Genomic DNA, 60,068 nt, shown 5'->3' with positions numbered 1-60,068 from the left:
CAGAAATGCTGTAGGACGACCTTCGCCCTTCACGTAGGCTAACAAAATGGACAAAAGCAGAGTAAGAACTCCTCCATACTGAGCCTGTTGGGCTACCCAGGTGAACGTTCGAGTGGTAAGCACGTAATAGGGTTTGACCCAGCGGTTTTTCATGCCTTCGTCCTCGTCCACCAACTCACCGTCAAAGGCCAGAAGTAGTCGATCCCTGTGTACGTGAAAATGGAGGCAGATGGGGTGTTAGTCGATGTATTGGTAGTGAAGCCATCAACGGAGGATTAGGTTTCGCCGACGTCCGCTTGCAAGGCCAACAGTTATTGATGACAGATTTTACCACTTTGCGTCCGGAAAGTATCCAAAAGCTTGAACGTAAGTCTGTCAGCAATCTTTCGGTCTTGACGTGCATGTGTCTAACGGTGATTCCAAATTATCCTTTTCGTCAAAAGTTGAGATGCTGGTAGAAGTATGGGGTGCTTTGCTGAATAGTCGATCGGCGCTTGAAGTATACGTCCGCCAATTTGCATCTGTCCAGCTTCATCCAAGAAGGGCTTGAAGGTGTGAAGTTTTGATCTGAGTGGTAATTCCAGATTCTGCGAAGGGCGTAGAATTCTTCAGCGAAAGCCAATTCTTGCGCGCGCACGATGCATTTCGTCAACGATGTTACCATTTCTTCTACAGTTAGCTCGCCGACAATTGGTTTTTCATCACGTAGTTTTGCTCAGCGTTGTTGACAAATCTTACTCTAGGCCAGCACTCGTTGAAGTCTCAACAGACTGGAAAAACGTTCGACGCATCGGTCGATGACATGATTCTCATCTTCTATCTTGATCGCTAAGACGCGAATCACGTTTGACATCCCGTTCTTCTGGCTCCGTAATCTCTTCCCAAGTGTACCACTCTGAGGGGTCTAGGTTCTGGAACGAAGGTCCTCGATGGAAGTAGACCAATTCGTTGACGTCCTTTGGGTCGATACCTCTACTGCGGAGGTCCGCTGGGTTTGAATCTCCGGCAACATGACGCCATTGTCGACGAGCCGTGTTTCGGAGTATTTTTCCAATGCGGTATTTCACGAAGAATTCAAACCGACAAGATTTGGAATGGATCCACAGCAACGCCGTTTGTGAATCCGAGTGGAAATTTTATTTGGCCCAGATCGATTTCTAGTTCACGGCAAATCGTGAGGGCGATGTTGAGACCTTCCACGGCAGCTTGTAGCTCCAAACGAGATAATTATCGGAATCGTGAGACCTTTCACCCGTCCTGTTGAGGGCGAAGATGCAGCTCGTCGGGCGTAAGTGCACCGTCATCTGGTGCGTTAAGTCCGGGCGTCCGGTAGAAAATCCAAGGCGGTCTGGTCTTCTTCCGACTTTCACTTGGTGGAACATTTTTTCTCAATATCCGCTCCGACTGGTACAAGGTTACGGCGGAAGCGGATGAGCACACCAAGCAGGCTAACGAGTAAATTAGGGCCCCGAAGCAGGTTTTGATTAATCAATGTGCCACCAAACTCAGCAGCTCCATCGAATACGACACGAACTTTGGTCGATGAGCTGGAAGGGCTCACGACCCCGTGTTGTGGTAGATACCACGTCTTGTTTGTCTCCTTCTGGGCTTCCTGCGTCGTTAAGAGTCGGGCATGTTTTAAGCCGAGGTACTTCTTGACCACTGCATCGTACCGTTGGGCAAACTCCGCGTCTTGATGAAAACGTCGTTCGAGGGCGTAGAGTCTCTTCAGTGCAGATGCCCGATGGTTTGGGAGATTTACGTCGTCGGCTTTCCACATTAAGCCGACTTGGTACTGGTTACCAATAGGTTTTACGGTAGACTCGAGGATGCATTTTCCACGTAGGTCATCCTCAGATAGAACGGGTGGTTCTATTTCTCCTTCGTTGGCCTCAAGTTGCCAGAACTTCTTCACCAGCTCATTTAGGTCTTCGGGACGTTCCACGGTGCCCAGATGAGCGATGAACGGGCGTCCGTTTTGTGGCGGGCTCGTTTGTCCGCCCAAACACCAGCCAAACGGCGTCTTGAAGGCGATGGGCCCAGTCGTTCCAGCCGGCGGCTTGATGGAAGCTACATGATCATGGGCCTCTGTGACGTCGATTCCTATCAGCACGGTCACGTCCTCTTCTTGAACGGTCGGGACGGCAATACCACGTAGGTGCGTCCATGACTCCAACTTTCGAGGGTCGATCGGTGAATTCGGCGTCACCTTCAAATTGTCGACGGCGTAAGCGTGTTTAACTTCAAACTGGCTATTACCATCACGAGATGTTAGGATGAAGTTTACTATGGAAGCCGTAACGTTAGGCGTGGCTCCATCATACGAGACAACGTTGATGCATTTCGATGGTCCAACGAGTCCCAACTTCTTTGCTAAGTCGCTCCGAATCAGCGTGGTGTCGCTTCCGGTATCCAGGAAACCGAAAGTGTCGCCCACCTTTTGCCAGCTCCAACACGAACCGGTACGATCTTGAAACGTACACGTCGTTTTACTGTTTCCAAATGGGTCAAGGTCCCAAGGAATGCCGTCGAAAGTGGCGCTGATGGAGCAGTTGGATCAGCTAGCCTCTTCAATGGGGTGAATTCGGATCCATGAAGCAAGGTGTGGTGGCGGCTTCCAGTACAATCAGCGATATTACAGCTGACGTCCCTGGGACACTCCTTGCATTCATGTTTACCCGTAAGACATAACCGACATCTTCCGGACTTAAATACTTTCTCAGCCCTTTTCGTGGGCGTGAGAGACATGAACACGGTGCAGGTTGAAAGATGGTGGTTCCTACCGTTCCATACAAAGCATTTTCACCGTTCCGTCTTCTCGGCTTGCATCTTCCCCGATGTTGATCGGCTCCTTGGAGGCATGGTTGCTGAAGATGTTGACGCCGCTACTTTCGAACCTTCCATCGTCGATACGTGTCCAATGGTCGACATGTGTGGGAAGCTGGGTCTCTTGATTTGCTTCCTTTCGTCGAACTTTACACCTTTGGACGTCGACGTAGGTAAAGACTCGAATACATTTTTCCATGTTGCTTGCTCATGGATTTTAACGTTACGCAGTTGTCTAAGTCTAGAACGTTCAGTTCTACTCCTGTCTTTTTACGTTTCTCGTTCCACTTATCTTTGAGGTAGGACGTCAATTTTGCTTCAAGGGCCATCAAAGTTGTGCGGCTGTACAGCTCGTGGATGTACTTCGACTATGAGAGCGTAGCTACTGCTCCATGAAGACAGTTTGCGAAGGTCTTGAGGCTGGCAGCATCGAGCTCTTCAATGGCGGACCTGTAAAAAAAGGTCGTCGAGGTACGTCTGATCCATAATTTCCGTACGACCGTACACCGCATCCAAACGTTCCCACACCACGGACTACATCGTTCCATCGGTAAGACATTCGCCGATTTCGTTTCGTACATCTTCGGCTAGTAGCTCCTCCAACAAAAAAAGAAGTACCGGAGAATCTTCATACTCTTCATACAAGGCCTGGAATTTGGCCTTGAATCGCGCGTAGCTCTTCGGGTTAACGTCGAACGGCTGGATCTTGAAGTTTGGAGGTTGTAGACGGCTGCAACAACTGCTGTGAGGACGATGACTATGGGTATGAGAACGATTCCAGAGTGCTCATCTCCGTCGTGATCCATACGGTTGCAACTGGACGTCATCGTAGCCATCGATTGCCGTGGGTCTCGTAGAGGTGCATCGGCGTCGAACAATCTTCTGTGATGTCGTACTGCATCTTCCATCGTTCGGAGGGGTGACAGGGTAGAAACGTCTTGACGAGTTGGTAAGAATGGTGATCGCCCAGAGGTCATTGATCTTGAATCGTTCGTGGTTGAACTTTCATGACGTCTACTTCCGTTCGAAGGTCTTCGATTTTAGCGTTTAACTCCACCATGACTGCATCAATTTTTTTATCTAACCCGTCCAACGTGTGGTATGCTTCTCTGATTAGCGCGTAGTTGGTCGCTATGTCTTGGGACGTGACTCTTGAACCATCAATGAGCTTACTCAGCTGTTCGCTCATGCTCCTTAACGCCTTGTTGAGCGTTTCTGTGATGGAGGTTGTGTTTGCCTCCAGCTGAGCCGCTGCAGGTTGTTTCCAACTACCTCCAGCTTCAGCATCTGTGCTTCAGTTTCCAACTCCTCTTGGGTTAATTGTTGTAGAAGCTACTGGTTTAACGTTGGTACGCTCTTTCCAGATAATGTGGTACTACATGTGATGTCCGAAGCTGATGTCCCGATCGAGCTGACGGACTGATTTGAGGAAGTGGCGTTGCGACTTTGCGAATTTGATAACTTCAACGTGGTCTGTTCCGAAGTCTGATTCCCACTTGTCACATGCTTGACGTTGCTGCTCAGAGGTCGGATATACTTTCTGTATATTGGTTGTAAATTGCTTTGACTTCGTCGTAAATACGAATCAATTCGTCACGCCATGCTGCTACTTGCAATTTCTTCAATCTGATGGCTCCCATCTTGTGGTCTTCCACAGCCTTTCTGAGTTGTGTCAATAACTTCGTGTGGGCCGCCTTTCTTCCCACGTTTCTTCTTGAGATCGTTTTCGGGAAGTGGGCCGTTCACTCTTCTGCCGTTCAGGTTTCGATGCGTCTACCATTGGGTTAGGGCCGTGTTCCCAAATGTGGCCAATTTCCATATTTTCGGCTTTGGGTACAACAACTTTGGGTACAACAAAGTGGCTACCTGTTCTCTGAATGCTATGTAAAAGCACAGGTACAAAGGATGATTGCAACCAATGTAGTGTTTGCGATTCGTGGATCCATAAGGCCTGTTTCTTTATAATTCATTCGTTTTCCTACAAACATTCATTGCGATTCCATAATATCACACAAAGTGTGATTAAAAAACCAATAATGGAAAATAATAAATATTTGCCGCATTAAGAATCAATTATTCAATCCTTTGGTTCCCATTCCAACATCTTACGACAGAGCCACTGCCATCGTAATTTTTATGAATGATACAATTCGCCATTACCGATTACATGAATATTGTCGCTTAGCATGAATATTGCATACATGGAAGTTATGCAACATCCATGTAGAGGAAGCTTACACAAGTCTGTCATTCTGTGTCATGGAATATGTAAGAGTATCTCACAAAATGAAACAGTTAGGCAAAGCAATCTGTTCATATTCTACAATTTGAGTTGAACCATTAATCTTCGGGTTGACAATCCAAAGTCCTACGACTATACCACTGCTTACATATTGAAACAATAAAATATAATACTTAGTACTTAATATTTAGTACGGCGTGCTGTCCCAAATTAGCGTCATGGGAGCTAATGTAAAGAAATATAAGAATTGCTATCCCCCATTAGATAAATATTATCTTTAGCGATTTAAAAATATCTCATAAAAAAGGGGATAGTTCAAAAATTTGGAAAAAGAAATTATAGTGCCCAGACAGTATGGAACCATTCTCCTATAGCTTGGCAATCCAATTTCTTTCGAGTATGCCATCTCGAACGACACAAAGTTGAAAAGCCTAATATGTCATATAGTATGTAGTCTGCTGTCCCAAATTGGCGTCTTGAGACCTTATGTAAAAAACATAAAAATTTGCAATTACGGATTAGATGCATATTTTCGTATGATTTTCATAAAACATTCAATAGCCATGTAGAGAAAACTTAACTGAATCTATTGTTCCTAATATTGTTGATATTCAGTATAGAAATCATTATCGTTTACGGTGGCAATCGTACGTCTTACAACTATGCCATGGTTGAGGAAATATTGTTAAAAAGCATAGCATGTCTTGTTGTATGTAGTTTGCTGTCCCAAATTAGCGTCACGGAAGCTTTTGTAGAAAAACTAATAATTACAATCCCCCATTAGATAAATATTTTCACGTGATTTTCATAAAATATTCAACAGCCATGTAGAGGTAACTTAAACCAATCTATTGATATCAGTATTGATGATATTGCTTTAGTTTAAGGTGTTCTTAGTGATTTCAAAATATCTCATCAAATAATAAAAAAATTCAAAAATAAGGAAATTGAAGTATATGTATAGTACCCATACGGTATAGAACCGTTAGCCTTTTGGTTGTCAAATCAACATCTTACGATTATGCTATGGTGAAAGAAAAATAATTAAAAGCATAAAGTGTGCATTTCAGTATGTAGAATGCTGTCCTAAATTAGCATCACGGGAGCTTATTTAAAAAATAAAAAACTGCAATCACCGATTAGATGCATATTTTCACATGATTTTCATAAAAATATTCAATAGCCATGTAGAGAAAACTTAACTGAATCTATTGTTTCTAATATTGTTGATATTGCAGTAGTGATTTAGAAATACCTCACCAAAAAGGGAAAAATGAGGATAAAAACATTTAAAAATAGTTCCTTGACAGCATAGAACCATTACTTTTTAGGATGGTAATCAATAATAAAATGGTTAACAAAATTCATTTGATAAGCATAACATGCCTTTTTGTAATTAGTCTACTGTCCCTAATGCGGGTTTCTCGAAAATTTCAATCACATTTATTTTTTTGTTTTTTACCGAACCTATGGTCTGTTGGCTACTTAAAGAGCGAAGTGTTTAATACGATCCTAAAAATCAATACTTTATGTTTTTGGGGTGAGTTTCGATCACAAGTTACCAAACCTGAAAAATTGATGTTTCGTTTTGACAGCTCATTGTTTTGGTTATTGAAACATACATTTTGCTATATTTTTTATTGCACCTTCTTCGGTGTTTTAAGCTATTCGATTCAAAACACAATCGAACGAATAAATTACTTTTGAAAAATAAGACTAATCAGATTAACATAAATGTCCAATGGTTTATGTCCGAAATTAACAGATCGGCTTTACACACATTCCCCATAAGAAAGAGTGTTAACCCAAACGCTGTCCCAATTCGCTCTCTTACCCTATATAATTATACTGATACGCATTTATTATTTTTTTTTTAGTTTTTGGTTTCATTAGTTTTTTTCTTTTTGTTTTCTGTTGTTTGCGTAGAAAATAAACTGAGCGGTAAGGTGGAGAAAGTTTTCAGATCTTTCAGGACATGATAGCTACCCTTAGTTTTTTTATCTTTAGATGAACGAATCCGTCCGACATTCGCTGGTAAAAATATAATGTGAATAATCATAATATAACGCTAAATTCTCATAGTGAACACTCTTTGATTAATTCATTCGCGCTGTGTTTCTTACCATGCTCTATAAGACAAATGATTTCCGTTGGTAAACTTTTTCAAATAACGTTTTAACTGCCCAACCCATTCATTGGAGGTGGGACCATAAGCTAGGAAACATCGTTAACCACAAGGATTATATTGGCTGAAGATAGAACCATGCCACGTCGAAAAATCGTTAAATGAATTTTATTTCCTGGTAGATTTAGGAATAAATCAATTTGAAAAAGGTAAGAAACAATCATGAAAATAGCAAATGACAGCAATCTTCTGTTCTACCTTAGTCTGTTCATTTTTTTGTGTGTCTCAGTGGGCAATTGGAATTCTAAGCTAGGATTCCAATTAAGTAAAATAGTATTAGTGAACACAAGGTTCACCGTGTTGTTATGGCGCCAGACTTAATTTCTGTCTCTGTATACGGACGTAAGTTCGATCCTCATACCTGGTAACCATAAGTTTGCTACAATAGACGAGTAACGCTAAATTGCATCTATATCCTGGTAAATTCGATTTCTGTTATTAAAATCTGTCGCAACCATGTGCTGATAATACTTTACACAATTATTTGATTGCTAAAGATATATTAATTGATTAGCCTAGATGTTAAGGCACCAGACTTAAGTTTTCGTTTCTTTATAGATACGTAAGTTGGATTTTCACACGTTGATCTTAAATGTATTGTTTAACGGTTGTATACAACTGGAAAGAAGGAAAATTTCTTTGTAGCAGCTATTACTGCTACTGTTACTGATATTTTAGTGTACCAGGTTGGCCGAGTGGTTATGGCGCCAGACTTAAGTTCTGGTCTTTGTATAGAGCCGTGAGTTCGTTCAACACGCCTGGTAACCACTAGTTTGTAGTCACGAGAATGGTAAATGACAGCTGTCACCTACGGTGCTGCCCTCGCGGGCAGGGCTGTAGGGGGCACGGGCCTACGTAGTATTTGAGTGCCCATTTTAGTTGAGCTCTTTACCCTTTTCTATAGAAAGAGGTAGTATTACTTTTTTAGCCGACCCAGACAGTCATTTTGCCTCCGTCTCCTTTTGTCAAACCCAGACGGTAGTCTAAGTTATTTGTCTCGTTTTGCCAGACAGTTTGTCCAGCCTTGTCCAAATTCAGACTCAGTTTTGTCCCCTCCGTTTTCTTTCTTTAAATCAAGCGTGCGGTATTTATGTTCATTTTCTAGTCCAGCAATAAAGCATTCCTTTTTTATATCCCCGTCATTTCATTCATCCTCATCCATCATCCTTTCATCTCTCTCTGTTGCTACTTTGCACGAGAGTCAGCAACAACAGCAATCTTCTCTTCTATCGTAGTCTGTTCGTTTTTTTTAGTGTTTCATTGGACGATTGGAATTTTAAGATGGGACTCCAATTAAGTGAAATAGTGTTCTATAACACCAGGTTGGCCGAGGGGTTAAGGCGCCAGACTTAAGTTCTGGTCTCTATATAGAGACGTGAGTTCGATCCTCACACCTGGTAACAAAGAGTTCACAGTTAAGAAAATAGCAAATGACACAAAATTCTTTTCTTTCGTAGTCGGTTCATTCTTCGGAGTGAGCTGGGAGGGCGATTGGAAGTCAGCTGGGTTCCAGTAATATGTACTATTCATTGTACGAATCTATCTTATCGGATTGCAGGCTGGATATGCAAAATACTTGCTACAAGATGTCCACCAAGTATGGTTGAAGGTGCATGCTTGAGTTACCGCAAATTATTTAATTGCATTTGTTATTTTTTAAATAGCCTCTTGTGCCATACACATTCATTACGTTATTAGTCTAATGAAATCCTGAACCTGAAAATAGTTTGATCTTCGATGTTTTTTTATCCCACCTTTATTGCATATGACGGTGCGGCAAAAAATCCTTAAGGTGTTCCGTTCCACCGCTAACGGATCGTTCCTGGTGTCTAATAAAATACCAACTCAATTGCCAGGTTCATCCCCAAATATTGAAATAGTTCGAAATAGAACTCATATTTAAGCGATATGTTACCTGCACACTAAGGTTACTGTATACACTATGGTATAGAGATTACCACATACAGTCGGGACTGAGTATCGCCAAAGGTACGCCATACTTCTCGACGGATTCAGGGTGCAAGAATTTCCCCTTTGCTTCTCTGTTTTACCAAAGAGCAACCGATAATGGGACCAACTTGGTCACAGCCGGAAAAAACTTCGCCAGGCCTTGTAGGAAATGACCAAACTATACGGAAAAATACAGGGTGTTTGTTACAAAATCGAATGACATTTTTCTCACCCACATAGACCGCATTTGGGAGAGTGCGAAGAAAATCCTGCAATCCTGTACCATGAAATTTGGCATAGGGAATCGGCTAGTCACCGTCGAGTCTTAAGAACAGTCGTCGCCGAAGTAACAGCCCTTCTGAATGCCCTGCTGAAACCTAAAATGAAATACCATTTTATTGTTTGAATAATATACTTAACATATTGTTTGAACCAATCTTTGTTTTGGAACTCATGTCTTACAAAAGCCTTCGAATCCCGTTTCCTGGGACTTTTCACCAACAATATATTTAGTTTCCGATGCAACAGATATTTAACCTTCAACTAGGATGGGAAGCGATACTTTGAAGAAGTATCGGTATCGTGGTACTGAATTTTCGAAAAAAAATCGCGATACTGAATCCATCCACTGAATTCATCACTGAAAATTTTAAAGAAACGCAAACCACTTCTTGTCTGTACGTGCATAGGGCCACATACGTCTGAATGAATTTGTTGTCTGACTTCATAGGCTCTTGTCCTACCGACACGAAAAGGGGATCTCTGCCTTTTTCCGGATACACAACTAAGACAGGACTACGTTGGAGTGATGTCGTTGGCTGGTAGTATGAAGCCATCTACTGCATGATTGGATGACATTTCCTAGATTACAATAAAGAGTTTTGTTATAAGATGGAAAGTTAATCTGATTTGATGCATGGTCATGTAAATTAAAACAAACTACATCGATACGACAGTAATTGAATATCTTATTAAACAAGGAAATCGTCTTTCTCCTTCAGTGTGCGCATTTTCAATTGATTTAGCTTAGGATGATTATTTAACTAATTTATATCCAAATATCTCGAAATAATTGCATGCCCTTTCTAAACTCAATCTAATAAATGATACCAATGCCTCTTAAGTTTCAAGGGGGCACCCAGGTTTGAACTGAGGACATTTTGATCTGCAGACGAATGCTCTACCACTGAGCTATACCCCCATTACACAACGTTAGTCAAAAAAATAAATTCCTGTTAGAAAATTAAAAATAAATAACAAATTTCGTTATTTTATGAGTATTCGACAGGCAACATTGCGATGGTCAGCTTAACTGATCTTTTATGGCATTGGAGTTTCCTGTACGCTTTAATTATTCAGTCATCTTTCTCTTTCGCTTTAGTATACAGTATTAGAATAGAGAGTATTTGTTCCAAAGTGGCAAGTTAATCTGATTTGATGCTAAGTCTTGTAAATTAAAATAAACAACATCCACACGACAGTAATTGAATTTCTTGTTAAACAAGGAAATCGTTCCCCATTTAAAGTAAATAATTCTCCTTCAGCGTGCGCATTTTCAATTGACTTCGCTTAGGATGATTACTTAACTAATTAATATCCAAATATCTCGGAATAATTGCATGCCCTTTCAAATCTCAATCAATGAAATGATACCAATGGCTCTTATGTTTCACGTGGGCACCTATGTTTGAACTGGGGACATTTCGATCTGCAGTCGAATGCTCTACCACTGAGCTATACCCCTATTACACAACAATGGTCAGAAAAAAAAATTACTGTTACAAAATTAAAAATAAGTAACAAATTTCGTTATTTGACGAGGATTCGACAGGCAGCTTTGCGATGGTCAGCTTAACTGATCTTTTATGGCATTGGCGGTTCCTGTTCGCTTTAATTATTCAGTCATCTTTCTCTTTCGCGTTTGTAAGCAGTATTAGAATAGAGAGTATTTGTTCCAAAATGACAAGTTAATCTGATTTGATTCTGAGTCTTGTAAATTAAAATAAACAACATCCACACGCAGTAATTGAATTTCTTGTTAAACAAAGAAATCGTTTCTCATTTAAAGGAAGTTATTCTCCTTCAGTGTTCGCATTTTAAATTACAGTCGCTTAAGATGATTATTTAACAAATTTATATCTAAATATCTCGAAATAATTGCATGTCTTTCTATACTCATACCATGAAACTTGCATGCAACTTGCAATAATCGCGCCCCAGTCACGTCTGACGCGACTGGGGGATTAAAGCACACAAATAACACTCAATACTGACGATGGTCAGGTTAGTAACTTAAACTCTAATATTCTGGTCACTTGATGGGTGGTGCATAGTTAGGGTGGTTAGGATCCGGCAGCCAGTCACGTCGGCTGCCCGGATATGAAAAGAACACTAATCAGGAAAGCTAAGAAGAATAAGAGGCGTTGAGGGTACTTACGCGGAAGTCATGGTGCTAGATGTTGAAGGTGGCGTTGGAAGGGGCGCTGAGCGGCGTCTCGGCTGAGGACTTGTAGCAGCAACGTGGAAAACACGGAAATTGGCACTTCGTTACTAGTGTATTGGATCTTCAACAGTTCGGAGTTACACAAAGTAAAACAAAGACTTGGCTGCACATCTATGCGGTTGAGAGGCTAAGCTAGAACTGACCCTTAAGCACAGCTCCGGCGAGGGTTTTTATACCACGCTTTAGCTTGATGACGCCAACTCAGCGTGGGAACGCTAAGTTGCGTGGGGTCATCGAAACGGAACCAGAGTGTTACGTGAGAAACGAGGTCAGCTGATTTATGCCCTGTCGATGACCCCCCATTATGCGTCAAAAGGGTAATTTGAAAACGAAACAAGAGACAAAATAGTCAATGGGGAAAGGCAGAGGGGGTAGCAACAACAAAGAGCGAAAAATCACATCATCTAACTACTTATTGAACTTAACGTTTATGGGGGTCCTTACATTATATAGCTTAAAGTTTATTGAGAGTCCTTACATGACTCCCCTCCTCGGAAGATTGCGTCTCGCAATCGGATCTGTTTGGTAGTCATCTGGCACCTAAGGTCGGTTCCACGATTCGCCATCTCTCGCCGGTGTGGATGTTCGCGGTCCCGAGTCCTCCATGTTGCTCCACGGATCGGTTCTTAAATCCTCCCAACTGGTGGTTGCCCAGCCGTTGCCGTGCTTCCTTTGGGAGGGGAGCAGGTATTGTCGCTCGATATAACGTGCTGCTGCGAAATCCTCTTCGTCGGAGTCCAGCGAATAATGGCTGCTGATGACGCTAACATCATGTTTCTCGCCACGTATCCTAGCACTACTGCCGTTTAACGCCGCAAAGTCTAGACCTCTTTCTTCTACATCGCTGGTTGGCGTCAGACTGTACGGCGATTCCTGGCGATTGACGGCTGCACCTTCGGCTAAGTGTAGAATGACGGTCGAAGTGCCTGAAGAGAAGGAGTTTTCCGCCCAAAATACATCTTCCGGGGGTAGTGAGGCCTCGTCTGTAGTGTCGGTATCGTACATGACCTCGTCGTCATGAGGATAGTCCGCACAGTAGAGAATTTCCTCTTCGTCTTCGTAGTGAGTCGTGGCGTGCTGCGTGTCGTTGTCGTTGGAAGGATAATCGGCGCAGTAGAGGATGTCTTCGTCGTCTTCGTCAGTGACCCACCAGGCGGCGTGACCGTCCCTGCTGTGGCTTCTTGGGTCCGAGGTTATGGCCGACGGGGTTGGGGTCCTAAGGTAGAGTTAGGTAGGGTTACAGTATGTTGGCGGGGGGTTGGAGACATGGCATCGGGGAGGTATTAAGCCATTCTACGGTATTAAGTCAGGTTTACGATCAACTAGTGCTATTGCCTTAAGGGCCTACGATGCTAACATGATATTGACATTGACATGACATTGGCTAGTTTTTAGGGGCTGGACAGGAGGGCGGCTGCTTCTCTTCGTTGTGCAAGGCGAAGGGGGTATGCGGATGGTTGTGCGAAGTATTGTTGATTTGATGTGGGTCTTGGTGCGCCATTCGGTCCCGTCGACGATGTGGGAGGCAGGTTGACGATGGTCACCGGGGCGCTCGGTGGTGGTGCAGAAGCAGCTGGGGTCCCATCTCAATGTCTCGATGAATGGATTGTGGCGGTGTTAACCAGCTGCAGGGGTTGAAGTACCTACAGCATGGGAGTCCTAGAAACGAACCCAATCCACAAAACCAGAAGGCTAAGGCAATTGCCATTCCTACTCCTGATAGAATTCCGAAGCTCCGGAGCCAGGATCCGAGTCTTTTCATGAAGGATATGTCCCCTGCTTGGCTTGGGTGGATGAGTATGGTGTCTGTATGTCGTTCTTCCGACATTTCGGTGACGTATCCGAGCTGGATGTATGCCAAGATGTCGGCCATGATTTTGGAGGTACTCAATGGGTGCGATGTTATGGTGGGGTGTAACTGCATTATCATGCCTAGAGAATTGTCAATCTCTAGTGGCGTTGCGTCGATTAGGCGTCGGCCGTGCATGGCCAAGCTGGAATTCACGGGCGTCCAAGTGTTATTCCTGAAAGCGTGGGCCTTGCCGTTAAAGTTGACGAAGTTCGCGTGCCAGTAGCACTCGGAGTACTTCGTGAGCTCCCATCCTTCTATGCTGATCGTACTGTTCCCGGCCTTAGGTTGGGCGCCGCAAGGCGTGAAGACAGTTTCGAAGGTGACGTTTTGCGGGGAACACTGTAGCACGGACACGGATGTTCCTATTGTTACCAGTTTGGTGCAGAGTGGGAGATCAAGATGTGTGGCTGCTAGCCAGCTGTCGTATTGGGCTGTTGTCGTGGCGGCATGATAGGCTGCCCTGCGGCTTCCGCATTGCAGGTTACGTATCTCTCGAGCTAGGTGATTGGAGATTTCCATCGCGAAGTCTCTAATATATTGGGTGTGGCTTGCATACAAGATCTCTGCCTGCGCTAATGACGGTACCGCCTCGCTCGATTGGTTGGCTATTATTTCGGTCTTTTCTTCCATCTTGGGGCTCTCTCGTACTGCGATGACGACTTTGTCCCTGCCCAGGACAGGGTGAAGCGTAAACAGGGTCTGGTTATCGCAGGCGGAGCGGTTCTCCATTGAGTATATGAAGTCTAGTTGTTTTGCTGGGTCACGTACGCGAAAAATGGTGTCGTTATCCGTTGTGTATTTAACGCCGAGTCCGCGCCCTATCATGTTTAGTTCGCATGGTTTCGCTTCTTTCCATGATTCTTCCCATACAAGGGTAACCAGGTTGTGCTGGAGGGAGCCGCTGGCTGCTCCAGGAGCATCTCCGAGTGGGGAACTGATAGTGCAGTTTGGGCACTCCGCTTGTAGGGTTACTTCTTCGAGACGGCAGTTGGTCATTTTTTCCGTAGTGGTCTGTAACCAACTCGTCTCTACGAACGGGTAGCCCTCAAGAGCAAAAGCGTTTGGGCCGACGATGTCCATGGCTTTTCCTCGGCACTGTCGCGAATCTCTCATCCGTCGGCATGTCGCTGCGTCCACTTCGATGGGTTTGCGGCTGTGTGACACTTGGTTCCACTGCAGGAAGTCTTTGTACACCGTTGTGGTCACTTCCCACATGCTGCATGTGTGTCCGGCGAACCGTTTGACTTCCGCGTTGTCGCAGTTGAATACGGTTACATTGAAAGCAGCCGCGAGGGTAAGGGATGAAAGAGCGAGTAAAGTCATCATAAAAATCTAAGGGGTACAAGACATGACAGGGTTTTTTGAAAACAATAATAACGTGAAATTCCTATTCTACACAAAAATGGCAATAAAACAAGGGTACGATTGGCTTTCTGCGCAAAACTAGGGTGCTACGTCTTACTACTCTAATGTTAAAGTAATTGTTATTATTCAAAGAGGGGCGGGGGTCTAAGGACGTTTCGGGGTCGGAGACCAGGGTGACGTTCGAGCAAGGGTGGTATGGCGGGGATGAGTGGGGTAGAAGAGTCAAGGTTTGTTGATGGGGGTATAATCTTGTGGACTGGGATTTCTTCTCCGGCTATTTCTATCGGCTGATTCCATCCGTGGAAGTCTATGAGGTCCGTTTCGTCGAGGTCGAGGTGTTCCTCCAGGGTAACTGGGGCTGGAAGTTCCAACTCGCCGGGGAGGTTAGTAGTCCAGGTCTGTCGGCGAGGGTCTGCGTGTTCGACGGTCGGCTCTTCTTTCCAGATCATGGACTCGTACAGCGGCTTGATTCGGTTTACGTGGACTCGCTGTGTTTGTTTGCCTGGGCACTCTTGGACTTCTACAGTCTGGTTGCTGTGCACCTTGATTACCCGGTATGGTCCCGCAAACCGTGGGATAAGTTCTTGCTGGTACCGGCCATCGGAGTCCTAACGTCGATGAGGACCTTGTCCCCTACTTTGAAGTCGTATTCCCTAGCACGTTTATCGTACTGGGCTCGCTGCTGTTCCCTGGCTTGGGCTAGATTGTCTTTAACTAAAAGGAAGGCTTCATGCAGACGTTGCATGATTTGGCTTTTATAATCCGAAGGTGTGATTATATTTGTCGTCGGTGCCCGTAGAAATTGGTCGATGGGCATCGTAGGGTCGCGACCATGGTTTAGAAAGTACGATGTTTCTAAGGTAGAGGAGTGCACCGAATTTCTGTAGGCGAATCCTACTGGTCCCAGCATCTCCTCCCACTTCGGGAACCCTTGGTCCATGTATTTCCGTAGCATTTCCACGACCGTCTTGTTAAACCTTTCCGTGAGCCCCTTGGTCTGGGGATTGTAGGCAGTTGTCTTCAGTTGCTTGATTTGTAGGTTGTTGCACAATGATGAGAAGAGCTCGGATGTGAAATTCGACCCGCGGTCGGTGATTATCGCCCTTGGGGGTCCGTGATATAAAATGACGTTATCCATTTGGGCTTTACAGGTTGTCAGGGCAGTTTGGTCTGGGAGCGGAACGACTTCCACCCATTTTGTGAGATAGTCGGTTATGACAGGGATGTGGTTGTTTCCTTGCAGAGAGTGAGGTTGAATGGGTCCTAAGAAGTCCATTCCCAGTACCTCAAATGGTCTTGACGCGAGATCCAACGGGTTCAAAAAGGCTCGTAAATTAGATCGTCGTTGGAGGGCACAGGGTGCACAGGCCAGACAATACTCTTTGACGTCAGAGAGCATCGTCGGCCAGTAATACTTGTCCCGCAGCCGTAGGACGGTCCTTTGATAGGCTAAGTGGCCGGAGATTGGGGAGTCGTGGTACTCTTGTAGCAGGGGTTTTCTTAGGTTAAGGGGTACTACTACTTGTTGTTGGGCGAAGGGCCTCCTCTTCTTTGATGTTGGTTCGTTCCGGCGGAACAGCACTCCGTTGGAGATCGAGTATAGGTCGATTTCCTTCACCCAGATCTCCATGTTGTTTTCTTCGCTGAGGGTACCATCTTCTAGGTACTTCCTGATATCGTTGCAGAGAGCGTCTTTTCGTTGCTCGTTCAGCATAGTATCGTCGGTTTTCGGGTAGGTCTGAACCGCGTTGACGGGAATTCGCGATAGGAAGTCGGCGTTCTCGTGCACTCTGCCGGGGCGGTACTTAATGGAGTACTTGAGGTTCGCCAGCATGATGGCCCATCGTCTGAGTCGGCCGGTTTCGTCCTTGAACGTTTGCAGCCATTGTAGTGGTCGGTGGTCACTGATAATGACGAATAGCTCATCTTGTAGGTAGTGGCGGAAACGTTTTATCCCAAAAATTACGGCCGCAGCTTCTTTTTCAATTGTCGAGTAGTTCGCTTCGGCTTTGTTCAAGTGTCGACTTGCGTAAGCGATCGGCCGATCCTTTCCTTCATGCATCTGGGACAGGACGGCGCCGAGCCCGTAGTCGCTGGTATCGGTATAGATCATGAATTCTTTCGTAAAGTCTGGGTATGCAAGGATGGGTTCCGATGTCAGACAGTTTTTGATGAACTCGAAGGCCTTCTCTTCTTCTGTACCCCACACTATTTTGTCTTGCGGTTTTGCTTTTGTCTGAGATAGTAGTGGGTGGGCTATAGTAGAGAATCCTTTGATGAAACGACGATAATACAAGGCCAGCCCTAAAAATGACTGCAATTCCTTGACGGTCTGTAGTCTGCTGTAAGTGGCTATTGCTTCTACTTTAGCTGGGTCTGGCGCCACTCCGTCTGCTGAAATGACGTGACCCAAGTATTGTACTGACTTCGCCAGGAACTTACACTTCGAAAGTTTTATCCTGAGGTTAGCTTTCTCCAGCAGTGCGAACACCTTGCCCAAGTTCTTCATGTGTTCTTCGTGGGTTTTCGAAAACACGATTATGTCGTCTATTTCTTCCTGCAGAACGAAGTTCATTAGCCTTGGAATGTCCCAGGGGCGTTGGTGAGGCCGAACGCGAGGCGGTTCCACTCGTACAGGTTGTTCTCCACGATGAAGGCGGTCTTTTCCTTATACGCTTCTTCCATATCGATCTGCCAGTAGCCGAAGGCTAAATCCAGAGTGGAAAAGCATTTCTGGCCGTGTAGAAGGTCTAACACGTCGTCGATTCTTGGCAGGGGGGAGGAATCTTTCTTTGTTACTGCATTCAGTTTTCGGTAGTCTATGCATAGCCGGTCATCCCCTGTTTTCTTCTTCACAAGTACGATTGGGGCGGCCCACGGAGAGAGTGAGGGTCGTATGATACCGTTTTCCAGCAATTCCTCGATGATCTTTTTTGAGACTTCTTTTTGTCGGGGTGATGCTCGGTATGGCCTTTGGCGGATGGGCCCTTGTCCTTGTGTGTCGATTACGTGTTTTACTAGCCCTGTATTACCTAGATCGCTAGTTTTGAATGCGAAGATGTGCTGGTTCGCCAAGAGCAGGTTGCGCAGACTGTCCTTGACGTCTTCGGCGACATCTGGTAGGGCGGCTTCTAGTACAGCAGGCTGGAAGGTAGGGGCTTCGGTGGAACAAGAAGCTATGTAGGTACGTGGTTTAACAGTCACGTGCCCTAAGGTGGTGTAGCGAGGCAGGTTGATGGTGCGGTTGGTCTCGTTGACTAATACGATACGAAACAATCCGTTTTTCAGCGGTGTCGAGACGAAAGGATCCAATCGGAGTCCAGGGGCGCGTCTTTAACGAAGAAACAGGCATTGTCGAGAGATAGCTTGAAGTCACTATTCTCGCTCTCCACCACGCATGCGGATGATGGAGGTACTCTAATTCGATGAGCCGCCATCATGGTCGGTTTGTCCTCGGTCTGGAGTTGATCAGACTCCTTCGCACGATAGACGCGCTTCTCACGACCATCGATCATGAACTAATGTTCATAAAGAGCGTCTAAACCTAGAACGCAATCTTCCATGATTCCCTGAACGATGATGAACTCTTGCCGGAAGGGTTCACGGGGCTTCTCGTCCGCGACGAGAAGGTTTAATACTACTGTTCCCTAGCTTGTCAGGGGCCTGTTGTTTATGTCAAAGAGGTCGACGGCTACCTCCTTTGAATGTTCCAGATTAATTCCTTGCTTCAGGAGTTGGTTGAAGAGTGTACTGCTGACGAGATTCTTTCCTGCTCCGCTATCCACTAGTGCTCGGAATGAGCAGTCTCCTACGTTCAGATTAAGTCTTGGGGTGGCTGGGGTGTCGGATACTGACTTGACGAATTTTTGGGGCTTAGGGTATCCACCGAGGGGCTCAACATGCTGATCGGTGGCGTCTAGTTTTCCGCCTTTGACCGCAGAATGCCCGGTCGAGCTGAGGGCGCTTCTGCCGTATGCGATGGTGGTGGGGGTGGAGGGTTTTTGATAATGGGGCAGAAGCTGTGGCGATGCCCAATTTCGTTGCAACGGCTGCATTTGTCGTTTCGCTGTAGGTATCTGGCGATGCAATTCTCCGTTGTATGACCTCCGTACGTGTTGTGAAACTCACACAACACCGCTGTCCTCCTGAAAGCTTCGGGCTGCGATGCGATGGGGTCTCGTGATTTGGCTGTTTGTTGTTGTTGTGTCAACTGGCGTTGCAAATTGCTCAATCGATGCTGTAACTCTATATTCTGGTCGGAGGCGTTTCTTTCAATTTTCGTGTTAAGCTTTTCTAGAGCCTCCAATACTCCTGCCAGCTCGGTGTTACGGTTGCTTGGAATGTTAGGGGACGCATACGCAGCCTGGATGCGTACCCTCGCTTGGCCTTCTTCAATCGCCATTGCTGCTAACTCTGCTTTATCGATTAATGTTTCGAAAGAATGAAACTCCTTGTGTTTCAGCCTGGGCTGGAGGTCGTATTGGAGACCTTCGATGAACCTGTCCATCATCATTTGCTCTCGTGATACTGCAGTGGCGGCGTCGAGGGCACCTTCCATAGGATAAGCCTTGTAGAACGCTTTCCGTATACGGTTGGCGTAACGTCGCATGTTTTCTTCGGGTTCTCGCCTCATATTGTGAAACTCTACACTCCTTTGCGACCTTGTCTCGGTCGAGTGAAAGAGTTTAAGAAGTCTTTCTTTAACGGCTGCGTACTCCTGAGAACGAATGGGGTTGTCCAGTTTGAAATTATCAAATTCTTCGGCGGCTTCTCCGTAGAGTTTGGACCGCATGAGGCGGAGTTTCCTCGCCTCTTCAAAATTACCCAAGTCAAGGGTGGCCTCGAGGTGAGCCACCCAATCGTCGAAACGACCGGACCTTTGCCTGTCGCAATAGATTGTTACCGAACTGAACGCCTGCATGGCCTGCTCTTGCTGGGCTAACCGAATTTTATCTTCGATGGTTAGGCTGGGCGCGATTGACGACTGGTGGTTGCTGTTCAGTGCGTACGTCGAGGGTTCTTGAACGCCTCTCCAGTGCTGGTATGATGGCCCGTCTGTCGCCGGTGGGGCGTGAAGAGGAGTTGACGTTACGATGGGTGCGGAGTTTTGGGCCAGACTCCCAGGCGTTCCCACTCGGCGTACTGCGGTGAAGTAGGCCGCGTCTGGTTGCGTTTCTTTGCAGCTTGCGACGAACTTCTTTAGTTGGTCTTCGATGTATTGTTGGTCAGAAGCGGATTGATTCGGCCCTGTTCCTCTCCTAAAGGAAGGGAAGGTTTGACGGAGGGACTTTCCCCAGCGTTTGAAGAGCGGAATCCTTTTCTCGAAGTTCGACCCTCCTTTTGACATTTTCTTTACGGATGTTGTAGGCGGGCAGTTAGATTCCCATTGCAGTCGAGATTTTCTTTCCGGGAGTCGGCGGGCGTCGCCGTGAGTCTTCGGTAGTGCGCGTGAGTAAATGTGGATTCGTGAGTCTGCGTGAGTAGATGTGGCTTCAGGAGTCGGCGGGAGTCGGCGGGGAGTCGCCGTGAGTCTGCGTGAGTAAATGTAAAAGTTCGGGAGTTTCCGTGAGTAGATTTGGCTTCGGGAGTCGGCGGGAGTCGAATGAGTCTGCGTGAGTAGATGTGGCTTCGGGAGTCGGCGGGAGTCACAGTGAGTCTGCGTGAGTAAATGTGGCTTCGGGAGTCGGCGGGAGTCGAATGAGTCTGCGTGAGTAGATGTGGCTTCGGGAGTCTCCGTGAGTTAGCGTGAGTTTCGGAAGTCAGCGTGAGTCCTGGTGCCAGCGTGAGTTTCGGGAGTCAGCGTGAGGTCCGGGAGTAAACGGAGTTTCGGTAGTAGGCGTGAGGTCCGAGAGTCGCCCGTAGCTTAATGGTCTTACGCAATGCGTCGCAGGTGCGTGTTGTTGGATTTCGGCAGTGGGGGCATGGGGAGGGATGGTTATTAAAATTTGACGACCTGTTCGTTCATTCACGCATAGCGTATGATACCCACAGCACGTTTCGTCATTTAAGTCACGTGCAATGTGTAACGTTGGCAACACGCTCCAGAAGGACAGCTCGTTGGTAGCGGGCACGTCGGTTCTCGAGCGGCGAGGTCACGGTTCGACTTCGCTGCCACCAGATGCAATAATCGCGTCCCAGTCACGTCTGACGCGACTGGGGGATTAAAGCACACAAATAACACTCAATACTGACAATGGTCAGGTTAGTAACTTAAACTCTAATATTCTGGTCACTTGAATATTTGGTCACTTGGTGCATAGTTAGGGTGGTTAGGATCCGGCAGCCAGTCACGTCGGCTGCCCGGATATGAAAAGAACACTAATCAGGAAAGCTAAGAAGAATAAGAGGCGTTGAGGGTACTTACGCGGAAGTCATGGTGCTAGATGTGGAAGGTGGCGTTGGAAGGGGCGGTGAGCGGCGTCTCGGCTGAGGACTTGTAGCAGCGACGTGGAAAACACGGAAATTGGCACTTCGTTACTAGTGTATTGGATCTTCAACAGTTCGGAGTTACACAAAGTAAAACAAAGACTTGGCTACACAACTATGCGGTTGAGAGGCTAAGCTAGAACTGACCCTTAAGCACAGCTCCGGCGAGGGTTTTTATACCACGCTTTAGCTTGATGACGCCAACTCAGCGTGGGAACGCTAAGTTGCGTGGGGTCATCGAAACGGAACCAGAGTGTTACGTGAGAAACGAGGTCAGCTGATTTATGCCCTGTCGATGACCCCCCATTATGCGTCAAAAGGGTAATTTGAAAACGAAACAAGAAACAAAATAGTCAATGGGGAAAGGCAGAGGGGGTAGCAGCAACAAAGAGCGATAAATCACATCATCTAACTACTTATTGAACTTAACGTTTATGGGGGTCCTTACATTATTGAGCTTAAAGTTTATTGAGAGTCCTTACAATCTAAGGCAATTACTTCTCATGTCACTTTGACAAAAGATGGTGTGTTTTCATTGTATGATCATAGCACTTGTTCAGTTTAATGTCTTAAATTCCCTAATTGCTCATAATTATTTTTTCTGTTTTACAGTCCGAAGGCAAAAGGAAAAAAGGACAAAAAGACAACAGGCAAGGTCTTTATTGAAGGATCACGACGCTCATCGAGGTCTCGAGCACGATTAGAGGCACGATTAGAGGATTCTTTTGCCTTTGGCGAAGATACTGAACAAAGTGGCTACGTGTTCTCTGAATGCTATGTAAAAGCACAGGTACAAAGGATGATTGCAACCAATGTAGTGTTTGCGATTCGTGGATCCATAAGGCCTGTTTCTTTATAATTCATATTATTATTTTTCTGAGGTTTTCCTACAAACATTCATTGCGATTCCATAATATCACACAAAGTGTGATTAAAAAACCAATAATGGAAAATAATAAATATTTGCCGCATTAAGAATCAATTATTCAATCCTTTGGTTCCCATTCCAACATCTTACGACAGAGCCACTGCCATCGTAATTTTTATGAATGATACAATTCGCCATTACCGATTACATGAATATTGTCGCTTAGCATGAATATTGCATACATGGAAGTTATGCAACATCCATGTAGAGGAAGCTTACACAAGTCTGTCATTCTGTGTCATGGAATATGTAAGAGTATCTCACAAAATGAAACAGTTAGGCAAAGCAATCTGTTCATATTCTACAATTTGAGTTGAACCATTAATCTTCGGGTTGACAATCCAAAGTCCTACGACTATACCACCGCTTACATATTGAAGCAATCAAATATAATACTTAGTACTTAATATTTAGTACGTGGCGTGCTGTCCCAAATTAGCGTCATGGGAGCTAATGTAAAGAAATATAAGAATTGCTATCCCCCATTAGATAAATATTGTCACATGATTTCCACAAAATATTCAACGGCCATATAGAGAAAACTTCAAAGAATCTGTTGGTCCTAATATTTTTTATATTGTTTTAGTTTAAGGTATCTTTAGCGATTTAAAAATATCTCATAAAAAAGGGGATAGTTCAAAAATTTGGAAAAAGAAATTATAGTGCCCAGACAGTATGGAACCATTCTCCTATAGCTTGGCAATCCAATTTCTTTCGAGTATGCCATCTCGAACGACACAAAGTTGAAAAGCCTAATATGTCATATAGTATGTAGTCTGCTGTCCCAAATTGGCGTCTTGAGACCTTATGTAAAAAACATAAAAATTTGCAATTACGGACTAGATGCATATTTTCGTATGATTTTCATAAAACATTCAATAGCCATGTAGAGAAAACTTAAACGAATCTATTGATCTTAATATTATTGATAATGTAGTAGTGTAAGGTATCTATAATGATTTACAAATATCTCATAAAAAAGGGAAAAATGAGGGAATGAGGAAAACGAAACTTGAAAATAGCGCCTTGACAGTATAGAACCATAATCGTTTACGGTGGCAATCGTACGTCTTACAACTATGCCATGGTTGAGAAAATATTGTTAAAAAGCATAATATGTCTTGTTGTATGTAGTTTGCTGTCCCAAATTTGCGTCACGGAAGCTTGTGTAGAAAAAAAAAGAATTACAATCCCCATTAGATAAATATTTTCACGTGATTTTCATAAAATATTCAACAGCCATGTAGAGGTAACTTAAACCAATCTATTGATACCAGTATTGATGATATTGCTTTATTTTAAGGTGTTCTTAGTGATTTCAAAATATCTCATCAAATAAGAAAAAATTCAAAAATAAGGAAATTGAAGTATATGTATAGTACCCATACGGTATAGAACCGTTAGCCTTTTGGTTGTCAAATCAACATCTTACGATTATGCTATGGTGAAAGAAAAATAATTAAAAGCATAAAGTGTGCATTTCAGTATGTAGAATGCTGTCCTAAATTAGCATCACGGGAGCTTATTTAAAAAATAAAAAACTGCAATCACCGATTAGATGCATATTTTCACATGATTTTCATAAAAATATTCAATAGCCATGTAGAGAAAACTTAACTGAATCTATTGTTCCTAATATTGTTGATATTGTAGTAGTGATTTAGAAATACCTCACCAAAAAGGGAAAAATGAGGATAAAAGCATTTTAAAATAGTTCCTTGACAGCATAGAACCATTACCCTTTAGGATGGTAATCAATAATAAAATGGTTAACAAAATTCATTTGATAAGCATAACATGTCTTTTTGTAATTAGTCTACTGTCCCTAATGCGGGTTTCTCGAAAATTTCAATCACATTTATTTTTTTGTTTTTTACCGAACCTATGGTCTGTTGGCTACTTAAAGAGCGAAGTGTTTAATACGATCTTAAAAATCAATACTTTATGTTTTTGGGGTGAGTTTCGATCACAAGTTACCAAACCTGAAAAATTGATGTTTCGTTTTGACAGTTCATTGTTTTGGTTATTGAAACATACATTTTGCTATATTTTTTATTGCACCTTCTTCGGTGTCTTAAGCTATTCGATTCAAAACTCAATCGAACGAATAAATTAGTTTTGAAAAATAAGACTGATCAGATTAACATAAATGTCCAATGGTTTTTGTCCGAAATTAGCAGATCGGCTTTACACACATTCTCCATAAGAAAGAGTGTTAACCCAAACGCTGTCCCAATTCGCTCTTTTACCCTATATAATTATACTGATACGCATTTATTATTTTTTTTTTGATTTTTGGTTTTATTAGTTTTTTTCTTTTTGTTTTCTGTTGTTTGCCTAGAAAATAAGCTGAGCGGTAAGGTGGAGAAAGTTTTCAGATCTTTCAGGACATGATAGCTACCCTTAGTTTTTTATCTTTAGATGAACGAATCCGTCCGACATTCGCTGGTAAAAATATAATGTGAGTAATCATAATATAACGCTAAATTCTCATAGTGAACACTCTTTGATTAATTCATTCGCGCTGTGTTTCTTACCATGCTCTATAAGACAAATGATTTCCGTTGGTAAACTTTTTCAAATAACGTTTTAACTGCGCAACCCATTCATTGGAGGTGGGACCATAAGCTAGGAAACATCGTTAACCACAAGGATTATATTGGCTGAAGATAGAACCATGCCACGTCCAAAAATCGTTAAATGAATTTTATTTCCTGGTAGATTTAGGAATAAATCAATTTGAAAAAGGTAAGAAACAATCATGAAAATAGCAAATGACAGCAATCTTCTGTTCTACCTTAGTCTGTTCATTTTTTTGTGTGTCTCAGTGGGCAATTGGAATTCTAAGCTAGGATTCCAATTAAGTAAAATAGTATTAGTGAACACAAGGTTCACCGTGTTGTTATGGCGCCAGACTTAATTTCTGTCTCTGTATACGGACGTAAGTTCGATCCTCATACCTGGTAACCATAAGTTTGCTACAATAGACGAGTAACGCTAAATTGCATCTATATCCTGGTAAATTCCATTTCTGTTATAAAAATCTGTCGCAACCATGTGCTGATAATACTTTACACAATTATTTGATTGCTAAAGATATATTAATTGATTAGTCTAGATGTTAAGGCACCAGACTTAAGTTTTCGTTTCTTTATAGATACGTAAGTTGGATTTTCACACGTTGATCTTAAATGTATTGTTTAACGGTTGTATACAACTGGAAAGAAGGAAAATTTCTTTGTAGCAGCTATTACTGCTACTGTTACTGATATTTTAGTGTACCAGGTTGGCCGAGTGGTTATGGCGCCAGACTTAAGTTCTGGTCTTTGTATAGAGCCGTGAGTTCGTTCAACACGCCTGGTAACCACTAGTTTGTAGTCACGAGAATGGTAAATGACAGCTGTCACCTACGGTGCTGCCCTCGCGGGCAGGGCTGTAGGGGGCACGGGCCTACGTAGTATTTGAGTGCCCATTTTAGTTGAGCTCTTTACCCTTTTCTATGGAAAGGGGTAGTATTACTTTGTTAGCCGACCCAGACAGTCATTTTGTCTCCGTCTCCTTTTGTCAAACCCAGACGGTAGTCTAAGTTATTTGTCTCGTTTTGCCAGACAGTTTGTCCAGCCTTGTCCAAATTCAGACTGAGTTTTGTCCCCTCCGTTTTCTTTCTTTAAATCAAGCGTGCGGTATTTATGTTCATTTCCTAGTCCAGCAATAAAGCATTCCTTTTTTATATCTCCGTCATTTCATTCATCCTCATCCATCATCCTTTCATCTCTCTCTGTTGCTACTTTGCACGAGAGTCAGCAACAACAGCAAACTTCTCTTCTATCGTAGTCTGTTCGTTTTTTTTAGTGTTTCATTGGACGATTGGAATTTTAAGATGGGACTCCAATTAAGTGAAATAGTGTTATATACCACCAGGTTGGCCGAGTGGTTAAGGCGCCAGACTTAAGTTCTGGTCTCTGTATAGAGACGTGAGTTCGATCATCACACTTGGTAACAAAGACACAGTCAAGAAAATAGAAAATGATAGCAAAATTATTTTCTTTCGCAGTCGGTTCATTCTTCGGAGTGAGCTGGGAGGGCGATTGGAAGTCAGCTGGGTTCCAGGAATATGTACTATTCATTGTACGAATCTATCTTATCGGATTGCAGGCTGGATATGCAAAATACTTGCTGCAAGATGTCCACCAAGTATGGTTGAAGGTGCATGCTTGAGTTACCGCAAATTATTTAATTGCATTTGTTATTTTTTAAATAGCCCCTTGTGCCATACACATTCATTACGTTATTAGTCTAATGAAATCCTGAACCTGAAAATAGTTTGATCTTCAATGGTTTTTTTATCCCACCTTTATTGCATATGACTGTGCGGCAAAAAATCCTTAAGGTGGTCCGTTCCACCGCTAACGGGTCGTTCCTGGTGTCTAATAAAATACCAACTGAATTGGCAGGTTCATCCCCAAATATTGAAATAGTTTGAAATAGAACTCATAGTTTCAGCGATATGTTACCTGCACACTAAGGTTACTGTATACACTATGATATAGAGATTACCACATACAGTCGGGACTGAGTATCGCGAAAGGTACGCCATACTTCTCGACGGATTCAGGATGCAAGAATTTCTCCTTTGCTTCTCTGTTTTACCAAAGACCAACCGATAATGGGACCAACTTGGTCACAGCCGGCAAAAACTTCGCCAGGCCTTGTAGGAAATGACCAAACTATACGGAAAAATACAGGTTGTTTGTTACAAAATCGAATGACATTTTTCTCACCCACATAGACCGCATTTGGGAGAGTGCGAAGAAAATCCTGCAATCCTGTACCATGAAATTTGGCATAGGGAATCGGCTAGTCACCGTCGAGTCTTAAGAACAGTCGTCGCCGAAGTAACAGCCCTTCTGAATGCCCTGCTGAAACCTAAAATGAAATACCATTTTATTGTTTGAATAATATACTTAACATCATGTTTGAACCAATCTTTGTTTTGGAACTCATCTCTTACAAAAGCCTTCGAATCCCGTTTCCTGGGACTTTTCACCAACAATATATTTAGTTTCCGATGCAACAAATATTTAACCTTCAACTAGGATGGGAAGCGATACTTTGAAGAAGTATCGGTATCGTGGTACCGAATTTTCGAAAAAAATCGCGATACTGAATCCATCCACTGAATTCATCACTGAAAATTTTAAAGAAACGCAAACCACTTCTTGTCTGTACGTGCATAGGGCCACATACGTCTGAATGAATTTGTTGTCCGACTTCATAGGCTCTTGTCCTACCGACACGAGAAGGGGATCTCTGCCTTTTTCTGGATACACAACTAAGACAGGGCTACGTGGGAGTGAGGTCGTTGGCTGGTAGTATGAAGCCATCTTCTGCATGATTGGATGACATTTCCTAGATTACAATAAAGAGTTTTGTTATAAGATGGAAAGTTAATCTGATTTGATGCTTGGTCATGTAAATTAAAACAAACTACATGGATACGACAGTAATCGAATATCTTATTAAACAAGGAAATCGTCTTTCTCCTTCAGTGTGCGCATTTTCAATTGATTTAGCTTAGGATGATTATTTAACTAATTTATATCCAAATATCTCGAAATAATTGCATGCCCTTTCTAAACTCAATCTAATAAATGATACCAATGCCTCTTAAGTTTCAAGGGGGCACCGAGGTTTGAACTGGGGACCCTACGATCTGCAGTCGTATGCTCTACCACTGAGCTATACCCCCATAATGAAACAATGAACAGTCAGAAAAAATAGATTCCTGTTAGAAAATAGAATGTTTCTTTATTTGATGAATATCCGACAGGTACCATTGCGATGGTCAGGTTAACTTATCTTTTATGGCATTGGAGTTTCCTGTACGCTTTAATTATTCAGTCATCTTTCTCTTTCGCTTTAGTATACAGTATTAGAATAGAGAGTATTTGTTCCAAAGTGGCAAGTTAATCTGATTTGATGCTAAGTCTTGTAAATTAAAATAAACAACATCCACACGACAGTAATTGAATTTCTTTTTAAACAAGGAAATCGTTTCTCATTTAAAGTAAATAATTCTCCTTCAGCGTGCGCATTTTCAATTGACTTCGCTTAGGATGATTATTTAACTAATTTATATACAAATATCTCGGAATAATTGCATGCCCTTTCAAATCTCAATCAATGAAATGATACCAATGTCTCTTATGTTTCAAGTGGGCACCCATGTTTGAACTGGGGACATTTCGATCTGCAATCGAATGCTCTACCACTGAGCTATACCCCTATTACACAACAATGGTCAGAAAAAAAAATTACTGTTACAAAATTAAAAATAAGTAACAAATTTCGTTATTTGATGAGGATTCGACAGGCAGCATTGCGATGGTCAGCTTAAATAGCTGCAATTACGGAATAGATGCATATTTTCGTATGATTTTCATAAAACATTCAATAGCCATGTAGAGAAAACTTAAACGAATCTATTGATCCTAATATTATTGATAATGTAGTAGTGTAAGGTATCTATAATGATTTACAAATATCTCACAAAAAAGGGAAAAATGAGGGAGTGAGGAAAACGAAACTTGAAAATAGCGCCTTGACAGTATAGAACCATTATCGTTTACGGTGGCAATCGTACGTCCTACAACTATGCCATGGTTGAGAAAATATTGTTAAAAAGCATAACATGTCTTGTTGTATGTAGTTTGCTGTCCCAAATTAGCGTCACGGAAGCTTGTGTAGAAAAAATAAGAATTACAATCTCCCATTAGATAAATATTTTCACGTGATTTTCATAAAATATTGTCACACTGGGCTTTACTTTTTCAATGAATTGTATTGAATTTTAATAAGAAATACAAGACATAGCAGAAATGAGGAATAACTACACTTTACTTTACTTTGAATGAGAAGAGAACTGTAAGAGAACTTGAAGAGAACTTTGAAGAACTATCAGAACTCTGAGGAACTGATCTTAGAGCTAAAAATGTAGGGGCTTTTATACCCTCGTGAACAATATACGCCCCATCTCTATATCTTTTCAGGAGAAGTTGCATTGTGCGTAATTTGATCGTTGGTTGTTACGTCTTTTCAGAAATGACAACCACGTCACTATTTTCCCCTCGCGACAGGTCCCCCTTCTTCAAGACAGGCGACCCGACTGTACTAACATTCATTAAAAGGAAATCAAGGGCATAATCAAATATTGGGGAAAAAACCCGTGATTTTCAAAAAACATCAAAAGCTAGTAGGGAATGAATAACTATAGTAATGAGAAAGCGTACGATAGCGCAAGGTCGCTTTAGAGAAGTAGAGGAACAACTATAGTAAAAGACAAACGTACGATAAAGCGCGGTCGCTTTAGAGAGGTAAAAGAGCTACTACAGTAGAAATCAAACATACGATAAAGCGCGGTCGCTTTAGAGAGCTAAAGGGGTAACTACAGTAGCAGTCAGCCATACGATGAAGCGTGGTCAATGTGCTTTTATCAAAAAGGAATTTGCTAGAACTATGGAAGCAATACTAGCGTAAGGAAGACGATTAAATTAGCAATTCAAAAAAAAAAGATAAACAACGTTATGATGCATAAGAAATTCAACTGCTGCCTTTTTCTTTTAGTTCATTTCTTGCTTAGATACGAAAATGTTTACTCTTCAGTCTGTTCTTGAAAATCTGCGTCGTATTGAATATGCGTTGGTGTGTTTTGTTGAGGAAACTTTTTCTACTGGTAGAAGCCGTTTTAGTCGTTTGACACAAGCGGATCGAGCCCACTTTTTAGAGATTTTGGCGCGAGCACATCATTCCGGTGCGCGTTTAGATTATTCAATCTCCATCAGTGCGCCTTGGGTGGATGACTTCTATTACAGGTAAGTAGTCTTCTTTACTTGGTTTTTTAGTTCTACACTAATGTTCTTTTCCTCTTTTTTAGCACATATCCTGGTTATGCCGGATATAGAGATTATTTTATGCATTTTCATACACGTCTCCTGTGGTGGTTTCAGTCCGACCAGGATATTTATCATCCTACCTCTCGCCGCTCTGACTTCTACAGAGAAGTCACACAAGCAGAGATGCAAGCCAGGGAAGATGCTCGGCTTGTTCGGCTTGACGTTTTAAACGCTCAGGCTGAGGAACAGGAAGCTGAAGATTACGACACGTTAACGTTACTACAAGCCCTTACTCGCGGCCTTTCTTATCTTTTAGATTTTTTCAACGATCGTGAAGAGTAATTTGTACATTTTCTGCTTCCGACTTCAATACACTTTTTCACTTCTTTCACACAGCAGTTGTTCTTTTTCACTAACATCACTAATAATTTTTCATTCTAAAGATTTTCAGTTTCTATTACATCTCTCCCGCTGTCTCCGGGTGGAGCGTTGTCGCACCTCTCATGAGCAACGAGACGCAAGCAAAAGACGCTTATGAAGTGTGTAGTATTTAATCACTAGGAACACTATTCCGCACACTAAGAGGATGTTGAAAGCCACTAACTCGTAAGGATAACGATTAAGGTAAAACTCTTTTTGTTTTTCTTTTTCCACGATTAAGTTATGGATTTGTTCTCCAGTCATTTCGGATGACAACGTTGCTTGTGCGTTGCGATGGAGCAGCTGACTAATGATGTCTACAGACGAACTATTTTCTCTCGGAAGCTCGACGAAAGTGTGCTTTTTGCCATCAGCTTCTTGGACATCTTGTGCAAAGATTTTTACTGATGGTAGAACAACTGTTTGTAGTTTTGGCGCCGTTACGCTTTCTTCCATGCTGGCTGGGAATACCCATTCTTCTGTTCGAGCGGTGCATCCCAAAGGTATTTCGAACATTCCTACAGCTGGTAACGTTGTTGTTCTCAAAGGTGGCTGCTCTCCGCCTGCTGGACACGAGAATATAATCTCGTGCGATTTTGTGGCTGAGTAGACCCATTGATTGGATTCCATGTAAACTACTTCAGGTCCACGCCAGTCTGTGAACTTCTTTTTACATTGTGTGTTGATTCGTGCCGAATCGTTTAAAAAGACAGCCATTGCGCAGGACTTTCGGGCTGTTCTCTTGCTGATGCCGGTATGGAATTTACACAGTGGTCTTCCTATTTTGCTGCAATCTTTAACACCTTCTTTGGACAATTCTAGATACGTTTCGAGATCAGCAGATACAGCAAGGTATTCTGGTAGATTTCCAAACAAGACACCATGCGTTCCATTGTCTGTAGCTGCCGGGAGGTTGATAATTTCGAAGAGCTTGTACTGCTGAGCGTGATCGAAGATAGGAACATGTATGAAGAGACGAAACGAGTTTTCCATTGCCGCCACGGTTATCGTTGATTCTCGGTAGGCGACCCAAAGCTCATCGCTGGAAATAAACCATCCTCTTGGTAATTGCTCGTTTATCGTTCTAATAACTTTATTAAATCTTGCTGGAGAGACAATTTGTGGCGCCAAATGCCCGTTGGCTAACAGACTGAAACCGACATCGAGACTATCGGCAAATTGTTGTAGCCACAGCAAGATTTGATTCATGGCTTCAAGTGTTTCGTCCAGGTGGACGTAATACTCGAAGTGATTTAGTATTAGTCGTCCTATGTTCCCCTCCGTCTCCATGAGGTGTGTTATGGCATTGTTTAGTATAGAATACTGGCCTTGCAGCTCTCTGATGAGTTTTGCGTTTGTTCTGGACTCCCAAAGTGATTCGTTCACTATTGTTGCTTGTTTATCAATGATGTGGATTACTTCTCTTTGATCTCGAGAAACAAGTTGTATTTGACTGTTTAATTCTTCTAAATCATTTTGTGTAGATACTACAAACAGCCATTTCAGGATTGATCCTCCACCGTCAACAAGACTTCGACGGTTTCTTTGGTTAGGATTTAAAGCTTTTTGATGTTTGCCAATCGGTCTGCTACAATTTCCATTTCTTTCAGGATTGTCTGCGTTCTGCTGGTGATTTTTCTGGCTGCTATCTGCTGTGATCGTAAACCTGTATTCTTCCATTTTTCTGCCACTTCCTGTTGTTGAAGTATCTTTTGCTTTAGGTATGCAGTTGCTGTATCAGCTACTCCCAAGTCAAGATCTGTTACGATGGTCCACGATGATTCACTGAACGCGACATCGCTTTGTTGCTTGAAGATAGCGTTTTCTCTCAGGATGAGTGAGTTGCTTGACAGCGGCCCAATCAGAAAAATTAGGAACGGCACTAATAGAGTTAGATATCTGGCTGGAGGTCTTCTGCTACGAGTGGGTCTTCCAGTTGAAGTTGGCGTGATTACTTCCGGAGTGGGCGTGACCACGTCGTTTTCCTCGATGTCTGGTGATTCACTGCTCTGCTCAACTAGGGTTTCTTCTGGATCAGCCTTGGAGGTTGTGGATCACTTAAAGCCGGTATTTCTTGTGTCCCCTCTTTTTGCTGATTTTCATCTTCTTTTTCTGTGGCTTCTTCAGTGATACTAGGGCTTGATACAGCTTCATAGAATGACTTCATACGCACCACGTGGACGATATCCGTTTTACCTCGGCCAGTTGCCGATATCACTTCATAGTTCACTGGTGTGGTTTGTCTTAACACTTTGAATGGTCCTAGCCAACGATGAAGAAGTTTTTCTGATTTTCCCACTTGACGCACAGGCTTGTAGACCAACACTAAATCTCCTTCCTTGAATGACAATTCCGGCGTGCATCGTAAGTTTCTTTTTGCATTTGCTGTACACGCTGCATTCTAATTTTCACTTTTTCTCTAGCTGCTGATAAGTCAGTTATTAGGCGATCTGCGTATCCCATTGTTGCTTCCTCTTCCTCCAGCAACGGGTTTGGATCTGCTTCCCATTCCAAGTCGATAGGAAGTCTGGGTTCACGTCCGTAGAGGAGGAAGAATGGTGAGTATCCAGTAGACTCTTGTCTAGCTGTGTTGTATGCAAAGCAAACATACTGCAGTGTCTCATCCCAATCTCGTTGATTACTGCTGACGTACATTGAGAGCATTGCTGCCAATGTATGGTTCATCCTTTCCACTGCTCCATTTGCCTGGGGGTGATAACTGGAAGTCGTCTTGTGGTTAGTCAGGAGTTTCTTGACGACTGCTTGAGTTAGATTAGCGATGAAGCACTTTCCCCGATCCGTGATGATTTGTTCTGGAGCCCCATGGCGTAGAAAGATTTGTTGGACGAAGAACTCTGCAACGTCATCTGCCTTTCCAGTGGGCATAGCTTTTAACTCTACCCATTTGGTTAGGTAGTCCACTGCCACTATAATCATCCTGTTTCCTTTTGTGGAGAGTGGAAATGGCCCTAGAAGATCCATTCCTACTCTTTGAAACGGTCTTTCCACTTTGATGCATTGTAGAAGTCCTGGAGGCTTATCTGGAACTCCTTTTCAGCTCTGACAGTGTACGCAAGTCTGCACATGACGAACTATGTCCAGTGTCATTTTCGGCCAGTAGTAACGATCACAAATTTTTTGTTGAGTGCGACTGATTCCAAGGTGACCGGAGACGATGTCGTTATGGTAGGCGTATAGGATTCTTTCACGATAGTCAACAGGTACGCACAATCTTCTGTAACTTTTTCCATTCTTTATAGTTTCTTTGTAGAGTTTTCCGTTATTCATCACGAAATTTTTCACTTTTGCTTTTCTACTTTGGATTTTTTGAATTAGCTGATTCCAATTACTGCAGACTTTTTGCTTGTCTGCTAGGGACTCATTTTCTTCTTCGGAGAGTGTTGAGTCATCAGTTAGTGCCCCTATGACGACACAGCGGTCGTCTTCTTGCTCCTCCGTTTTTGGTAATGGATTTCTTGAAAGACAATCTGCGTTGTCATGTGTTTTTCCACTGCGATATACAATCGTGATATCGTATTCTTGTAGCGATAAGCTCCAACGTGCTAAACGACCTGCTAGGTCTTTTTTGCTCATCAACTAACATAGAGCTTGATGATCCGTGACGAATTCACTTTGCAGCCCCACACAAAACATCTGAACTTGGAGAGACACCACACAAATGCAAGACACTCTTTTTCAGTTATCGAATAGTTCACTTCCGATTTAGTTAGTAAACGGCTGGCGTATGCAATGGGACATTCCGCTTCTTCTATGCGCTGGGCCAGTACACCTCCAATCCCGTATCCGCAGGCGTCAGGGAAAATTTCCATCGGCAAGTCGTAGTTGGGATGGGCCAAAACTGGAGATGAGGTGAGCTCTTTTTTCAGGGCATTGAAACTGTTAGCCTGATCTTCTCCCAACACAAACGGAATTTCTTTCTTCGTGAGTGACGTGAGTGGGCGAGCGATTGAAGTGAAACCTTGGATGTGACGTCGATAGTACGAACATAGGCCCAAAAAACTTTGTACTCGTTTCACTTTGTTTGCTGTAGAATGGCCTTCACTTGGTGATGGGAAGTTCGAGACTGCTTCGAGCTTTTCAGGATCTGGTGCTACACCGTCTTTTGAAATCAGATGTCCCAACACTTTTAGAGTGTGCTCCAAGAATGAGCATTTTGACCACTTTAGTTTCAAACCAGCTTTCACAAGGCAACTCAGCACTAAGCGGAGGCGTTCCAAGTGTTGTTGGAATGTTGCTGAGTAAATTATGACGTCATCCAGGTATACCAGGCATGTTGTCCAGCGAAGTCCAGCCAAAATAATGTCCATGGCTCTCTGAAAAGTGCCTGGGGCATTAGTTAGACCAAACGGAATAGTGCGAAACTGATACAATCCATCTGCAGTGATAAAGGCTGTCTTCGGTCTATCACTGCTAACCACTGGAACTTGATGGTATCCAGCTTGCAAATCCATGCTTGAAAAAAATGTAGCCCCTTCTAACCGACTTAGTGTATCGGCTATGCGTGGTATGGGGTAGGAATCTTTAACTGTTGCCGCATTGAGCTTGCGATAATCCACACAGAAACGCCAAGTGCCGTCTTTCTTCTTCACCAGAACCACTGGGGAAGACCAAGGACTGTCAGACGGTTCAATTACTCCTCGACGTAACATTCCTTCTACTTGATTTTGAATTACAGCTCTTTCCTTCCAAGCACTTTTGTAAGGGAGTTGATGAATTGGGGAAGCTGTTCCAGTATTGATGTCATGTTTCTTTGACTACTGCACAGTATCCCAAATCATCTTCATTTAGAGCAAAGCAATGGATAAATTCTTTGAGAATTCTTTGCGTTTCTGCTTTCTCTTCCTTTGTTAGACCCGTTCCAATTCTTTCTTCTAGGTGTTCTAACAATTGCTTTTCATCTTGATTCAAATCTTGTTCCTCGAATGAGGTGTCCATTGCTAAGACTGCTTGGCTTGTTTCTACCTCTTTTGCCTCAGGGTGTTCTTCTAACGTCCCTAAGGTCACTCCTTTTTCTAGCCAGATTGTTTTCGGTGACAAATTAGCAGCAGGGATTTTTTCTAAATCTTTTTGTACTAGTGCATGACCAGTTGATAGGCTACTTGTCGCTAGCAATGACTCTGAGGGTGTCACAATGCAGGAACCTTCCATCTTGCTGGAAACTGTTGTTGAAATTTGCTTGATTGAGTAGGCTGGTATCTCTTGACGATCTCTTGTGACCAGCCGGCTATCCTTGATTTCTTCTTCTTGAATAAGCGAAATTTCTGTAAGTGGTGACTTCCCTGTCGTAAACGACAATTCTTGTGATTCGTAGTCTATGTGGATTGCTCGAAATTGCTGTAGGAAATCATTTCCCAGTAGTAGTTCAAAACCTGACATTGGCATGACTATCGCGTTTCCTTTGATAGTTTTGCCCTTTGTGGGTTACTACAATGTCAGCTGTACTCTGTGGGGACAGAGTATGGCCGTTTACAAGACGAACCTTCGGGCCATTGCGGGGCTTTTCCACGAATCCGGTCTTTTTCAACAATTCAGGGGAAATCACTGTAACAGCAGCTCCTGTATCAATCAACACCATTGCAGTTTCTTTACCGCACTTCACTTTTTCTTTAATCAATCTTGCAGGGTTTAAATTTAGAATATAGTCTTCTGAACCACCCTCGTTTTTTTCTGGCATCACCGACTCTTGAACCACTGAGTTTACAGATGGATTTTCTTTTGAAGTTGTGCCTGCTCCAGCGTCCTTTGCTGGGCCTCTATACTGCGCAGATTCAGCAGGGCAATGTGCCCTGCTTTTTTACAGTAAAAGCCCTGTGGCTTACCACTTGCTGTGCGTCCTTTGGGTCTGAACGGCCCTTTTGGTTTCGCCTGCTCTTGACTACCTTGCTTAAACAATTTTTCACAAGTTTCTTGAATGACTTCACGCATTGTTTTTAAAAGATCCGCTTGTTGATCCGGATAGACCACCGAAAGGTTTGGAACTTGTTCAAACGACTTTTGTGGTTCCGCCACGGGTTTCCTTCCATCTTCTGGCTTCTGACATCATCGATGTCTCCGTATAGACTTTTGCCAGTTCTAAGATTTCTTCACACGTTTGTGGCTTCTGAGGATAGATTTTTCTAAAAAGTGCTGGTCGAAGGCCTCTAAACAGATGCTCTAGTCGGTGGACTTCCGACATGTTGGGGTCGACCAGTCTGCATAGATTAAGAATTTCGTAGTAGTATCTGGTGGTTGGTTCAGCCACTCCTTGAGTTCTACTTCTTAGTCTAGTTTCTTGGAAAAGACCATAAGAATTGGGCTGAAATTCTTTCAAAAATACCGAACGTAGACCGGGAACTGCAGGTCTTGCTTGGTTTTCTCCGGCAGCCGGCTGTGCTGCCACATCTTGCCAGTCGTTTGGCACTCTTGCACACAAGAACCACTTTCTTGCAGCATCATCCAAGTACATGCAAAAATTATTACGTTTGTCCGCGTCACCCCAACCATTGTGGGTAGAGATAGTCTCGTAGCGCTCTAACAATTGACGAGCGTCTTCCGTTGGGCTACCTCGAAAAATAGGTGGACTTATGAATTTTCTTACAGCCGCCATGACTGTTTCTTGCAATTGTCTTGGAGATCCAAAAATGTGTTGTCCTATCGTAGGAACAACCGGGTGCGTGGGTTCTATTAAATCTTCTTCAGAGTCAGAACTTGATTCTAACTCTCTTGCGAGATTTTCAAACCCTCTCTGGCGAGTCGTCTCTGTAGATGACGTCGCTAAATCTTCTCTTGACGTAGAAATTTCAGAATTTTGTGCCTCGTTAGTTGCTGTGAACTCGTTACCAGACAGTGCGGTGGGCAAGTCATGAAGCGGGTGCAATCGTCTACTTGGATCCCGGGGGCAACTAGGTAAACGTGAGCTATTCTTCTTCTGCATCGACTATTCTTTAAAGCAACACTAATTCGTTAATAACGGGTAACGAGCTGCATCTCCACCAATTGTCACACTGGGCTTTACTTTTTCAATGAATTGTATTGAATTTTAAAAAGAAATACAAGACATAGCAGAAATGAGGAATAATTACACTTTACTTTACTTTGAATGAGAAGAGAACTGTAAGAGAACTTGAAGAGAACTTTGAAAAACTCAGAACTCAGAGGAACTGATCTTAGAGCTAAAAATGTAGGGGCTTTTATACCCTCGTGAAGAATATACGCCCCATTTCTAGGGTTACATAAATTCTAGGGATAACTATCTTTTATCAAATTATCTGCGTGTTGCAGCATCTTTTCAGGAGAAGCTGCATTGTGCGCAATTTGATCGTTGGTTGTCAAGTCTTTTCAGAAATGACAAACACGTCACAATTTCCCCCTCGCGACAATATTCAACAGCCATGTAGAGGTAACTTAAACCAATCTATTGATACCAGTATTGATGATATTGCTTTAGTTTAAGGTGTTCTTAGTGATTTCAAAATATCTCATCAAATAAGAAAAAATTCAAAAATAAGGAAATTGAAGTATATGTATAGTACCCATAGGGTATAGAACCGTTAGCCTTTTGGTTGTCAATTCAACATCTTACGATTATGCTATGGTGAAAGAAAAATAATTAAAAGCATAAAGTGTGCATTAGTATGTAGAATGCTGTCCTAAATTAGCATCACGGGAGCTTATTTAAAAAATAAAAAACTGCAATCACCGATTAGATGCATATTTTCACATGATTTTCATAAAAATATTCAATAGCCATGTAGAGAAAACTTAACTGAATCTATTGTTCCTAATATTGTTGATATTGCAGTAGTGATTTAGAAATACCTCACCAAAAAGGGAAAAATGAGGATAAAAACATTTAAAAATAGTTCCTTGACAGCATAGAACCATTACCCTTTAGGATGGTAATCAATAATAAAATGGTTAACAAAATGCATTTGATAAGCATAACATGTCTTTTTGTAATTAGTCTACTGTCCCTAATGCGGGTTTCTCGAAAATTTCAATCACATTTATTTTTTTGTTTTTTACCGAACCTATGGTCTGTTGGCTACTTAAAGAGCGAAGTGTTTAATACGATCTTAAAAATCAATACCTTATGTTTTTGGGGTGAGTTTCGATCACAAGTTACCAAACCTGAAAAATTGATGTTTCGTTTTGACAGCTCATTGTTTTGGTTATTGAAACATACATTTTGCTATATTTTTTATTGCACCTTCTTCGGTGTCTTAAGCTATTCGATTCAAAACTCAATCGAACGAATAAATTAGTTTTGAAAAATAAGACTGATCAGATTAACATAAATGTCCAATGGTTTTTGTCCGAAATTAGCAGATCGGCTTTACACACATTCCCCATAAGAAAGAGTGTTAACCCAAACGCTGTCCCAATTCGCTCTTTTACCCTATATAATTATACTGATACGCATTTATTATTTTTTTTTTGTTTTTGATTTTATTAGTTTTTTTCTTTTTGTTTTCTGTTGTTTGCGTAGAAAATAAACTGAGCGGTAAGGTGGAGAAAGTTTTCAGATCTTTCAGGACATGATAGCTACCCTTAGTTTTTTATCTTTAGATGAACGAATCCGTCCGACATTCGCTGGTAAAAATATAATGTGAATAATCATAATATAACGCTAAATTCTCATAGTAAACACTATTTGTGTTAATTCATTCGCGCTGTGTTACTTACCATGCTCTATAAGACAAATGATTTCCGTTGGTAAACTTTTTCAAAAAACGTTTTAACTGCGCTGCCCATTCATTGGAGGTGGGGCCATAAGCTAGGAAACATCGTTAACCACAAGGATTATATTGGCTGAAGATAGAACCATGCCACGTCCAAAAATCGTTAAATGAATTTTATTTCCTGGTAGATTTAGGAATAAATCAATCTGAAAAAGGTAAGAAACAATCATGAAAATAGCAAATGACAGCAATCTTCTGTTCTACCTTAGTCTGTTCATTTTTTTGTATGTCTCAGTGGGCAATTGGAATTCTAAGCTAGGATTCCAATTAAGTAAAATAGTATTAGTGAACACAAGGTTCACCGTGTTTTTAAGGCGCCAGACTTTTTCTGTCTCTGTATACGGACGTAAGTTCGATCCTCATACCTGGTAACCATAAGTTTGCTACAATAGATGAGTAACGCTAAATTGCATCTATATCCTGGTAAATTCGATTTCTGTTATTAAAATCTGTCGCAACCATGTGCTGATAATACTTTACACAATTATTTGATTGCTAAAGATATATTAATTGATTAGTATAGATGTTAAGGCACCAGACTTAAGTTTTCGTTTCTTCATAGATACGTAAGTTGGATTTTCACACGTTGATCTTAAATGTATTGTTTAACGGTTGTGTACAACTGGAAAGAAGGAAAATTTCTTTGTAGTAGCTATTACGTCTACTGTTACTGATATTTTAGTGTACCAGGTTGGCCGAGTGGCTATGGCGCCAGACTTAAGTTCTGGTCTTTGTAGAGACGTGAGTTCGTTCAACACGCCTGGTAACCACTAGTTTGTAGTCACGAGAATGGTAAATGACAGCTGTCACCTACGGTGCTGCCCTCGCGGGCAGGGCTGTAGGGGGCACGGGCCTACGTAGTATTTGAGTTCCCATTTTCGTTGAGCTCTTTACTCCTTTCTATGGAAAGGGGTAGTATTACTTTGTTAGCCGACCCAGACAGTCATTTTGTCCCCGTCTCCTTTTGTCAAACCCAGACGGTAGCTTAAGTTATTTGTCTCGTTTTGCCATACAGTTTGTCCAGCCTTGTCCAAATTCAGACTCAGTTTTGTCCCCTCCGTTTTCTTTCTTTAAATCAAGCGTGCTGTACTTATGTTCATTTCCTAGTCCAGCAATAAAGCATTCCTTTTTTATATCTCCATCATTTCATTCATCCTCATCCATCATCCTTTCATCTCTCTCTGTTGCCACTTTGCACGAGAGTCAGCAACAACAGCAATCTTCTCTTCTATTGTAGTCTGTTCGTTTTTTTAGTGTTTCATTGGACGATTGGAATTTTAAGATGGGACTCCAATTAAGTGAAATAGTGTTATATACCACCAGGTTGGCCGAGTGGTTAAGGCGCCAGACTTAAGTTCTGGTCCCCGAACGGGGTCGTGAGTTCGATCCTCACACTTGGTAACAAAGACACAGTCAAGAAAATAGAAAATGATAGCAAAATTATTTTCTTTCGCAGTCGGTTCATTCTTCGGAGTGAGCTGGGAGGGCGATTGGAAGTCAGCTGGGTTCCAGGAATATGTACTATTCATTGTACGAATCTATCTTATCGGATTGCAGGCTGGATATGCAAAATACTTGCTGCAAGATGTCCACCAAGTATGGTTGAAGGTGCATGCTTGAGTTACCGCAAATTATTTAATTGCATTTGTTATTTTTTAAATAGCCCCTTGTGCCATACACATTCATTACGTTATTAGTCTAATGAAATCCTGAACCTGAAAATAGTTTGATCTTCAATGGTTTTTTTATCCCACCTTTATTGCATATGACTGTGCGGCAAAAAATCCTTAAGGTGGTCCGTTCCACCGCTAACGGGTCGTTCCTGGTGTCTAATAAAATACCAACTGAATTGGCAGGTTCATCCCCAAATATTGAAATAGTTTGAAATAGAACTCATAGTTTCAGCGATATGTTACCTGCACACTAAGGTTACTGTATACACTATGGTATAGAGATTACCACATACAGTCGGGACTGAGTATCGCGAAAGGTACGCCATACTTCTCGACGGATTCAGGATGCAAGAATTTCTCCTTTGCTTCTCTGTTTTACCAAAGACCAACCGATAATGGGACCAACTTGGTCACAGCCGGCAAAAACTTCGCCAGGCCTTGTAGGAAATGACCAAACTATACGGAAAAATACAGGTTGTTTGTTACAAAATCGAATGACATTTTTCTCACCCACATAGACCGCATTTGGGAGAGTGCGAAGAAAATCCTGCAATCCTGTACCATGAAATTTGGCATAGGGAATCGGCTAGTCACCGTCGAGTCTTAAGAACAGTCGTCGCCGAAGTAACAGCCCTTCTGAATGCCCTGCTGAAACCTAAAATGAAATACCATTTTATTGTTTGAATAATATACTTAACATCATGTTTGAACCAATTTTTGTTTTGGAACTCATGTCTTACAAAAGCCTTTGAATCCCGTTTCCTGGGACTTTTCACCAACAATATTGTCACGGACGGATCTTGTACCAAGATAGAGACGTCGTGCTTCAGATTAAAAGATAATGTGTATTTCACCAAAAGGATTAATAACACAACTGCAAACTAATTGCCCTAACCAATTAATCAAAAAGCCACACAGAAGTGCAATATCGCCCTTTTTATTTCCGGCGACGAGGGTGGTGCTCCAATGGACGGCCATAATTGGGGCGGGATTTCCGTCCTAGCGCTGTTGTCGCTACTGCAGTGGCGAATCGGATATTGCCAACGTAACATCGCCCTCCTTAAGTCGCGACTCGTCCCGATCGCGTTTGTGTCGAATTCTGAAATGTAATTTTTTTTTTTTTTTTTTTTTTTTTTTTTTTCAGATTACGGGGAAGAGAAGGATTACACGACATGGACTTTACTTATAAAAGGGGATAAAGTAAATAAAAGCATTTTCTACGAACAAAAGTTTGGGCAGCTGCCGCGCCATCTAGCGCTCGCGGTACAAATACTCATCGGCCAGCCAAGAGATGGCGTGGGCGAGTTAGCGTCCTTTTCCACCCACGCTATTCAGTCTGTTCTTAACTCTCGATCGTACAAGACACCGTGCCCGCTGCTTTTCTAAAGTGCCGTTCTAGTGCCGATGTTTGTGTGAGTTTAACAAATAAATGGAGTGAAAGGAACCATCAATTACTACAAAGTAATGTGAACACCAAAAAGAGTAAGTAAAAAAAAAAATCAGACTACTGTGGGACTACAAACACACATAAAATTACTCCAATGCAGGTAGAATTACACTTCCTCCTCTATCAACGCTTCATGTGTCGCAAGGCGGCGTTCCAATTCAGCCACTCGGTTGGATAGATTTCCGAGCGTGAAAAGGGCATAGCGGCGAGAGAAGAACGCGAATAATGATAGGCCGGTACATACAGCCAGCAGTACGGCGACCCATTCGTAGGGGTAACGAATTGTCCCTAGATGATCAACGCCTTTTCTCTCTTGCTCCTCTTCTTCCAATGAGCGTAAGTGTTGTGCCATCAGGGAAATCCGTGCTTGCGTCATCGTGCGGCGAGATAACAACGTGCCATTGTTCCAGTCCGTGATATAACGAGGCCGTAGGTTTGTGATATCAGGTGCCTTGTCCTCTTGCCACACTTGTCCTTCTTCCTCTAATTCGGCTAAAGAAGGGAGCGTTCTATTGCTTGAAGAATGGCGGATATTTTTCTTGAGGCTGGCTTGGAAGATCCAGTCATCTGTATATGCCGAACAGGACATGGGCACTTCGAATATGTCGAACGACTCTCGTTTGATTATCGTATTTGACGTTCGTCGATTACTTGGACAGGATATCGTAATTGTAGTATCCTTGACGGCAGAAAAACCCCAGCGACGGTTTCCCAAATACGCCGTCTGTTGTCCATCCCATTTTGACAATTTGGTTGCACAATTCTTATGACTTAATTCTTCATCTTTTAAAAATAGGGCCATGGCACATCCCGGCTCGCGGTGTTTTTTGTTGATGGCTCTACTTATTGGACAAATTGCCGTGGGCGATGTTAAGCAACGAGACGCGTCCTTTGCTGATAGTTCCACAAATGTTTGCTGGTCGGTTGCCACAGCCAGATACGGTGGTAAAGGATGAAATTGGGCACCTTGTGTCGCATCATTCACCGGGCGCGGCAGACTAACCACTTCGTAAAGCGTAAAGCTAAATGGAAATTCAAACACAGGTAAGTGAATAAAGATCCTTAAAAAGTCATCTACCGCGGCTACTAAAACTGTGGCTTCTTTATAGAATTTCCAAACATCACCCATTTGGATTGAAGGACTCAGCGTCCAACCCGTTGGCAAGGTGTTTTTCACTTCTTTTAACACTAACTCTACTTGCTTAGGCGGAAAAAGCGTAGCTGGTAGCCTTTCTGTCGCCATTGTCGCTAGTCCAACGGCGAAATTGGTCACCGATTCGTCTATCCAAGCGAGGGATTTCTGAACGTGTCGAAAGACATTATCGATTTTCTCGGTGGCTGACGCTTGCCGCTCCATCTCTTGCTGAAAACTTCCAACTTGTTGGCTGACCTTCCATGCTTCGGCTTCGACGTGGTTAAAGGCGACCCGTAACTCTCCGATGGCTTTTGCTGCAGCCTGAGTTTCCCACAAGGTTTCATTAATTAGAGATGCGTGAACCTCCATGGCGTGCACAATTGACGTGGTTTCTGTGGATAATTTGTTTATTCTCTCGTTCACATGTTCTAGGTCTTCCTGCGTGGCTACTCCAAACAGCCAGTTTAGGATCTTTCCTCCGCCATCAGCTATCGCTCTCTTCCTTCTTGGATCATTTATTCCAACGGCCTCCTTCAACTCATTAAGTCGTAGATGGCTTTCACGCAGTTTTGCTATTTCTACCTGTGTGCGAACATTCAGCTGCCGCCGAAAACGTTCTTTGAATTTGTCTTCCAAGGCGTCGTTCCGGTAAATCAATGTACCCATTCGCACTTCTAATATAAACTGTAATTGTTTAATGACTTTTTCTAGAGTGTCGAAGGTGAAGTCGGAGACAACTATCCATTCTGAGTCTGAGAAGGCTACATCTTTTTCGGGTTTGAAGATTACTCCTTGGTAGGCCACGATCTCTTTTGCCGATATTTTCAACGGTGCGTTTAGTGTCAAAAACAAAAGGAAAAATGGTAGTGCTAGTATGAATTGCTTCCTCGGTATCCTTCCTCGAGCCGATCGTCTTAAACCAGTCCCATCCGGGGTTGCTGTTGGTATTCCTGGTTCCGGTACCGTCTCCTCTGCAGGCGGGGTCCCCACGCATGCATCACTTTCCTGATTCCGTTGACCATCGTCAGTTTCCGGGGTCGCTGACCCTTCTGGGGCGGCAGTTGGCGACGCCTCGTGTAAGTTAGATTGTGACGTTTCCGGGGATACATCCTTGCTGTCCGGCTTGGGGAGCGATGGCGGAGTTCCAACGACATCAATGAATGATTTCATACGCTCGACATGTACTATCTCTGTTTTGGGCGAGCGGCCTAGGCGTATTTCGTAGTTGCTTGGGGTGGTCTGGCGTACCACTTTATATGGACCATACCATCGATGCAAAAGTTTTTCCGACCTTCCTACCTTTCGAATAGGTTTGTACACCAGAACTTCGTCTCCAGGCAGGTAAGTGGGTGCTTCTCTCCTTCTTTTGTCATATTGTTCCTTTTGGTCACGGTGTATAAGGGCTGCGCGCTCCTGTACTAACAATCGGGCCTGTTGGAGGCGTTCGATTGCCCATTCCGTCGGATCCCTGTCCTTTGGCGACGCAGGGTTGGGATCCGCGCCCACCATAGCGTCGATGGGGAGAACGGCTTCTCTCCCATACACCAAGTAAAATGGCGTCTTTCCGGTGGTCTCTTGACGGCTGGTATTGTACGCGAACGTCACGTAGGGTAGTGACTCATCCCAGTCCCGATGATCTGAGCTGACATACATTGAAAGCATGTCAGACAGCGTGTGATTCAGCCGTTCCACCAAGCCGTTCGCTTGCGGACGATAGGCCGTTGTCATACGGTGGTTAGTCTCCATGGCCTTCACCACATGTTGGGTGAGTTCTGCGATGAAACAGCGGCCTCTATCCGTAGTTAGCTGGCGCGGGGCGCCATGACGTAACAACACACTTTTTACCAGGAAATCGGCCACTTCTTTGGCGTCGGCAGTCGGAAGCGCTCTAGTTTCTGCCCATTTCGTAACATAATCTACTGCCACGACGATGTGTTTGTTCCCCATTTTTGATAGTGGGAACGGTCCCAGGATATCTATTCGCAATCTTTCAAACGGACGTTCTGTTTTTATTACTTCCATGTACCCGGCTGGCCGCTGGTACACTGACTTACGTGATTGGCATTCTCGACAACTGCGAACGAATCTACTAACGTCTTCGTCCATTTTCCACCAATAGTAACGAGCTCGCACTTTCGCTAGAGTGCGTCTCAATCCGAGGTGCCCAGCCGTGATGTCATGATGGCAAGCGCGCATAACCTCTTCTATGAATGTTTGGGGTACACACAGTTTTAGGAGTCGTCCATCATCGAGGATCTTCTCGCGGAATAACAGGCCATCTTGAATCCGATACTGCCCTCGGAGTTTTCCTCGTTTGATTGCAGCAAACACTTGATCCCATTCCTCTTGCTGGGCGCGTTGTAATTTCTCTTTATTGTCATGATCGATACTTAAGGCTGCCACTATGCAGGTTAGTGACACATCTGTTTCTGTGACAATGTTGACTGGATAACGCGATAACGTGTCCGCATCCGTATGCAGTCTACCGTTACGGTGTACAATCCTTAGTAAAAATTCTTGTAATTGCAGGCTCCAACGAGCCAAACGTCCGGCCAGATCCTTTTTACTTAACAGCCAACAAAGCGCGTGATGGTCAGTCACAACCACGGTCTCAATTCCCCAAATGTAGCTTCTAAATTTCTTCACCGCCCAGACCATCGCGAGGCATTCTTTTTCCGTGATGAAATAATTGTTCTCGCCTTTTGTCAAGAGGCGACTCGCGTAGGCGAGGGGTCTCTCCACGTTGTCGATGCGTTGTAACAACACCGCTCCAAGACTGTAATCGCACGCGTCAGGATGGATCTCGAAAGGTTTGGAAAAATCAGGATAGGCTAACGTAGCGGCTCTGATCAGCGCTTGTTTTAATAAATTAAAGCTTTCTTCTTGAGGTTCTTGCCATATAAAGCATGCCCCTTTTTTAAACATGTCTGTTAGGGGATTAGCAGTGTGCGCAAACTGCGCAATGAATCGCCTGTAGTACGAACAGAGTCCGATAAAGCTCCTAACACATTTTAGTCGGTCAGCGGGTTTATGAAAGGAACACGGAGACGGAAATTTTTCAATTGCCTTTAGTTTTTCTGGGTCTGGGCGTATGCCTTCCCCGCTGATTACGTGCCCTAAGGTTTTTACTTCCCGGGCTGCAAATTGGCACTTTACTAGTTTGATCTTTAATCCAGCTTTGTGTAAGGCACTCAGTACCTGCCGGAGTCGTATTAGATGTTCCCTGGTATCCCCCGCGTAGATGATGATATCGTCTAGGTAGACGAGGCAGATCGTCCATCGGAGCCCGGCTAGTACCAGGTCCATCATCCGTTGGAATGTTCCGGGAGCGGAAGCTAATCCAAACGGCATTACCAAAAATTGGTAGAGCCCGTCGGGCGTGATAAATGCTGTTTTGGCTTTATCAGCTTCGTCCATAGGCACTTGCCAGTATCCGCTTTCTAAATCCATTGTCGAAAAAATGCAGGCGTTCCCCATCCTGGCTAGGGTTTCCTCAATCCGCGGTAGTGGGTAAACATCTTGCACAGAGACGACGTTTAGCTTCCGATAGTCCACGCAGAATCTCCAATTTCCATCTTTCTTTTTCACCAAGACAACTGGCGATGCCCAAGGGCTGGTGGAAGGCTCAATGACACCTTTTTCCAGCATCTCGTCGACCTGTCGCTGTACAATGGCTCGTTCTTTCCATGCGCTTTTGTACGGAGGTTGGTGAACTGGTGGTGTGTTACCCGTGTCGATTCGATGCTTGGCCACACGACAAACTCCCAGCTCACTATCGGCCAGCGCGAAGCATGAATGAAATTCTTCTAACAGGTCAATCAATCTCTCTGTTTCTGGGGGTGATAAGCTTTCGGCAATCCTAGCCCTGAATGTCTCCCTGGGAATAGGGGCGACGCTGGACGGAGAGAACTTTCCTCGACTGAGTGCCATTACGGCTAGATTCTCCTCGTCATCCTTTATTCCCATTTTCTCTTCCTCATCTATTGTCACCACAACAGGTTCTATTTCTTCCATCTGTCCCAAAACGGTCCCCTCTCGGATATAGGCTCTCTGGTACGTTAAGTTCACAACAAACACTCGGTTTAGCGGGGATTCACTGGACACAAGTACCTTCCCAGTAGTAATGCCTTTGACTCGAGCTAACTTGTCCGAAGGCTCTACCATCCAAATGTTTTTCTCTTGTGCGGTAAGCTCTACTTCCACTAGAGCAAAGGTTCTCGGTGGTAGCATTCTTCCTATCTTGGCTACCAGCTTTGGAGGCGAGATTATCTGCTCGTTGATTACATTCACTGGCAATTCACCTAGAGATGCCACTGCCCCCGTCTTCTTGTACTGAACCACCAATCGCTCAAACTGGCTTAAAAAATCGTTCCCTAACAGTAGTTCTATTCCTTTCATTTCCAAGAGAATCATTTTTCCACTGGCCTTGTGGCCCCGATGTTCAATTTCCAACTGAATGGCACCAAGAGGTTGTGTACTTTGACCATTTACCATAATGATGGCCGGTCCTTCCCATTCCACCAACGGTGCTTTTAGCTTTTCTTGCAGGCTTGGCGAAGCAACTGAAATTACGGCTCCAGTATCAATAACTGCCTTGACGGCCAATCCCTTACAGTTGACTTCTTCGAATATGAGACGCGGAGAGTAGGTCAAATAGATCGGTACGTTTTCTCCTTTATCCTTTATGCCCTCTTCGACTTTACAATTCTCTTCCCCTTTTTCTCCGAGCGATTCCATCTCACAGCCAGCCCCTTTGTCTTCATTTTCAGCCTCCTTAAGCTCATCTTTCTTCTTCCCTTTTTCTTCGAGTGAAATCATTCCCACCGCCATTTGACCCTGATCACGGTCCGCTGGAGGTCTAGAAACCGTTCTAGGGCTACGACTTTCCCTACTATCGTCCCTATTATAACGCGAGCGTTCTCGACTTACGTTTCTCCTCCCATCTTGGCTTCCATCTCGTCTCGAGTTCTCACGTCCGCGTCGGTCCACATCACGTCCATCTGGTCTCCTTTCGTTCTCCCTTCCTTCCCGACTGGGTGTTGGTGATCGTGGCCTTATATTACTCAAATCGGTCTCACAGTTACGAGCAATATGACCGGAGCGTCCGCATCGGTGGCAGATTGGCCTTCCGTCTGCTGTTCGGGAGGGTTTAGGTTTCTCCCCTCTCCCTCCCAGGCGTAGTTGTTTAGTGCCTCGTTCCAGCTCTTCTATCCGAGCTGCCATATCGCGTATTAAATTTTTTAACTCGTCATGCGACCCTTGGCGCGTGCCGTCTCGCTTTGCGTCGTACTCGTAGGCTTCTTGTTTCAACGGAGTTTGCCTTTCTTCGGAGTCAGCATACGTGACTCGCTTGGGTGGAATAGGATCCTTCGCTTGTCCCATAAAATTAACTGCCTGATTTGGTTTCTCTGAATCCTCATATGCCCTAGTATAAATCTTGAGTGCTTTCAAAAATTCATCTGTCGTCCGGGGCTGTTTAATGGTCATTTCTCGCTTCAAAGGCTGATTAAGCCCACGCAACAGATAATCTATTTTCTTCGCTTCAGGCATCCTTGGGTTCAACCTACGGCACTGATTTAGCACGTCGTAGAAATATCCTACGACCGTCTCCGAGGCCTCCTGTTTTCGGCTACGTAGCCTAGCTTTATGATAACGGTCGAAATCCTCCGATCGAAATGTATCTAAAAATCGGGTTCGTAGGCCCCTTATCCCGGGTTCGGCATCATCCGGAGCAACATCGTCCCAGACCACCTCCCCTAATTGACAAGCTAGCCAATCCTTTGCTGTACCTTCTAAGAATAAGCCAAAGTATTCCGCTTTCTCAGCGGGACCCCATCCATTGAAATTGGCGGTCCTCTCGAAACGTTCCATCCATTCAGCGGCATCGTCGTCTGGTCCTCCGCGGAAGACTGGTGCTTCACGATACTGCGATGGATGAGCCGGTGCACGCTGAACGGCTCCTCCTGCCTGTGCAGGCGCACGGGCGGGAGGTCCATCATTTCCTCTAAATTCAGCACGCTGGGCCATTTCAAGCGTTGGTACTATCACGAGTGGTAAAGCTCCAGAAAAATCGTCTAACCCCTTATCACTTCCTTCCCTTGAGCACTCGTTAAAGATTCCTTGCTTTTCGGCTACCTCCTGTTGCTCCCTCGGATCAATACACGTTTGTTCTCCTACACCACTATCTCTCGATCTTGCTTCCTGAACGAGCTTCCGATACCTACAAGAGGAATTTGTCCTCGCGTTCGATTCTCCGATCGGGTTCAGTGATACGATTTCTCTTCTCGGAATGGTATGGCCGATCGCTTGGGCAGTCTGTGCCCCTACTTCTGTAACTCTCTTTAGAGCTTCCGCCTGACTTCCGTCAAGACCAACGCTGCGTTGTCCTTCCCCGCTTATCGGGGACGCGGCTAACCCTCGTAAACGCCTGCTCTGCCTAGGCGGATCCGTACTCATCCACCGAGCTACGTCTCTCTCTCCCACCCAATGGTAGGCCTGTCGGGCTTTTACTACGCGCTTTCAACAACTTACTCGGACGGGTCTTCAACCTAACAGCGAATCAAGGAAATCGGCCAGGTCTGTGGTCCTGTACCACGGCAATTTAAGGCACTTTCTAGCCGGCCGGTCACACTTCCCAAGGACCCCTAAACAGCACCTGCCTCCAAGTTCCTTATTCAAAAACTCCCCAAGACCCGTGCGAAAAGAACAACAATTGCGCTTACCTTACTCAGCCTAACAGGTGGTACCCTGCATCTCCACCATGTCACGGACGGATCTTGTACCAAGATAGAGACGTCGTGCTTCAGATTAAAAGATAATGTGTATTTCACCAAAAGGATTAATAACACAACTGCAAACTAATTGCCCTAACCAATTAATCAAAAAGCCACACAGAAGTGCAATATCGCCCCTTTTATATCCGGCGACGAGGGTGGTGCTCCAATGGACGGCCATAATTGGGGCGGGATTTCCGTCCTAGCGCTGTTGTCGCTACTGCAGTGGCGAATCGGATATTGCCAACGTAACAATATATTTAGTTTCCGATGCAACAAATATTTAACCTTCAACTAGGATGGGAAGCGATACTTTGAAGAAGTATCGGTATCGTGGTACCGAATTTTCGGGAAAAAATCGCGATACTGAATCCATCCATTGAATTCATCACTGAAAATTTTAAAGAAACGCAAACCACTTCTTGTCTGTACGTGCATAGGGCCACATACGTCTGAATGAATTTGTTGTCTGACTTCATAGGCTCTTGTCCTACAGACACGAAAAGGGGATCTCTGCCTTTTTCCGGATACACAACTAAGACAGGGCTACGTTGGAGTGATGTCGTTGGCTGGTAGTATGAAGCCATCTACTGCATGATTGGATGACATTTCCTAGATTATAATAAAGAGTTTTTGTTATAAGATGGAAAGTTAATCTGATTTGATGCTTGGTCATGTAAATTAAAACAAACTACATCGATACGAAAGTAATCGAATATCTTATTAAACAAGGAAACCGTCTTTCTCCTTCAGTGCGCGCATTTTCAATTGATTTAGCTTAGGATGATTATTTAACTAATTTATATCCAAATATCTCGAAATAATTGCATGCCCTTTCTAAACTCAATCTAATAAATGATACCAATGCCTCTTAAGTTTCAAGGGGGCACCCAGGTTTGAACTGCGGACCCTACGATCTGCAGTCGTATGCTCTACCAGTGAGCTATACCCCCATTACACAACAATGGTCAAACAAATAAATTCCTGTTAGAAAATTAAAAATAAATAACAAATTTCGTTATTTTATGAGCATTCGACAGGCAACATTGCGATGGTCAGGTTAACTTATCTTTTATGGCATTGGAGTTTCCTGTACGCTTTAATTATTCAGTCATCTTTCTCTTTCGCTTTAGTATACAGTATTAAAATAGAGAGTATTTGTTCCAAAGTGGCAAGTTAATCTGATTTGATGCTAAGTCTTGTAAATTAATACAGCCCCCCACCCAGATAGTGAAGCGTCTGAACATATTTCAATATCGGCTTTTCGTGGAAAGAATACCTTCCCATTTGTTAGTTCCAAATTCGCCATCCACCATTTGAAGTCGGCTTCCGCCTCAGACGACAACTTGCATTTGCTACTGAGATCACCGTTCGCCTTCGTGGATTCTAATAGATAAAAGCGCTGCATGCGTCTATAGTGAGACTGTGCAAAAGGAATGGTTGGAATAGCCCACGTGAAATTTCCTAAAATGGAAACCACCTTGCGTAAGGCTAGCTGTTTGGCGCCCAATGCGTCCTCACATAGTCTTTTCACCTCCCGCACCTTGATACCGGGCAGCGCGTATGACATTTTCACAGAATCAACCATCATACCTAAGTACTCAATTATTTGGGTGGGGACGACTACTGATTTTTCCAAATTAATCAAAAAACCTAAGGCTTGTAAAAGACTCAAGGTTTTTGTAAGATCAGTGCGAAATGTTCAAAAGTAGGATGTCGTCTAGAAAAATAACTAGTCTGAGACCTTGTCGTCTCAGAAAGGCTACCACTACTCTCAGTAGCTTCGTAAATATCCGAGGGGCAGGGGAAAGGCCAAAAGCCATGCAACAAAACTGATAAATACGCCCCCTCCATGCAAAGCGCAGGTACTTTTGGTGAGAAATATGCATTGGAATTGTTAAGTATGTGTCCTTGAGGTCTAACTTAATGAACCAGCCCCCTTCCCTAACGATAAACCGGACGGTTTCTAGGCTTTCCATTTTAAAATATTGGCACTCTATGAACCTGTTAACTGGCTTTAAATTCACGATCGGTCGAAATCCCCCAGCCTTCTTGGCACGCAAAAGAACGAACACACAAAACCCTCTGAATTATCCGTAACTTCGGAGATAGCTTGTTTGCCTAATAGGTTAACTACTTCGGCGTCGCAAACCGCCTGCATCTCCTCTGACATAACTACGGAATGTGGAGGAAAGTGTTGCAACGGAGGCGAAATAAAATTCAGTCTTACGCCGTTAGCTACCGCATCGAGCACCCAAGGGTCGTTACTAATCGATGCCTATTTTTCCGAAAAATAACGCAACCTATCCCCGATTTCCACTGCTTTAAGGACGGGAATAGCTAGGGGAAAAAAAACCTGAGGTCTTAATAATTCATACCTTCCTCTGGAGCTACCGCGCCCATGGCCACCTCTCGGATCGTTTCTCCCTCTGCCCGCGTTTCGAACCGCTGGATGGAAATCGTCTCCATAATCCCGTGGGACCAGATTATCGACGAATTGGCTGTACCGAACCATCCTAAGCGGGTTTCTTCTTCCCCGGGAAGCGGCAGCTGCCGCTTGATCCCGCTTTGCTAGAGCCTCATCTTGGCTTGCTTCCTTAAGCATGTGGCTCAGAAACTCACCGGTGAAAAGGTGCTCGCGGGCCTCCTTTGCGGTAGTGAAATTGGATTCGTCTTTCAGCAAATAGCCAACCCTAGGGTCTGTGGCGCTGACTACTGCTTCTCGGCGCTTTCTTGAAATGTGCGCAAAAGCTCTACCCCACTGTTGTAAGGCTGCTTGTAATGAACGGCGTACGCGAACACCTGCTGGTGTATCGTCCGGGGTAGCTGACACCCGCGCGTATAAGTCGATCAATGGTGGGCCGATGTCCATAACTTTCAGCTGAGTTTTCACTAAGGTCTCCTCCATTGAGTTGACTGTTTTAAGGGCGTTCTTCTCTTTCGCGCGCCTACTCATCCACCCATCTAACTTCGGGGGTTTAAGAGAAAAACCTTCCTCCTCAAAGAGCAACGGAAATTCTCTTGACACTAACTTTGACTGATCCGTCGAAACCCCAACCGCTAAGAGCGATGCAATCTCACGGCAGATTTCTTTAGGAATAACGGCCGCGGAAAACGATGCCGGATCTCGAGATGCTACTTCTGGCGGTTGCGGGGAAAGCGGCGTTGGTAAAATTGCACCCGTCACTTCCGTACCTGGCATACTTGTCAATACTTCGGTCGGTAGCTCTTCGGCGCACCCGGGGCGCCATGAACGTCCTCGCTCCACCGTCTCCTCCTCTTCATACCACTCATCCGTTACCTCTTGCCTATCATCATCGTAGATAGCATCGGAGTCGATCGTATAGGTATACGGATCGTCGTGAAATTCGGGGATGCAAAAGGTCGTGAAAACCGATGGGGCTCAAACTGCGCGTCGTACCGTTGACTGTATACATCACTTCTACCGTAGTACTGAGATGATTCATCAGCCAAGCTATAGTCCAGTCTTCTAGGCGATCTGCTACGAAAGTCGCTGTGATTACGCTGTAACTGACGCTCGTGCCACAAGCGTTCTCTAAGCTCACGATCCCTGAAAAACTGTTCACGCCGGCGATCACCTTCGTAACTGAAAGGAACTTGGTCGTTATAATAATTGCGAAAATTTCTCGAATCACCACGTGGGCCTAGCCCCGAACGAGGGAAATTTTGTGACATGTCTAGACAAGAGCTAAAAAACGTCTGATCGGAGAGGGCGGTTGCAGGTGGCGAGGAAAGAAAGTCTTTAAAAGAGCTAAATAGATCTCGTCTACACCCTTAGGGTCTAAAGTAAGTTACTTTCGTAGGTATAATGCAAACCGAAGAACCCTTTTTTTAAATGCAAAATGTACCTACTCTAGCCTCACCTTATGGAATACCAGGAGCACCCCAAGTGTTGTGGTATGCAACTTCCAATTGTCAGCTTTAAAAGTATCACTGTTTACCAACTTTAGCTTCGCTGAAGAGCTGATGAGTCCTCCATGGTTGATGCCGAAAAATTCCATCAATTATTCTTCCAATTTCAAGAAACAAGGCACTTGAAAACCCAACCTTCATCAGACTACTTTTCCGAGCACTGTATACACAAAACAACGCCAACAATAGTACGGCAAGCGTCTTCACAGATGGCTCCCGTGACTACGAGGACAACTCCACAGCATGCGCCATCTACTGCCCAAATGTTCAACTAAAAAAAAAAGCATGGAAATTCTCTAGTGATACAAACATTTTCACAGCCGAACTGATGGCTATTCTAAAGGCCATAGAATACACTGAAAACGGCCCAGCGCAGCTGATCAGGATCTTCTCGGACACACTCAACGCCATCTCAGCCATCAACAATTTACACCCTAGAAATGAACTAGTCATTAAGATTCGGAATAGGGCTCTAAGTAGCTCTTCCACCGGCGCAAAAGTTGTTCTCTACTGGATTCCCAGTCACGTAGGTATCCCAGAAAACGAACTTGTGGACCGTCTGGCAAACGATGCAAGAACGGACCCCAGCTGTAAAAAAATCGACTACGCCGACCCGTCTAAACTCGCATCAAATGTATTCCGCAGAGCTTGGTCCAAACTGATGACTTCATACCTGGAGAGTCACTATAGTTTCTTTGATTACCACCCCAGGAACTCGCTTTCTCCTGAGCCTTGGATGGTGCATCCTGGCAGACTTAAAAACAGCATTCTCCACAAACTCCGCTCGAACCGTCTACGTTTAAACGCTCGAGTCTCGAAATTTGATCCCTCTGTATCCCCAAACTGTAGCTATGGATGTCCTGTACAGGAAACTCCCTCCCATCTTTTAATAGAATGTCCCTACATCGCTGCCGAAAGAGAGGAGCTAAAAAGCTTCCTATCGGAGCTCAAACTGCAGCTGAACCTGTCCACTCTTCTTCATCCACCGCAAAACTGTGACAACCACGCCAAACTCAAGATCAGGGACCTGGTGTTAAATTTCTTCTGGAAATCAGGAATTCAGGAACTTCACAAACGCTGGTGAACCAAGTCAAAGTCCCCTCATCTACTCAGGTAATTTTCCGGTGCTAATTTTGGTCTCCTAGGACGACCCGTTCCCGATATGGCAACGCCACACGGGAGGCGCCTTAAACAACATTTAAAAAAAAAAAGTTGTTGTGGTGTTTATAAGTATTATTATTCACATTGGTTAAGCTGTGTACCGTGGCCAGATACGTATATACATATTAAAACTACGATGGGATTTCAGTTAAATCAGCTCAAAGGTGTTTTTTAGTTACCCAATATGGTACGGGAAAGTGCCATCAAATTACTGTAGGAACGCTTAGCTCCACAGTAGCTCCTACAGTAAGATGAGATAAACATAAACTTGTAGGTCGGCTTGACCTGTGCAATTCTTCGTTCAATGAAATAACATAACAGAAATATCTTTATTTTATTGCAACCAAAGGGAACAAATCAAAGAAAAACAAAAGGGAAAGTAAAATATACAGTCGCCACCAGAAGAATTGGATCACCCCCGTCCAATTTTGTTGTTTTAACACGCGTAGGATAGGCCCTACGGTGTCTCACGCCGGAATTTTTTTCGTATAGAAATATTGCTCGGAAAATTATCGGGTTTGTTGCATTCGAAAGATAAAGGAATGCTCTTTAACTCCAATTTTTTATGTAAAATCCGTTCAGGATTCTATGAAATAAATCATAGACATAAAATATTGGATCACCCCTAAAATCGAACGCATGGAGTGTCCCTACCCGCGGCCTAGCCCTAGGATATGGGGGTGGCAAAAAAAAATTCACGATAATATTGTCGCGACCATTGAACCAAATGTCTCCAGTGTCGGCCAGTCACGCCACGTCCGCCGAGATCGGTCAACGACACACGAGATCGGTGTGGGCGGACGGTGACCGGATTCCTTCCGGTCGGGATCGGCCCATCAGTTGTATTGTGGGAGACTGACCGCTGTTGCTTATGGTCAGTCTTCATGGGGACTCTGTAATAGTTGGTAGACGCAGAAATACACTTCGGTAGTCGTTGACGCGACAATATACAATACGTCCCATAATTCGAGCAGAACGTGTATAGCATGTAAAACACAGACGAGACTTCCACGCTAAATGCTGACTTCTAAAAGAAGCTGTAGCGCCACTTGTCGATCCCATAGAGGAATGGAACACAAACTATCTCTAAATAAGAAAAGGAGTTCCCGTAATTTTTATTGGTAGGAAAATTTAAAAAAAATTTAAAATCCGTACTCGAAAATAATGGAACGCAGAAATAAGACAGATTTGTTGAGCAACCTGAATCAGAGTCATATGTGCTATTATTCACTTGATGTAGAAGGTGAAAGATAGACGCGAGAGGTCAACTGCGATGTGATTCTAGTGCGTGAATCAGCATCTCAAACCAGGCAACCCCATCTTCGCCTATTGCAAAACAAGGTGTTAAACATTTTGCCGGCTATAGTAGAATCTTTTGTTTACCTGATTGCCATACGCGACGGAAAAATGCAAACAGAAAGTTAAGTGCAGCATTAGATCCTACTTCAGTTAAGGAAGCAACAATTGTGTGAGGTGACGACGCAGGATTTTTACTCTTCTCTGATGAAATGCTGGCTATTTCTTCATACACCCTTGCATGTACAGTCTATCGCTATGAATACAGTTGTAAGAAAACAAGACTAAAAGGAAAGACTACTACCATTTTCTCTGGATATTAGATTTATCCAGTTCGTTTTTATTCAGATTTCCAATCCCTCGAGTTCTTGAATCCTCCGCAAGGCGAACTTTCCTCCCCTGTTCAATGTATCGACGGGAAAAGGATGAGTTACTTCGTTAAATTTTGAAGATTCAAACTGCTTTGTGAAGATCTGATACAGAGATCCTCTAACTGTGTCACAAGATTCTTTCTACATTCTATCACATCCCTCAAACCTAAAAATAAAAGGTGAGTAATCTTCAACCAACAAATAATAATGTAACAAATGTAAATCAAATCTACCAGCAACCTTGTTCCATGTCCATGTGTTACGAAATTTTATAACTAGTTTCTCAGTACATAAAGATCCAATTGAGCTTTGGGACATGCTTTGACATTTTAACTCACATTCCCCATCGCAGCATGCACAAGGGAAATTTCCACTTGGACTTCTTATTGATTTGTTATTTGTAGCTTCAACCAACAGATTAATCTGTTCAGATGTCAGTATCCCATTTTTTCTCTAGTTTGTTCCAGTTTTCATTTAAACACTGCCATTCAAGTAGTAATTGGAGATCAAACTTTATGCCAAGATGATGGCCACTTTGAAATGGACTTTTTCTTAGTGCTGAAACAATTGCCAAACTATCCCTTTGAAAACGCATTTGGCTGGAGTCACAAAAAAAGGCGGTATACTCGTTTAGACACCTTTCTTTCAAAAAAAAAAAGAAATACGTCAATACTAACGATAAATCTAATTTAAGCATTAAACCAATTTACCCACGATCATAGAGCACTATGAAATTAGGCTAAGAACTGGTTTCTTAACCTCATCGTCACGTATATCTAGCCATACGTCTATTGCCTAAACAGAAAGTGATTGTCACAGCTTGAATACAAAAAATTATATACTTGATTGAGAGCTGTGATGCGATTAGGTACGTCTGCTAGTCTTTGGCAGCGCCGGGTTGTCAACAAAATCTCCATACTTCCGTATGGAGAACAGACTGCAGTCCTGGTGCAATCTATTGCAATGAAAGCTTTCGTTGCGCCAAGGGCCTTTTTCTCCTATTGTAACGAAATGTTTCGTTGCGCTAAGACCCTTTTTCATCCTTTTTTTCAAACGCTGCAGCGGCGCTTGGGGAGCTTGGACTACGCAAAGGTTTGCTGTTGAAATCGTTTGTAGTAAAAATCGAAATTGTCGTAAAAAATTCATTTTTGAACATCTGATTTCTCCAGCCCCAATAGGTCCTCCAACTACTTAGCTTCAACAAATATACTGTACCTTTTGGCTTGAACTTTTGACATGCCTTGCTGTTTATCCAATATAACACTGTCAATTTTTCTTATTCTCAGATATAGTTTTGAATTCCATCGTAAAACCATTTGTTTCAAATTATAAGCGTATTTTGCCGCGCAATTCGTCACTTTTTATCATGCGCTACCGTTTATCTTATTCACCCTATTTTACGCTTTTTTCCCTTCTTTCACGGCAACGTGTTGTACAGTATGAATAAAGCCCATCTGAAAGACACTGCGTCGGGGCTTGCGTTCCAAATATCGTTATTTTTCACGAATGACGAGTTGCATGATTTTCATGCGATACATCGCAACTGGTTATCTTTTCCGTTAACATCGGCAGAAGGATTTTTAAAAATTTAGCAGACATCCAAGATAGTTCTTTGTGTGTTTTCACCAGAAGCTCCATTCAGACGTGGTATTTGCTTTACGACATTTTTCTGGGCATAGGAGATTTCAGTTCTTCTTTTGGCAACTCTCGTCCACCGATGAAGAAACCATCTTTGCGCTGCGTCGGATTAGGCCGACCGTGCAGAATTTTTTCGCAACAATAGCTATCGTGAGCCACGATACTTACTAGCTTTCCTGATATGTAATTGAATATTAAAACCATGTCCTATAAGTTATATCTGTACATCGAACGCATGATGCAAATATAAATGCCGTCAACGTAAGCAAAATGTCCTTTATTTCTACAAAGTATTGGACAGCTTTACACGTTTCGTTGTCATAGATGGTCATGCAAATATTTGTGGTAAGGAGCTTGTGGACGTCGTTTATGGAATCACACACTACTCTAACTCTTTCGGTTCGGTAAAATTTTTGTTAGTGACAACTATAAAATTATTAAACAATCATAAAAAATATTTTTGAAGTTTAATTTACCTGTAACGTGAGAAAAGGGTGGGTTTGGTCGCCATATCCGTATTAATCCACCGTTTATAATTCATGTGGACACCAAATTTCCATTTAGAGTTGATAGCGTTTGCTTTCCATGGAACCAGCCAGTGTGGTCACAGCTCATCGTTGTTTTACCTGGCACGACATTTGCGTCACTCTTCCAGCCATTCCCAGACCTGCAATTAGAATTAGATAAACATTAGTAAGGCATATACACGCAGTAACGGCGCTAGCGAACCAACACCGTTACCAAACATAAATTGTTTTATCAAGTCTTTTATACTGTACAATAGATGATCTAACTATCACTGATAAAAGGCTACGGTCATTATGGCACAAACTTACGTTTAATGTTAAATTTAGGAAAGAAAATTAACAAAATTGGGAATTTTAATCAATGAACTTTATTCTTTACTTACTTTAATGTCTTCTGGATAGAATTTCTTTTACGCTAGAAAAATAATTACATGCGAAAAAAGCCATAATAGAAAAGTCGGATGGTGTAATCACGGGTCGTGATTGGATCGTGTCCCGCCGTAAGACCGGTAAGCTTCTCCTCGGTCGTCACTAGGTGGCACGTGACTAGCACGCATAACTAAATCTTGCCAGTCCTGTAATTGCGCCTGTCTTGCAACGTTGGCAATATAATCAGAGAATACGTGATTAGAAGCTTCGTTGATTTAATTGGTGTGGAACCGGTCACCTTCGTCGCTTTGTTTTCGACGAATGGAAATGACGGGAATCGGTGGAAACGAAGGTAATAACTGCGCTGGCTACGTCATTCTTCTACAAGTAACGAAGTTCCATTCGTATAATAAAA

At 43.3% G+C, this 60,068-nt stretch overlaps 6 non-coding genes across 6 annotated transcripts; 3 read left to right on the top strand and 3 right to left on the bottom strand.

Moving 5' to 3' along the window:
* Positions 1-8,570: 8,570 nt before the first annotated feature.
* On the top strand, positions 8,571-8,653 carry Trnal-uaa (transfer RNA leucine (anticodon UAA)). Its single transcript has one exon. It is a non-coding gene; the product is annotated as a tRNA-Leu (tRNA).
* A 1,679-nt stretch (positions 8,654-10,332) lies between these two features.
* Trnac-gca (transfer RNA cysteine (anticodon GCA)) lies at positions 10,333-10,404 on the bottom strand. The gene has a single exon. It is a non-coding gene; the product is annotated as a tRNA-Cys (tRNA).
* Positions 10,405-26,193: 15,789 nt separating this feature from the next.
* Positions 26,194-26,276, top strand: Trnal-uaa (transfer RNA leucine (anticodon UAA)). Its single transcript has one exon. It is a non-coding gene; the product is annotated as a tRNA-Leu (tRNA).
* Positions 26,277-27,954: 1,678 nt separating this feature from the next.
* On the bottom strand, positions 27,955-28,026 carry Trnac-gca (transfer RNA cysteine (anticodon GCA)). The gene has a single exon. It is a non-coding gene; the product is annotated as a tRNA-Cys (tRNA).
* Positions 28,027-40,648: 12,622 nt separating this feature from the next.
* On the top strand, positions 40,649-40,731 carry Trnal-uaa (transfer RNA leucine (anticodon UAA)). The gene has a single exon. It is a non-coding gene; the product is annotated as a tRNA-Leu (tRNA).
* A 10,508-nt stretch (positions 40,732-51,239) lies between these two features.
* Positions 51,240-51,311, bottom strand: Trnac-gca (transfer RNA cysteine (anticodon GCA)). The gene has a single exon. It is a non-coding gene; the product is annotated as a tRNA-Cys (tRNA).
* Positions 51,312-60,068: the final 8,757 nt, after the last annotated feature.

This window comes from Daphnia carinata, unplaced genomic scaffold (genome assembly GCF_022539665.2).
Source record: "Daphnia carinata strain CSIRO-1 unplaced genomic scaffold, CSIRO_AGI_Dcar_HiC_V3 NW_026453025.1, whole genome shotgun sequence".
NCBI lineage: Eukaryota > Metazoa > Arthropoda > Branchiopoda > Diplostraca > Daphniidae > Daphnia > Daphnia carinata.
This window is presented reverse-complemented; position numbering and strand designations above follow the sequence as displayed.